This window comes from Arachis ipaensis, chromosome B4 (genome assembly GCF_059453495.1).
Source record: "Arachis ipaensis isolate K30076 ecotype BB chromosome B4, ASM5945349v1, whole genome shotgun sequence".
In the NCBI taxonomy this organism is placed as follows: Eukaryota; Viridiplantae; Streptophyta; class Magnoliopsida; order Fabales; family Fabaceae; genus Arachis; species Arachis ipaensis.
In genome coordinates, this window is record NC_142439.1 from 114170687 (window position 1) to 114242775 (window position 72089).

Below are 72089 nucleotides of genomic sequence, written 5' to 3' on the forward strand. Positions count from 1 at the left end.
ATAAGAATTAAGAATATGGAATAAATAAAAGAGTAAGGAAACAAACTAGAATAGTATCTTCAACGGAGGTGATGACTCTTCAATATCCAAAAGCAAAAGCATAAAACTAATAAATTATGAATGTAAAAAAAACCTAGAGGAAGAGTAATTTTCTCTCTAGATTCATATCTAAAAACCTATAACTATGCTAATGAGAATCTCTTTTGAGTCTCTGTAGATTCTCTGGCTCTATTATGTGTTTTTGGGCCGAAAACTGGGTCAAAACTCGGCCCAAAATCGCCCCCAGCATTTTCTGTTAAATCTGCAGATCGCGCATGTCTCGCGTACGCGTCAGTCATGCGTGCGCGTCGCTAGTCGTTTTGGTGTGTCACACGTACGCATCGGTCACGCATGCGCGTCATCTTGCAGAACTCCAATCCACGCGTACGCGTTAGGCATGCGCACGTGTTGCTGCAAATTTCTCCATATCGCGCGCTTGCGTGAGCCATGCGTGCGCGTCAGTGCTTGCTGGTTATCTCATTGGTTTCTTGTGTTCCTTCCATTTTTGCAAGCTTCCTCTCTATTCTCTAAGTCATTCCTTCCCTATAAAGCCTGAAACACTTAACACACAGATCACGGCATCGAATGGTATAAAGGAGAATTAAAATATACAAATTAAAGATCTCTAGGAAGCAAATTTTTAACCATAGAATAACTCTAGGAAGAAATTATAAAATCATGCAAATCATATGAATAAGTGGGTAGAAGCTTGATAAAACCATTCAATTAAATACAAGATAAACCATAAAATAGTGGTTTATCACCAACGCATCACAGAAAAATCCTTTCTCTCGGCCCGCGGTCAGCGGAAGCCTCAATCTCAACTCAAACCATTCTCGCAGCAACCATAGCAACATTTATGCAATATGCAATATTCAGAACTCGAACCTACGTTACCAAACTTCAGATTTTATAACCAAACATAACAGAAAACTAACGCGAGGGTTTTCGAAACATAACTACGTACTGAAATAGCAAAACGAATCAGCTGAACACTCCAAGCACGACATGCAAGCACCGATACTCAACCTTATGACAGACAACGTCGCAACACCTAGAGGATTCGACGGCAGTCTCCGGCGGCGGAGGCAAGGCACGGCAACACCCAGCTCCTGCTCCTTCCACGCGATCCAGACAACGGCTATAGCAACATGTAGTGACTATAGTATTTCCATAATTAAAAAGGACAGAATCTAACAACAAGACCCTTACCGGTAGTAGAACCCGACGACACAGCAGCATTCTCCGGCAGCAGAAGCGGCTGTCTGGATGGGGATGATGACGGCTGAGGTCCTGTGACGGTGACGTGAAAAGCTTTGTCTCCTTCCTCTGTTCACGGTTCCAGCGGTGGCAGCGATGGGGAGAGATGGCGACGATGAGTTTGGACGGCGGCGACGGCTTTACGGCCGTGACTGGGCGCGGCGGTTTCCAAGCCCGCAACCTTCTCTCACTCGCGAACCCTCTCTCCTCGCGGCTCTGTTCTCGACGGCGACATGGCGTGGTGGCGGCGTGATTGACAGTGGCGACGGCGTAGCTGACGCGATGGTGGCGATGCAGACAGCTCCTCCTCCCCTAGCGCTCTGCCTCTTTCACGGGTCTCCCTCTCCTCTCGCCACCCTCACCCTCGGATCTCCCTCTCTTCCTCCCTCTTTCTTTCTTTTCTTTATTTCTTCCTCTGTTTCATTTTCTTTCTTTCCTGGTATTTCATTATGCGTGTGTGTTGGGTTTATTTGTGTGTGTGGGTGTTTTGTGTGTGTGTGTATCCGTGTGGGGTGTGGGGGTGGTAGAGGTGAGTGGGTTAGTATTTAAGTTAATGAAGGTAAATTAGGATTTGTGTTGTGTACTGAAATTGGAGATTTTAGAGATTAGGATAAGATAGTAGTTTTTAATAAAAATAAAAGTATAGAGTAATAATCTAAATTCAAATTAATATATAATAATCAGCTTTGAAATACCATTTTATTATCAACTTGAATTCTATTTTCGAATAAATATTAATTCAATAAAGATTTGATGATAATTAGATTAATTCTCCTTTATTTATAAAATAAGGTTAAAAATCTAAATATTTAAAATTAAGGCATATAAAATATTCACTATTTTTCAATTATAAGAACTCTAAATAATAAATAAAAATTCGCTCAACTTACATATAAAAATCTCTAAAAGTATAATCTTAAATAATATAATAGATCATAAATAAATCAATAAATTTTTAAAATTTGGGGTCTTACAACTGGGGCTTTAGGCAAATAATCTTTGATTGACTCAAAAGCTTCTTGATGTTCGTTTGTCCATTCGAACTGTGTTTCATTCTTAAGCTTCACCAAAGCTGCAAATACTCGAGTTCGACCTGAAAGGTTTGATATGAACCTTCTAAGATAGTTAACCTTTCCATGGAAAGACTGCACCTCTTTTTTTGACCTAGGAGGGATAACTCCAAGATTGCAATGGCCTTGTTTTTATTGATAGCAATCCCTTTTTTATGGACAACAAATCCCAAAAAATTTCCTGCTGATACGCCAAATGCGCATTTTAAAAAATTCATTTTTAAACCCTTTTTCCACATCGTACTAAAAGCCTTTCTCAAATGGTCGATATGTTGGGTTACTGAATTCGATTTAACCATAACATCATCAATATACACTTTCATAAATTTTTCAATGTACTCATGAAAAATAGTATTCATGCCATGTTGATATGTCGCACCAGCATTTTTCAAACCAAATGGCATAACTACCCATTCGTACGTTCTTAATGCCCTAGGGAATCGAAAAGCAGTTTTGGACACATCATCTTCTGCAATAAAGATTTGGTTATATCCCGAATAACCATTCATGAAACTTAAAATTTCATTATCTGCAGCAGAATCAATTAACATATCTTCTATGGGCATAAAATATTCATCTTTCAGAGTAGCATTATTCAAATCTAAAAAATCAATGCATACTCTTAATTTTCTATTTTTCTTCATTACAAGGACAATGTTCGAAACCCATTCTACATATTGTGCGGTTTGAATAAACTTTGCCTTAATCAAATGTTTAATCTCCTCTTTAATTTTTTTATTAATTTCAGGAGCGAATCGTCGAGGTGTTTGCTTTACGGGTCGAGCATTCGGTTTTAATGCTAATTGATGTTCCCCTAGAGAACGATCAAGACCAGGCATCTCATGATAATTCCAAGTAAAACAATCTTTAAATTCATGTAAAAGATGGAACAATTCTGTTCGAAATGGGTTCGCAAGGTCCTTACATATGTAAGTAATTCGAACGTCGTCAACAGATCCCGAATTAATTTCTTCTAAGAGACCCTACGATTTGAAACCCTTTGTATATTCATCATCCTTTACTGAATATTTTTCAAATTCCAAAAGTTCTAAATCATATATGCAATCAAAAGACAAATCAACAAATTCATTGGGATTGAAACACACTTGATTATCCATCGAATTAACAACAACTTTGTTTTCAATACACTGAGCTTCTGCTATATGAATAGCAGTTTGATTGATAATATTATTAAAACTACGAGAACAAAAGAAATTTAAACCATGACTAAATTTGATTGAAGGAATCGAATCTATGCTACCAGAAGAAAATGAAGCTACATTCCTAAATGATTCAACTTTATCAGAAGAATCACCTTTATTCTCAACTGAAGGGAAATTACTTAAGTACTTATTTAAAATTATAAGATAATTCGAGACATCTTGATCACCTGCCATGAAAGAACGTCTTCAAACTACCACTTACTCCGAACAATCCCACCCAGTTGGAGGAAAACCAAGTTGCGGATGGCAATGCTTCACATTTAATCCTTCCGAAGTCAAGTAACAACCCTAACAGTTGAAAGAATTAAGCACCCTGTTGACCTGAAAAGGCTTCAATTTAGGACTATATACTCTAAAATCAACATGTAACTGTTCGACATATAAACTCGAATCAACCCTAATTTTTTCAGGTTTTCCCTCCTTTGTCCACAAAAGAACGCTTTGATGCACAATAGATGGCATCGCCCCAACTCCATGAATCCAATCACGTCCTAACAAGGCATTATAACTGGCCTTCGAAGACACCACAACAAAGATGGTATTTCTATCAGACAATCCAACTTTCACCCCAAGCATTACTAGACCCTTTGCAGGAGTCAAAACTCCACTGTAATCTGTCACAGAGATGTTAGTGGGGATTAAGTCATCAAGATGTTTACCTACATTCATCAACATCCATTCTGGGAAGAGGCTTATTGCCACTCCTCCATCAATCAAAACTTTATTTATCTTGATCCCACTCATGACTGCTGTGATGTCCAATGGGCGCAAATGAGACTTCTATTTTTTGGAAGGCCTTTGAAAGTACCCAGGTTCATCCTCATCATAATCTTCCACTGGATTACCTTCATATTCCCCCGAATACTCAGTTGGGATGATCGAAATAGTACTGACCATCTCATCTTCACCTTCTTCGAAGTACTCCTTATCTAGATCAGTGACTTTGTCTTTATCATTCCTGGATGCGACAACCACAGCTTTACCCTTATCCAACTTCACTGGAGAAGGAATACCTTTTGGACAAGTCTCCTATTGATTGGAAACACTACTCGGGAATACACAGAAGGGGTTTCCCCCTTAGTCTTGTCATCTTGAGAATTCTTGGATGTTTGGCATCCCCTTCTTTTTCTACCCCTTTGGTACCCTCTGGCTCAGCCACGAAAATAAGGATATCGACCTCGAGGAGGACCTCTGTGACCCCACTGTGGGTTATGCTTATAGTAAGCATCCCTATTCTGAAACTCTTGGCAGTTACAAATCCACTGTACACCCAGAGTTTGAGAACGACTCATAGGTACAGCCATATTCCTCTGCGGGCCACCAGAACTTTGTCCCTCTGTTTGTCGAATTAGATGTTTCTGGCGAGCTTGCTCTTCCTTGTGTGCCAATTCCTTCTTCATCCTTTCTTTCTCAAAAATTGCAGTGGCTTCAGCATAAAAAACTGCATTGCATCAAGGACACAAAGATACATCTCGATCTTTCAATTTTTGTTGCACTAAAAAATCTAACAACCCATCTCCTGCCCCAGGGTAAACAGATCGGACATCTGATTCGAAGCTTCCTAGAGCCACATCGAAGTCGTAATACATCCTAACCATGTTCACACCAAAATATGGCTCTGAAAAATTGGCTCCACTATCAAAGGGATCAGAATCGACCTTCATTTCTTTTTTTTCCATCATCAAATTTTAATCGCCCTTCCATGATAGCTTCTTGTATCAAATCCCTGAAATAGATCCTAACCATGTTCACACCAAAATATGGCTCAGCAAAATTGGCTCCACTATCAAATGGATCAGAATCGAACTTCATTTCTTTTTTTCCATCATCAAATTTTAATCGCCCTTCCATGATAGCTTCTTGTATGAAATCCCTGAAACGAACACAGTTATTAGTCAAATGACTAGTTGCTTGATGAAACTTACAATAAGGTTTTCCTTTTAAATCTTTTACTAAAAGTAAAGTTCTACCTTCAGGTAAAACTAACTGTTTATCTTTAAGCAATACATCGAATATCTGATCCAATTTTAAAATATCGAAACTATATCTTTTCCCACTTTTCTGTTTTACATCATTTGACTTTTCACTATTTGGGATTTTCTTAAGTAAGGAACAAAGGTAAGGTGGACCTTTCTTAAATTCAGCCAAATCAACTTCTGCTTCCCAATCGAACTCCTCATCAGAGGAGTCCATTGCCACATAAGATTTACTCTTAACTTCCTTTCATCATTTTTATATTTCTCTTTTTATTTTTTTAGAATTTCAACTTGACGGACCCTTTCAGCCAAATGAGCCAAGTCAGGTATATGAACATTAAGCCACTTTTGTCGCATATAAAATTCTAACCCCATAATCGCTATCTTTACCACTTCGCTTTCAGGGAGAGAGACATAACATTGACTTCTAGCGTTTTTGAAACGAATCATGAAATCATTGATGGTTTCACCATCTTCACGTTTCAAAGCCACTAAGTCAGTAACTACCACATTTAGTTCTCCCCGATAAAATTGGGCATGAAAAGCGTTCTCTAACTGAGCCCATGTTGTTATCGAATTTGGTCTGATATTTGAAAACCAAGTAAAAGCATTCTTTGTTAATGATGAAGGAAAAAATTTCATTTTCAAATTTTCCTCATTAGCCAAATTTCCAATCTTGACCAAATATCGAGCAACATGTTCAGTAGTTGACTCTCCAACTTCTCCAACAAACTTTGTAACTATCTTGGAGTTTTTCACCCCTCTTGGCACTTCAGCCATTTGAACATTATGAGGAAAGGCTGACACAAAATGGGGTTGGTTCACAAATCCTATATTAAATTCAACCCAATTGAGGACATCTTCCACAATTCTTGTGACCTGATAACGCTCATCGGCTGGGTTAGCACGTAATCGAGCCAAGACATCGTCAGCATTTTGACCACGAGGAATTAACTGTGGATTTTCTCTTCCCCTAAGATCATTTTCATTTCGAAACAAATTTTCAAAATCCTCGTTAGCTCCACTTGCATTCTGCCTCTCCCCTTCATCATAATCAAAAATTCAAGCAATTCATTCGACTTGCCTCGCAAGATGATCAAACTTCATTTTGTGATCAGCCATCATGGGATTCAGAATTGTAGTCATTTGTTGAGTTAATAAATTGACCAAATCATGATGACTTTCTTCTACATGTTGTCAAAATACTGCTATTAAATTAGAAGCATTAGATATAGAACCCACATTATAATCTCAAGAATACTCGGGATGTTGTTGTGGAATCTAAACATTATATACTCCACTTGCACCTCCAAATCATATCGGAAGGCCAAAGCCACTTACTGGTGGCGTATAACCTGGAGGAAAGCCATAAGGAGGCCAACCACTAGTTACTTGGGGATGTATTTGTGTTGAATTACCACGTAGGCGAGTATTTTACCCATTATTTCCAGCCTGCACATTAGTAACCGCCATACTTTCACTTACAACCACACCTTCCGAACATGAAGTAACGTCCGAAGGTTGTACAACTACTACTGCACTGTCATTTGTGGATGAACCACCATTCACATTCGAAACTTCTTCTGCCATGTATACAATCCTTCTGCTTCTTAATTGAATACACTATGGCCACATAACTTCAAACTGTCCCATTGGGTGTGCCAATTTATTTTGTCAATTTTTAGCAAATCGATGGTGGTTCGATATCTAATGGTCTGGGAGCAAAATCTACTCCTCTTTGTGAGTACCAGTTTTCTAAAACTGCATCAAAGACCCTTTAATTAGACAAGATTCGAGAAAATCTAAAGACATAAATAAAGATTTTGAAAATAAATTGACTGAAATTGAAATAGATTGCATTGAATTTAAAGAAAAACAGTAAAATGCCTCTGATTGAATTGAAGGACTTCTGAAACGGAAAATAAAGGTCTCGAAACATAAAATTGAACAAGTAAAGTAAATGTTGGTTGAAAGATAAACTTGCAAGAAAAGTAAAGTTTGCAGAAAATGTAAACTAAAAGTAAAACAAGTGGAAGGAACCCTACAGAAATTGACTCAAAGCAAACTCAGAAAGTTACCGGGATGTGAGTGTGCATGAGTAATTTCTGCGGCAAAGTTTCAACCCTTACATCTTTGATCCTTCTTCTATTTATAGCCACCTCCTAGCTAATTGAATTGAAGTATAGCTCCCACGTGCATGAAAATATGTGTAACCATTCCCGCTTCTTTTGCTTGATCATGCAATGTCTTGGAAAACAATTTTCGAATCCCGAGGTCTTCGATCTACTTCTTCGATCAACTTATCAGCCCGTTATGCTAATCGGGATTTTACTCGATATCTCGAGTCACAAGACCTTCTCAATGTAAGGTTTCTTTTGAGAACTCACTTACTAATTCTCAAATAACTCCCTTCTTCGAATTTAATTATTTTTAATCAACATAACTATAAAAAAAATTTTCATCATAATAATTTAATACTAATAACTAAGTGATATGGACTAACTTCTCATGCAATAAGAGAAGAAACTATACACTCACTTTAGATAAGATCATCAACTCAGATGACTAAGTCATCATCTCCATCTACAAATACCCCAACAAACTCAAGTATTTCTCAATCCAATTCTCACATAAACTAGCTTAATTTTTTACTGGCTTAGGTATCAGAGTCCCTTATAGGTATCTGTAACTGCTATCTTCGAACTAACGTGAAGGCACTTCAAGCATTCTCACTGTCATCTCCGACCTCTTTCGTCTAATCTATTTACACACAACTGTTTTTAGGTATGCCTCATAACAATGATTATGTTATTTAATAAAAGAATTATATGATTGATTAAGAAAATATATTTTTTAAGTCCAAAAAACATGTATTTTATAGGAATAAAAAAATTTAAAAAAATGTGTATTTGATTATTGATTTCTTGTTAAAAGTACGCATATTTTTTGACGAAAAAATTATGTTTAATCAATCAGATAATTTTTTTAAAAAAATAACATACTTATATATTATAAAATTGGGTAAAGTTTACTTTTTATCCCTAAAGTTTGGCAAAAAATTTTAAAATATTCTTAAATTTTATTTTGTTTCAATTTTATCCCAAAATTTTTAATTTGCATCAAATATATCCCTGATGACTAATTTTTCAAAAATTTTAGGACCAATTCAACAATAATTGCATAAGAACAACTTTCAACACAAGCAAACCAAACAGAGACCAATTTTAGAGACCATTTTAAAATTTTATTCGTATTTAGACCTACTTTTGTTAGTAATTTATGTGCATGGCCTACCATGCCACGTGTTTATTTTGGGTTCGATTTAGATATTTTACATTTAGAGTAAAAAATAAATAGGTCTCTGGCCTTTTTAACTGCGGACATTTAAACCCCTCAGGATTGAAAAATACATTTAAATCCCTCACTTTTCAGAACGCATGACGCTTACAATCCTTCGTCGAGTTGGGGCTAAAAAATGTAACAAAAAATGCTGATCTGGAGGGGAGAGTGATGATGTATCCGTTACTGTGATAATGTGGATGATTGGCAAAAATTTAAGGGACAAATAGGTCCCCTATGCATTAAAACGACACCGTTTCAATCTCCTACTTCTTCATGTCTTCGTAATTCCCATAACATCCATAACCCACTCTAACAATTATATCAAACCCTACGAGAAGACAAATAGCGTCTTTCTCCCTAAAAAAAACGTCTTCTAATTCAAAGTGGTGTTATGCTAAGTTGAAGTTGTGATTGGCGAAGGTAACACCAAACATCGTTGGTGAAGAAGCTGCTATCTTGTACAGAGGTAAGAAAAATCTTCAATGCTATGTGCATTGATGTTTAAATGGTTGTGACAATACATGGTGTTGAGTTCAGTTATTATTGCATGTTTCTAGCATTCTTGTAAAAGAAGAAAAAGCTGTGTCGAGTTTAATGATTTCAAAATTTTTGTCACTTGAACTAGGATTTGAATATGGTATGTGGGGTTTTAATTTGTGATTATGTATCTTTATAAGGGTGTATATGTTAGCATAGTTGTAGTGATGATATTGATTAACTGTATTTGTGGAATAATGATGAGTTCCCTGATTTATTTAAGTGTATGTTGATAATATAGATGGATAATATATATGTTGTTTCTATTTTTCATCATGGAGGCCATTTTAGTAGAACACCTAGTAGAACTCTTGTGTATTTTAATGGGAAAGTAAAAAAATTTTTGAAGATAGACTTAGACTTCGTAAATTTTGGGGACATGGTAGCATTGTTCAAGAATTTAGGTTATGCCTCATATAAGGCAGTTTATTGGTAAGACCCAACAAGCAGTGATATTAGTCTAGACTACACATTTTGAGAGGGGATGCAGGAATCCATGAAATTTGACAAAACAAGCTGAGAAATTCAAAAACTGATGAGTTCTACATATACTTTGACCACCCCATTGATGAGTCAGAGATAGTTGATAATGTTGGGAAAGAAGATGCTGGTGCAGAAAAGATGATGAAAGAATTTGATGACCTGTTTGATGCTGATGATATTTTAAGAGTGCTTCAATCATTATCATCAACAGAAGATGATGGACATGATAATGCAGAGGACAAACTATACAAACCTCCTCTTATTATGACTGAAATTTTTTCTAATGATGATTATTCTAGCTTTGATGATGAAGATGATGGGATTAAGAGGAACAAAATTTTGAAAGGAAAGAGGAATGTTGTGCCAAAGAATAAAGTTAATATGAAGCAAAAAAAAGGTACAAAGTCAAGTGGGGTTATAAAAGGAGATGGACCAAAGAGTGCAAGTGAAAGTGGTGGTGCCAAGAGAAATATTGGGCCTACTATGCATCCTAGAGGAACTGGGCTTATTGTGCAACCCAATTCTAGGCCTCCAATCAAATGTTATGTGAATGAAGTAGATTCAAATGAAGATAACCTTGTTTATGAGTATGAATCAGAGGAGCTTCACACACCAATATCTTCGGAAGATGAAGGATACAAGCACCAATTTTAGAGTTTGATGATGACTATGGGTTTGGAAAGGGTATATTTGAGGTTGGAACCAAGTTTGCAAGTATTGATAGATTTAAGAAGGTGGTGAAGGATATGTTTATATCTAAAAGGAGGGAACTAGTTTGGATTAAAAATAATAAGAAAAAGGTGAGAGTTGGCGACAAGGGTGAGGATTGTCCATGGTTGGCACATTTGTCCTACAACAATACACTATTATGCTTTCAAGTGAAGACCTACAAGTCAGAGCATACTTGTGCAAGAGATTTGGATAGTAATGCTGCTGATTAGCACTAGATCAGTAAGAAAGTGGAGAAGAGAATGGCTACTTAACCTCATATCACAACTAATGAGACAATTGACTTTCTCAAAGAAGAGTTTGACTTGGTGGTACACCCGAAGATGGTTTACAGGACAGTGAAAGAGGATAAAGAGAGCATTATGAAAAACAAAAAGGAGTCATATGAGAAGCTTAGAGGGTATGCCACTGAGATAATTAAGAGTAATCCCATATCGATAGCGAGACTAGATGTGATGTCTATCACACAATCCTCCTTGTTTTTGAAAAATATCCTTTGATGGATGCAAGTAATGGTTTAAGAATGAATGTAGATAATTGGTGCACGGAATTGTGATCACACTTTTCACAACTCCGGTACAACTAACCAGCAAGTGCACTGGGTCGTCCAAGTAATAAAACCTTACGCAAGTAAGGGTCGATCCCATAGAGATTGTCAGTTTGAAGCAAGCTATGGTCATCCTGTAAATCTTAGTCAGGCGGATTCAAATGGTTATAAGGTTTTGATAATTAAAAGATAAATAAAAAGTAAATTAAAATAAAGATACTTATGTAATTCATTGGTGGGATTTTCAGATAAGCGTTTGGATATGCTTTGTTACTTTTGAACCTCTGCTTTCCTATTGTCTTCATCCAATCATACGTGCTCCCTTCCATAGAAAGCTGTATGTTGGTGGATCACCGTTGTCAATGGCTACCATCCGTCCTCTCGGATGAAAAATACCAGGTACGGTTTTTGCATGGCTAATCAACTGTCGGAGTTCTCGTCTCGGATGAAAAATACTAGGCACAGCTACCACACGGCTAATCATCTGTCGGTTCCCACTTGTGTCAGAATAGGATCTCTCTATCCTTTTGCACACTGTCACTGCGCCCAACATTTGTGAGTTTGAAGCTCGTCATAGTCATCCCGTCCCAGATCCTACTCGGAATACCACAGGCAAGGTTTAGACTTTCCGGATCTCAGGAATGCTGCCAATTGGTTCTAGCCTCTACCACGAAGATTCTAATCTCACGGACTTGGTTCGTTGATTAGAGACCCAAGAGAATATACTCCAGCTGTCGTCCAATGACTACGTTGAACATCATGTAGACCGCTTGTGGTTGTCAGGCACGCGGATCTTGGCTAAGCGAGTAACGAAGATAGTGGGTGATTGTCACGGGTCACCCCTTCATTCTAACTTAACTGAATTAAGTACGAGAGTATATCTTGAAGAAGAAGTACGCGTGAATTGAAAGAGAAACAATAGTACTTGCATTAATTCATGAAGAACAGCAGAGCTCCGCACCTTAATCTATGAGGTGTAGAAAATCCACCGTAGAAAATACATAAGAGAAAAAGATTTAGGCATGGCCGAATGGCCAGCCTCTCCAAATGTAACGTAAAATTCCAAAGATCAGATTCTCTGAATACAATAGTAAAAAGTGCTATTTATACTAAACTAGTTACTCAGGATTACAGAAAATAAGTAACTAAGTACAGATAGTGCAGAAATCCACTTCCGGGACCCATTTGGTATGTGCTTGGGTTGAGCATTGAGATTTACACGTGCATAGGCCTTTTCTAGAGTTAAACGCCAACTTGGATGCCAGTTTGAGTATTTAACTACAGTTCTGGCATTTTACGCCAGAAAATGGTCTCTGGCTGGCGTTTAAACGCCAGTTTTGGCCATCAAATCTCGAGAAAAGTATAGACTATTATACATTGCTGGAAAGCCCAAGATGTCTACTTTCCAACGCAATTGAGAGTGCACCAATTGGACTTTTATAGCTCCAAAAAATCTACTTCGCGTGTAGGAGGGTCAGAATCCAACAGCATCTGTAGTCCTTTCTCAGCCTCTGGATCAGACTTTTGTTCAGATCCCTCAATTTCAGCCAGAAAATACCTGAAATTACAGAAAAGCACACAAACTCATAGTAAAGTCCAGAAATGTGATTTTTTCATAAAAACTAATAAAAATATAATAAAAAGTAACTAAAACATACTAAAAACTACCTAAAAATAATGCCAAAAAGCGTATAAATTATCCGCTCATCAATAATTAATCCAACTAGATGGGCTTTTTTGGAAACATACCACAGAGGACAACTACTTTCACCAGTGACACAGGATGTGAACAATTAATTTTATATAGTACCTTATGGTGATGCTAGATCAGAGACTAAAAAATCATAGAAGTGGTTCGTACACGAAGACTTAGGTGATGTTGGGCTACTTAATTAGAATTTTATGTCAGACCAACAAGAAGTAAATACATGTATTTTATTTTGTGTTGTTTATTTTGATTGTCTTATATTATATTGTTTATTTTGATAAGATTATATTAATATGCTTTGAAAATAATATTGTACTGTTTTGGATTGTTGCTGCAATAATTTCTGTTTGCAATATCAAATGATTGTAGGGATTACTACCAGTATTGAAGGAGGTCATGCCGAATGTACACCATCGCAACTGTGTCATGTATACGTGAAAGAATTTTATCAATCTTTTTAAGGATTTACATATCAGAGAGATAGTCTGGGAGTGTGCTTGGTGCACCACAGTACCAGAGTTCAAAGAGACCATGAAAAAACTAAACGGGGTTAACAAGACTGTTTGAGAATATTTAATGAAGTTTGACCCTTCGTCTTGGGTTGAAACTTGTTTTAGTCACGGACCCAAAGTGAATAACCTTACAAATAATATGAAGGTGGTGTTTATTGTAAAAATTGTGAAGTACAGATGCAAACCAATATTGATAATGTGTGAAGAAATTAGGTACTACTTGATGAGAAGAATGACTAAGTATATAAGGCTCTTAGAGCACTATCGTGGAAAGCTTGCACCAGTCTAGAAAAAAAAGGTTACAAAGCTCACAAAATCCAGAGAGAGAGAGAGAGAGAGAGAGAGAGAGAGAGAGAGAGAGAGAGAGAGAGAGAGAGAGAGAGAGAGAGAGAGAGAGAGAGGTTAATGAGAGAAGAATGGAGAGTTACATGAAAATTAAAGATGTTGATCGTTCTGAAATTCACATTATTAATTATCTCAGGCATTTTAATGATGTAAATTATTATTTTTATTTAATAAAAATATTTGTGACAATGTTAGAGATTAATATTATTTTTATTGATTAAATGATAGTTAATATATTGTAATTAAAAATATATTATTAAATTTAGTTAGTGAATATTGTTAACATAGGTTTATACATTAAAAAATATACTTTTAGTTTATTTAGTAATAATTATTAAAATTAATTTTAGATATATTTTAATTTTATTAACTATTGTTAGAAACTAAATTATTATTATGAAATTTCTGTACAATAGATTTAATAATTAATTAATTTATTATTATGGAGTATTCAATTAATATATGTATGCTAGCCGTACCTACGTAATGCAAAATGCAATAATTGAATTTAGTGTAAATTAGTTAATTAATCAATTTATTAACACTAAATTTAATATTAATTTAATAAATTATTTTTTATTAATAAATTTAGATATTATTTAATATTTGTATATTTTATTTAATAAATTATTATTATTTAATAAATTATCTATTGATAAATAAATAATTATTTAATGAATAATTTAATTAATTAATTAATTAATTAATTAATAATTTAATAAATTATTTATTATTAATAATAATATTAGAATTATTAAAAATAAGATATTATTTAAAATTTTGGATATTTAGTTAATTATTTTAAGTTATTAATTATTATTATAATAATACATATTGTATTGTGTTATTATGTATTGTTGATGTATGTATGTGTGCGAATAGAATAGAATAGAATAAAATAGAAGTAATACAATATTAATATTATTAAAATTATAATTAGTTATAATTTTATTTTATTGTTTGGGTTATTAACGGTAATTTGTTAAATATAATTAAATTATGTTAATGATAATAAATAATTCTATTTTTAAAGTTATAAATTATGATAAAATAATTATTCAGTGTTTATGGATAATTTTTTTGATATAATATTTGACTATATTTTGTAAAGTTTATGAATGTTGACGTGTAACCATCTACTACTACCGAATTCATATAATCATAATGAGAAAGAGTATTTATGGGAGACTAATTTTTATCACGTTTTCTATATTGGAATAATCCATTGTCAATCAACAACAAACATTCAAATTGAGAGGTGGCACCTGACACACACACGTTTCACCTTTCAGTTGGTGAGTATACTATGATGTTGGAAGATGTTCTTGGTCTTCCAACAAATAATCTTCCAATTACAAGAGTGAGCATGAGTAGTCACGATACCTTATACGTTGAATGTTGCACCAATTTAGAGTTGCACCTACGAAGGCAAACTGTAGAAAAAATTTCATAAAATTGACGTGGCTTCGAAATTTGAAAGATCGTATAGATTTGATTGATGAAAATGACATTCAGAGATACGTGAAGTGCCACTCATATTATTATTTAGGACAATTTTGTTTGGAGACAAGTTTGGGCAGCGGTGCACTGAAAATTTTTGTCTTTGCTTTGCGACATCACCAGGATCAGAGAATTTAGTTAGGAATCGGTATGTCTAGCACACTTGTTTTTAGTATGTTTTTAGTAGAATCTAGTTACTTTTAGGGATGTTTTCATTAGTTTTTATGTTAAATTCACATTTCTGGACTTTACTATGAGTTTGTGTGTTTTTTTGTGATTTCAGGTATTTTCTGGCTGAAATTGAGGGACTTGAGCAAAAATCAGATTTAGAGGTAGAAGAAGGACTGCTGATGCTGTTGGATTCTGACCTCCCTGCACTCAAAGTGGATTTTCTGGAGCTACAGAACTCAAAATGGCGCGCTTCTAATTGCGTTGGAAAGTAGACATCCAGGGCTTTCCAGAAATATATAATAGTCCATACTTTGGCCAAGTTTAAGCGACGTAAAAGGGCGTTAAACGCCAGTTCTATGCTGCTGTCTGGAGTTAAACGCCAGAAATACGTTACAAACTGGCGTTCAACTCCAAGAATGACCTCTCCACGTGGAAACTTCAAGCTCAGCCCAATCACACACCAAGTAGGCCCCGGAAGTGGATTTATGCATCAATTACTTACTTCTGTAAACCCTAGTAACTAGTTTAGTATAAATAGGACATTTTACTATTGTATTTGATCATCTTTGAACATCTTTGGATCATCTTGGGACGTCTGGTTCTTAGATCATGGGGGCTGGCCATTCGGCCATGCCTGAACCTTTCACTTATGTATTTTCAACGGTAGAGTTTCTACACTCCATAGATTAAGGTGTGGAGCTCTGCTGTTCCTCATGAATTAATGCAAAGTACTACTGTTTTCTATTCAATTCAACTTATTTCGCTTCTAAGATATTCATTCGCACTTCAACATGAATGTGATGAACGTGACAATCATCATCATTCTCCCACGAACGCGTGCCTGACAACCACTTCCATTCTACCTTAGATTGAATGAGTATCTCTTGGATCTCTTAATCAGAATCTTCGTGGTATAAGCTAAATTGATGGCGGCATTCATGAGAGTCCAGAAAGTCTAAACCTTGTCTGTGGTATTCCGAGTAGGACTCTGGGATTGAATGACTGTGACAAACTTCAAACTCGCGAGTGCTGGGCGTAGTGACAGACGCAAAAGGAGGGTGAATCCTATTCCAGTATGATCGAGAACCTCAGATGATTAGCCGTGCTGTGACAGAGCATTTGGACCATTTTCACAAGAGGATAGGATGCAACCATTGACCACAGTGATGCCTCCAGACGATTAGCCATGCAGTGACAGCGCATCGGACCATTTTCCAGAGAGGATGAAAAGTAGCCATTGACAATGGTGATGTCCTTACATAAAGCCAGCCATGGAAAGGAGTAGGACTAATTGGATGAAGATAGCAGGAAAGCAGAAGTTCAGAGGGACGAAAGCATCTCTATACGCTTATCTGAAATTTTCACCAATGATTTACATAAGTATCTCTATCCTTACTTTCTAGTTATTACTTATTTTCTATTTATTTATTATAAATTTTCGAAAACTCCATAACTATTTTATATCCGCCTGACTGAGATTTACAAGGTGACCATAGCTTGCTTCATACCAACAATCTCCGTGGGATCGACCCTTACTCACGTAAGGTTTATTACTTGGACGACCCAGTGCACTTGCTGGTTAGTTGTATCGAAGTTGTGAATGAAAAACGATTTATTAAGACGTGCGTACAGAATTTTTGGCGCCGTTGCCTGAGATCACAATTTCGTGCACCAAGTTTTTGGCGCCGTTGCCGGGGATTGTTCGAGTTTGGACAACTGACGGTTCATCTTGTTGCTCAGATTAGGTAATTTTCTTCTTATTTTGTTTTCAAAAATTTTTCAAAAATATTTTCTTCTTTTTTTTCCAATTCATATTCGAAAAAAAAAATTATAAACCTTTTCAAAAATATATTTTTCTTCAGAATTTTTAAGAATGAATTCTAGTGTTTCATGAAGCATATTGAAGCCTAGCTGGCTGTAAAGCCATGTCTAATTCTTTTAGACTGAGGCTTCCTCTTATCAGTATATGAAGTTGGATGAAGTATCAGCTGTTGTATGCCTGATTTGTATCTTCTAAAGCTTGGCTGGCTATTAAGCCATGTCTAACCCTCAGATTTGAGCTTTAGACTAAGATTGTAAGATTCCTGGAATTCATATTAAAAATTTTGGAATCCTTATTTTTCTTTTTCACAAATAATTTTCGAAAAAAAATACAAAAAAATTATAAAATCAAAAAAATCAAAAATATTTTGTGTTTCTTGTTTGAGTCTTGAGTCAAATTTCAAGTTTGGTGTCAATTGCATTTTTTTCTAAAAATTCTTTGCATTTTTCAAAAAATTCATGCATTCATGGTGTTCTTCATGATCTTCAAGTTGTTCTTGGTAAGTCTTCTTGTTTGATCTTGATGTTTTCTTGTTTTGCATCTTTTCTTGTTTTACATGTGCATTTTTGCATCCATAGAGTCTAAACATGAAAGATTTCTAAGTTTGGTGTCTTGCATGTTTTCTTTGCATTAAAAATTTTTCAAAAATATGTTCTTGATGTTCATCATGATCTTCATAGTGTTCTTGATGTTCATCTTGACATTCATAGCATTCTTGCATGCATTCATTGTTTTGATCCAAAAATAAAAAAAAATATCTTTCCTTTTTTCTCTCATAAATTTCGAAAATTAGATTTGACTTTTTCAAAAAAAATTTTAAATCTAGTTGTTTTTATGAGTCAAATCAAATTTTCAATTTAAAAATCTTATCTTTTTCAAAATCTTTTTCAAAAATCAAATCTTTTTCATTTTTCTTAGTTATTTTCGAAAATTTTAAAAATATTTTTCAAAAATATTTTTCTTATCTTTATCACATAATTTTCGAAAATAACATCATCAATTAATGTTTTGATTCAAAAATTTCAAGTTTGTTACTTACTTGTTAAGAAAGATTCAAACTTTAAGTTCTAGAATCATATCTTGTGATTTCTTGTGAATCAAGTCATTAATTGTGATTTTAAAAATCAAATCTTTTTCAAAACTAATTTCAATCATATCTTTTTCAAAAATATCTTTTTATCTTATCTTTTTCAAAATCATATCTTTTTCAAAAATTTGATTTTAAAATATCTTTTCTAACTTCCTATTTTCTTATCTTTTCAAAATTGATTTTCAAATTTGTTTCAACTAACTAACTAACTTTTTGTTTATTTCTTATCTTTTTCAAAACTACCTAACTAACTCTCTCTCTAATTTTCGAAAATATCTTCCCTCTTTTTCAAAATTTCTTTTTAATTAACTAATTATTTTCATTTTTGATTTTTAATTTTTGAAAATTACTAACCTTTTTCAAAAAACTATTTTCGAAAATCACTAACTCTTTTTCAAAAATAATTTTCGAAAATTCTCTTTCTCTCTCATCTCCTTCTATCTATTTATTCATCTACTAACACTTCTCTTCATCTCATATCTCTGCTCTCCTCACACTTGTGTTTCTTTCTTTACATTACTCTTCTTTTCTTCTACTCACACAGGGACCTCTATAGTTAGGTAAAAAGGATCCCTATTATTATTATTTTTATGTTCCCTCTTTTTCATATGAGTAGGAGCAAGGACAAGAACATTCTTGTTGAAGCAGATCCAGAACCTGAAAGGACTCTGAAGAGGAAACTAAAAGAAGCTAAATTACAACAAGCTAGCAAGAACCTGTCAGAAAATTTTGAACAGGAAGAGGAGATGGCAGCCGAAAATAATAATAATGCAAGGAGGATGCTTGGTGACTTTACTGCACCTAATTCCAATTTACATGGAAGAAGCATCTCCATCCCTACCATTGGAGCAAACAATTTTGAGCTGAAACCTCAGCTAGTTTCTCTGATGCAGCAGAATTGCAAGTTCCATGGACTTCCATCTGAAGATCCTTTTCAGTTCTTAACTGAATTCTTGCAGATCTGTGATACTGTTAAGACTAATAGAGTAAATCCTGAAGTCTACAGGCTCATGCTTTTCCCTTTTGCTGTAAGAGACAGAGCTAGAGTGTGGTTGGACTCTCAACCCAAAGATAGCCTGAACTCTTGGGATAAGCTGGTCACGGCTTTCTTAGCCAAGTTCTTTCCTCCTCAAAAGCTTAGTAAGCTTAGAGTGGATGTTCAAACCTTCAGACAGAAAGAAGGTGAATCCCTCTATGAAGCTTGGGAGAGATACAAGCAACTGACCAAAAAGTGTCCTTCTGACATGCTTTCAGAATGGACCATCCTGGATATATTTTATGATGGTCTGTCTGAATTAGCTAAGATGTCATTGGATACTTCTGCAGGTGGATCCATTCACCTAAAGAAAACGCTTGCAGAAGCTCAAGAACTCATTGACATGGTTGCTAATAACCAGTTCATGTACACTTCTGAGAGGAATCCTGTGAGTAATGGGACGCCTATAAAGAAGGGAGTTCTTGAAATTGATACTCTGAATGCCATATTGGCTCAGAACAAAATATTGACTCAGCAAGTCAATATGATTTCTCAGAGTCTGAATGGAATGCAAGCTGCATCCAACAGTACTCAAGAGGCGCCTTCTGAAGAAGAGGCCTATGATCCTGAGAACCCTGCAATAGCAGAGGTAAATTATATGGGTGAACCATATGGAAACACCTATAATCCATCATGGAGAAATCATCCAAATCTCTCATGGAAGGATCAACAAAAGCCTCAACAAGGCTTTAATAATGGTGGAAGAAACAGGTTTAGCAATAGCAAGCCTTTTCCATCATCCACTCAGCAACAGACAAAGAATTCTGAACAAAATACTTCTAATTTAGCAAATTTAGTCTATCAAAGGCCACTGTGAGTTTCATGAATGAAACAAGGTCCTCCATTAAAAATTTGGAAGCACAAGTGGGCCAGCTGAGTAAAAGGATCACTGAAATCCCTCCTAGTACTCTCCCAAGCAATATAGAAGAAAATCCAAAAGGAGAGTGCAAGGCCATTGAATTGATCACCATGGCCGAACCTGTAAAGGAAGGAGAGGACGTGAATCCCAAGGAGGAAGACCTCCTGGGACGTTCAGTGATCAATAAGGAGTTTCCCTTTGAGGAACCAAAGGAATCTGAGGCTCATCTAGAGACCATAGAGATTCCATTGAACCTCCTTATGCCATTCATGAGCTCTGATGAGTATTCCTCTTCTGAAGAGAATGAGGATGTTACTGAAGAGCAAGTTACCAAGTACCTTGGTGCAATCATGAAGCTGAATGCCAAATTATTTGGTATTGAGACTTGGAAAGATGAACCTCCCTTGTTCACTAATGAACTGAGTGATCTGGATCAACTGACATTGCCTCAGAAGAAACAAAATCCTGGAAAGTTCCTAATACCTTGTACCATAGGCACCATGACCTTTGAGAAGGCTCTATGTGACCTTGGTTCAGGGATAAACCTCATGCCCCTCTCTGTAATAGAGAAACTGGGAATCTATGGGGTGCAAGCTGCTAAAATCTCATTAGAAATGGCAGACAATTCAAGAAAACAGGCTTATGGACAAGTAGAGGACGTGTTAGTAAAGGTTGAAGGCCTTTACATCCCTGCTGATTTCATAGTTCTGGATACTGGGAAGAATGAGGATGAATCCATCATCCTTGGAAGACCCTTCCTAGCCACAGCAAGAGCTGTGATTGATGTTGACAGAGGTGAACTAGTCCTTCAATTGAATGAGGACTCCCTTGTGTTTAAAACTCAAGGATCTCTCTCTGTACCCATGGAGAGGAAGCATAAAGAGCTTCTCTCACTGCAGAGTCAACCAAAGCCCCCACAGTCAAACTCTAAGTTTGGTGTTGGAAAGTCTCAACAATGCTCTGAACATCTGTGAGGCTCCATGAGAGCCCACTGTCAAGCTATTGACATTAAAGAAGCGCTTGTTGGGAGGCAACCCAATTTTTAATTTTTATGTTTTTTTTTTGCATGTTTTATTAGGTTCATGATCATGTGGAGTCACAAAATAAATATAAAAATTGAAAACGGAATCAAAAACAGCAGAAGAAAAATCACACCCTGGAGGAGGATCTCACTAGCGTTTAAACGCCAGTAAGAAGCATCTGGCTGGCGTTCAACGCCAGAACAGAGCATGGTTCTAGCGCTGAACGCCCAAAATGGGCAGCATCTGGGCGTTTGAACGCTAGAATTGCACCCTGGAGAAGAGCTGGCGCTGAACGCCCAGAACAAGCATGGTTCTGGCGTTCAACGCCAGAAATGGGCAACAAATGGGCGTTCAATGCCCAGAACAAGCACCAATCTGGCGCTGAACGCCCAGAGTTGTGTGCAAGGGAATTTTGCATGCCTAATTTGGTGCAAGGTTGTAAATCCTTGAACACCTCAGGATCTGTGGACCCCACAGGATCCCCACCTACCTCCACTCACTTCTTCTCACCCCTCTTTCACACAATCCCATAAATACTCTTCCCCAATACTCTTCACCAATCACCTCAATCTCTCTTCCCTATCACCACTTCACCACTCACATCCATCCACTCTTCCCCATAAACCTACCTCATAAACCCCACCTACCTTCAAAATTCAAAATCAATTTCCCACCCTTATGGCCGAATCTTACCCCATCCCTTCCCTATATATAGCCCTCCATTCTTCCTCATTTTCACACAACACAACCCTCTCTTCCCCTTCTTGGCCAAACCACATCCCTCCTCTCCTCCATATTTTCTTCTTCTTCTTCATCTATTCTTTCTTCTCTTGCTCAAGGACGAGCAATATTCTAAGTTTGGTGTTGTAAAAGCATAAGCTTTTTGTTTTTCCATTACCATTGATGGCACCTAAGACCAGAGAATCCTCTAGAAAAGGGAAAGGGAAGACAAAAGCTTCCACCTCTGAGTCATGGGAGATGGAAAGGTTCATCTCCAAAGCCCATCAAGACCACTTCTATGATGTTGTGGCCAAGAAGAAGGTGATCCCCGAGGTCCCTTTCAAGCTCAAGAGAAATGAGTATCCGGAGATCCGACATGAAATCCAAAGAAGAGGTTGGGAAGTTCTAACAAACCCCATCCAACAAGTCGGCATCCTAATGGTTCAAGAGTTCTATGCCAATGCATGGATCACTAGGAACCATGATCAAAGTAAGAACCTGAATCCAAAGAATTATCTCACCATGGTTCGGGGAAAATACTTAGATTTTAGTCCGAAAAACGTGAGGTTGGCGTTTAACTTGCCCATGATGCAAGGAGATGCACGCCCCTACACTAGAAGGGTCAACTTTAATCAAAGGTTGGACCAAGTCCTCATGGACATATGTGTGGAAGGAGCTCAATGGAAGATTGACTCCAAAGGCAAGTTGGTTCAACTAAGAAGACTGGACCTCAAGCCTGTAGCTAGAGGATGGTTAGAGTTCATACAACGCTCCATCATCCCCACTAGCAACCGATCCGAAGTTATTGTGGATCGGGCCATCATGATTCATAGCATCATGATTGGAGAGGAAGTAGAAGTTCATGAAGTCATCTCCCTTGAACTCTACAAAATAGCCGAAAAGTCCTCCCCCATGGCAAGGCTAGCTTTTCCTCATCTTATTTGCCATCTATGTTACTCAGCTGGAGCTTTCATAGAAGGAGACATTCCCATTGATGAAGAGAAGCCCATCACTAAGAAAAGGATGGAGCAAGCAAGAGAGCCCATTCATGGATCTCAAGAGACGCATGAAGCTCATCACCATGAGATCCCGGAGATGCCTCAAATGCATTTTCCTCCACAAAACTATTGAGAGCAAATCAGCACCTCCCTAGGAGAATTAAGTTCCAACATGGGACAATTAAGGGTAGAACATCAAGAGCACTCCATCATCCTTCATGAAATTAGAGAAGATCAAAAAGCAATGAGGGAGGAGCAACAAAGACAAGGAAGAGACATAGAAGAGCTCAAGGACATCATTGGTTCCTCAAGAAGGAAACGCCACCATCACTAAGGTGGACTCATTCCTTGTTCTTACATTCTCTGTTTTTCGTTTTCTCTATGTTAAGTGCTTATCTAAGTTTGTGTCTTATTACATGATCATTAGTATTTAGTAACTTTGTCTTAAAGTTATGAATGTCCTATGAATCCATCACCTCTCTTAAATGAATAATGTTTTAATTCAAAAGAACAAGAAGTACATGAGTTTCGAATTTATCCTTGAACTTAGTTTAATTATATTGATGTGGTGACAATGCTTCTTGTTTTCTGAATGAATGCTTGAACAGTGCATATGTCTTTTGAAGTTGTTGTTTAAGAGTGTTAAATATGTTGGCTCTTGAAAGAATGATGACAAGGAGACATGTTATTTGATAATCTCAAAAATCATAAAAATGATTCTTGAAGCAAGAAAAAGCAGCAAAGAACAAAGCTTGCAGAAAAAAAAATAATAGAGAAAAAAAATAGCGAAAAAAAAAGAGAGCAAAAGCAAGCAGAAAAAGCCAAAAGCACTTAAAACCAAGAGGCAAGAGCAAAAAGCTAGTAACCCTTAAAACCAAAAGGCAAGGGTAATAAAAAGGATCCCAAGGCTTTGAGCATCAGTGGATAGGAGGGCCTAAAAGGATAAAATCCTGGCCTAAGCGGCTAAACCAAGCTGTCCCTAACCATGTGCTTGTGGCGTGAAGGTGTCAAGTGAAAACTTGAGACTGAGCGGTTAAAGTCAAGGTCCAAAGCAAAAAAAGAGTGTGCTTAAGAACCCTGGACACCTCTAATTGGGGACTTTAGCAAAGCTGAGTCACAATCTGAAAAGGTTCACCCAATTATGTGTCTGTGGCATTTATGTATCCGGTGGTAATACTGGAAAACAAAGTGCTTAGGGCCACGGCCAAGACTCATAAAATAGCTGTGTTCAAGAATCATCATACTGAACTAGGAGAATCAATAACACTATCTGAACTCTGAGTTCCTATAGATGCCAATCATTCTGAACTTCAATGGATAAAGTGAGATGCCAAAACTATTCAAGAGGCAAAAAGCTACAAGTCCCGCTCATCTGATTGGAGCTATGTTTCATTGATAGTTTGGAATTTATAGTATATTCTCTTCTTTTTATCCTATTTGATTTTCAGTTTCTTGGGGACAAGCAACAATTTAAGTTTGGTGTTGTGATGAGCGGATAATTTATACGCTTTTTGGCATTGTTTTTAGTATGTTTTTAGTAGAATCTAGTTACTTTTAGGGATGTTTTCATTAGTTTTTATGTTAAATTCACATTTCTGGACTTTACTATGCGTTTGTGTGTTTTTCTGTGATTTCAGGTATTTTCTGGCTGAAATTGAGGGACTTGAGCACAAATCAGATTCAGAGGTAGAAGAAGGACTGCTGATGCTGTTGGATTCTGACCTCCCTGCACTCAAAGTGAATTTTCTGGAGCTACAGAACTCAAAAAGGCGCGCTTCCAATTGCGTTGGAAAGTAGACATCCAGGGCTTTTTAGTAATTTATAATAGTCCATACTTTGGCCAAGTTTAGACGACGTAAAAGCGTGTTGAACGTCAGTTCTATGCTGCTGTCTGGAGTTAAACGCCAGAAATACGTTACAAACTGGCGTTCAACTCCAAGAATGACCTCTCCACGTGGAAACTTCAAGCTCAGCCCAAGCACACACCAAGTGGGCCCCGAAAGTGGATTTATGCATCAATTACTTACTTCTGTAAACCCTAGTAACTAGTTTAGTATAAATAGGACTTTTTACTCTTGTATTTGATCATCTTTGAACATCTTTGGATTATCTTGGGACGTCTGGTTCTTAGATCATGGGGGCTGGCCATTCGGCCATGCCTGAACCTTTCACTTATGTATTTTCAACGGTAGAGTTTCTACACTCCATAGATTAAGGTGTGGAGCTCTGCTGTTCCTCATGAATTAATGCAAAGTATTACTGTTTTCTATTCAATTCAACTTAGTCCACTTCTAAGATATTCATTCGCACTTCAACATGAATGTGATGAACGTGACAATCATCATCATTCTCCCACGAACGCGTGCCTGACAACCACTTCCGTTCTACCTTAGATTGAATGAGTATCTCTTGGATCTCTTAATCAGAATCTTCATGGTATAAGCTAGATTGATGGCGGCATTCATGAGAGTCTGGAAAGTCTAAACCTTGTCTGTGGTATTCCGAGTAGGACTCTGGGATTGAATGACTGTGACGAACTTCAAACTCGCGAGTGCTGGGCGTAGTGACAGACACAAAAGGAGGGTGAATCCTATTCCAGTATGATCGAGAACCTCAGATGATTAGCCGTGCTGTGACAGAGCATTTGGACCATTTTCACAAGAGGATAGGATGTAACCATTGACCACGGTGATGCCTCTAGACGATTAGCCATGCAGTGACAGCGCATCGGACCATTTTCCAGAGAGGATGAAAAGTAGCCATTGACAATAGTGATGTCCTTACATAAAGCCAGCCATGGAAAGGAGTAGGACTGATTGGATGAAGACAGCAGGAAAGCAGAAGTTCAGAGGGACGAAAGCATCTCTATACGCTTATCTGAAATTTTCACCAATGATTTACATAAGTATCTATATCCTTACTTTCTAGTTATTACTTATTTTCTATTTATTTATTATAAATTTTCGAAAACTCCATAACTATTTTATATCCGCCTGACTGAGATTTACAAGGTGACCATAGCTTGCTTCATACCAATAATCTTCGTGGGATTGACCCTTACTCACGTAAGGTTTATTACTTGGACGACCCAGTGCACTTGCTGGTTAGTTGTATCGAAGTTATGAATGAAAAATGATTTATTAAGACGTGCGTACAGAGTTTTTGGCGCCGTTGCCTGAGATCACAATTTCGTGCACCAGTCCGCCAGAAGACAAGCGACAGCTGGACTCTTCCGTCCTCATCCCTGTCTCGAGTTCAACCCCCACTTGCAATCTCTCTTCCCTTCGACCCCAGCGGAACAACAGCAGGTAAGTGGGTCTTCAATTTTTTGGCTAATTGCTAGTTATTCGGTTAATTTGTGAACTTTATATTGGAGTTGAGATTTAGTCAATAATGGTGCTGTGTCTACTGCATGTTCCATTTAAATTTAAAGAAAACATAAATATGTCGATTAATAGGCCTTTTGTTGATATGGTTCCCTGTGTTAATATGGTTTACGATGCTGTGCCTAACTATATTAAGAAAAGGAAATGATGTTGCTATGATAGTTACACTGATATGATTGTTTTTTCAACGGATTTTGACTGTGAAGTAGAATTCGAAACATATTTGTGGTCCCCTGCTATATAATATTGTTGCTGTACACATCCCTTTTGTTCCTTTTCTACCATGTTTTGGTCTTAGTTTTTGTTTTTTAATAATTGACTGATTTTTTTTAATTCATTGTATATGTTGGCGAACCCGATCAATAGTATTGTGACAGCTCCTATGTAGTAGAATAAATTTAAATTTAAATTTAAAAATACCAATTAAAAATAACAATTTAAATTGATGTTGATGATCCTTGTGACAGCTCCCATCTAATATGATACATTTGATTGTGCTATATGTAACTATGTATGTACTATCGTTGATGAATTAGCTTGCCATTGTGAGACTCATAACGTTCATTTATGGGGACGTTACCTCAGATGTGTCTTCTCATTCCTCTTCACATTGACAAAGTAACTTGAACTTTTGTCTTAGATGTGTCTAACAATACTTTTCCATATGTGTGTGTGTGTGTGTGTGTGTGTGTGTGTGTGTGTGTACATGTCTTTAAATCGAACACATCATCACATGTGCATGCAGAGCTAAAGAATTTTGTTCGTATGTTTCTACTACAAATTCTTCAGCTGTGATCTTGGCTTTTTTGTATTACAAATGTCTGCTTGTCAAGTTTTTGAACGCGTAGTGATTAATAACACATAATTGGATCTATTTAATTAGTTAAGATTTAGTTACATGTGACTTGTTCATGCAGTAGTGTTATATTTGTATATTCATGTGTATGTGTTATGTACAAAGTGCACATGCCTTTGTACATTGGTAGAGGTAGCTACCGTAATAGGTAACAATGCAATTGAAAAGAAATTTAAAATTTTTAAATTTAAGTTTTAATCTCTAATTATTAAAATATTGTGTCAATTTTTCAATTCAATCTTAGTCTAAATAAACAAAGAATAGCCTAAATGAGCAATAATAACTATATCCTTTATTTGAGATTAGAACATAAAAAAAAAATTTGAAGAAACACATACTTAATTCTCAAGCTATGTATATGTTAATTTTTTACTTCACACAACCGAGTTTGCTTTTCCTTTTGATATTCTTTAGTTATCTTTTTTCTATTAATTTATTTTTCTAAATGAAATTGAATGAAAGTTAACTTAGGGAAAGGCCGAGGAACACCAAACAAATTTAGAAGCTGGAGTTTTTCTTATACATATTTTAAAGCGGCAAATTTTTTTGGATGATTTTATAAATAGAAAAATGTAATTTTTTCCTCCTCGTCAGAATTAGATACTTCTCATCTTATTGTTTTTTTTTCTTTTTATTCCTTTCCTGTTTTCGTTAAGAGGGTATATATAGATTATTAATAATTAATTAAGTATACACATTATAGTACACTGTTAACTTTTCTTTTCACTTTCTTTATAGTGGTCAGGCTGTTTATAGATTAAATATGTTATTAATATATTCAAAAGTGATGGTTAATTGAATTTTCAATGTGTAAGAATCAAGTATTAATTAAAGTGCAAATCATGTTTGAAATAATGAAATAACATCAATGCGATATATGATCGTTTAATTATCTAGTGCTTATCTATATTTCATCATTTTCTTGAACCGCTTACGTAGTTGAGTTCGGGGAAGAAAACACAAGTTAGAACCTGGACAGAATTTTTACACTGTTGCAAGACATCGACGTCAAGACATGGGAAAGCCGGTATTAAATCATTTATAAACTTGTGTTTCTTTATATTTTAGCATTGGTTTGTTTCTCAAGGTCTTGGTTAATGTTGACAGAAATTACTAGAGACACGGTGTTCACCGTGCTACATCGTAGATTTGTTCCACGATCTGGAAACTAACCAAGCGAAAGCAAAGCTAGATGAGATAGAAGAAATTGGTTTCGGTTTCCTTAAGCTAGTACCAAAGTGGAATGTTAAACAAGGGATAATGGTGATGCTGGCCAAGGCTTACGACACTGAAACAAGCACCTTGAAAGTAGCTGATGGAGTTATCCGTATTGGGGCTGAGCTGTTTGAACGTCTGTTTGGAATTCTGCCCGGTGGTGAGAATACCTTATCTTTTAAAAAAGAATTTTATTGGTTAAAATGGTTTCGATTTCCGTGGTTTTACCTTTATTATTCCTATTTAGTTGGTCGTTTTACCGTGTTTAATACACATGTATGCTACAGTTGATGACTTCCCCCCGTTCGACGCTAGTAATGCCGACCATGTGTCGATACGAAGAAGATTTCACCGGTTAAATACTATACAGCTGAGACAGTTTGTTAACCAGTGCGCTATGGATACTGAAGATGATAGGATGGAGTTTATGAGGCATTTCATCCTGCTCGTGCTGAAGATGTTTTTGTGTCCGACTGTGCAGCACGTCATCTCGTCGTGGCACATCAATACAATACTTGATGTATCTGATCCCGGGAGATTCCGTTGGCCGTTGCGTATTTTCAAATCATTAGAACAAGCAATTAGGAAGTACCAATGTAAAAAAAAAACAAGTCTTGTGAGGGCTGCATGTTTGCCTTGCTGGTAACATTTTTAATTTGGCATGCATCTTAATCTGTCTATCCCTTGTATCCCAATAAATAAGATTTGTATGCAATATCCACAGGTGTTGTACTTCCATAAGCTAAAGCATGGTGATCTCAATAATTGTCAAGAACCTTAGCCGTGACTTTCTGCATGGACTGCCAAAGAGCTTAGCGCCATGGCAGCAACTATTCAACCCGAGGTATGTACTCTTTGAAGCTCTCTTTCTCTTGTAATTAACTGCAAGTACACTTTTGAAGACCCGGCATCTATAGTTATGCGTTGAATTATTAATGACTCTGATGTGTCGGTTATGACTATGTTTTTTCATGTAACCTTATTTGGATGTGTTTGTGCTGGATGTGGCTTTAGTTTTATGTGTCTTTTGACTAGTTGATGGCCCTACACAGGCTTTTGGCGTACCCGAAGGAAACGACGGTGTGGTCCTCGAAGGTGCCACAGAGGAGCACTGATGATTGGACTTTTGTATGGTTTAGAATTTCACAAATGAAGTCTCGTTGCAATATAGTTTCTAAACCAACAATAATCCTTTCATACAAAAATTTGTTTGTCACAAGTAACAAACCCCTAAATTTATAAACCGAAGTATTGAACCTCAGGTCGTTCTCCCTAGGAATTGCAACAAAGTGTCTTGTTATTGGTTATGAGGTATGTTTTGGGGTTTTTGAGATAATAGGCATGAAATGTAAATGGCAATGAAAATAAACTAACAACTAACAAAGCTCTTGGCAAGATATGAGAACTAGAAGTCCTATCCTAGTTATCCTCCTCAATTGTGATCACAAATTGTTCATTGCTACCACTTAGTTAACCTCTAACAATGGAGGAAAGTCAAGTGTATGAATTAACTTGATTCCACAAGTCCTAGCCAACTCCCAAGGGAAAGACTAGCTTTAGTGGTATCCAAATCAATTAGCAAATTCTAATTATCAATCAACAAAGGAATTAGATAACTCAAGCGTCACTAATTACTCTACCTAAACCAAGAGGAACAAAATCTACACTAAAGCTAAAAGAAGCATTTTATCAAACACATAAGAGACATAAAAGGAATCATATGAAATCTACAACAAGAATGAAATCTAACAATAATTATTGCAAGAAATTAACAACAACAATCAAAAGAAACACAATTATTATGAATTACCTCAACTTGAATTGAAAGAAAAGAGAAGGAGCAAGAGTAGATCTACAACAAAGTATAGAAGCAACATAAAGGAAATTACAACAAAAGAATAGAAGAAGATGATTGCAACAACAAGAAATTGATAAGAAGAAGAAGAAGAAAGCACGAATTGAAACCTAGATCTAAGAACTAAGCCTAATCCTAATTCTAATCCTAGAGAGACGTTAGAGCTTCTCTCTCTAAAATTAACCTAAACTAAAACTAATGTATTAAAGTATGTTAAGTCCCCTTCAATCCTTGGCTTAAATAGCATCAGAAATGAGTTGGATTGGGCCCACAAGGCTTCTAAAATCGCTGGCTACCTGTTTGACTAAGTGAATTGTGTGCGCCCATGGACGCGTATGCGTACCGTGCGCGTGCGCGTCCCTATGCGAAATGCAACCATGACAAATCTTATATCATTTCGAAGCTCCGGATGTTAGCTTTTCAACGCAACTAGAACCGCATCATTTGGACCTCTTTAGCTCAAGTTATGATCGTTTAAGTGCGAAGAGGTCGGCTTGACAGCTTTTGCGATTCCTTTATTTCTTCATGAGTTCTCCATTTATACATGCTTTTCCTTCATTCCCTTGATCTAATTTTTGCCTCCTAAATCTGAAATCACTTAACAAACATATCAAGGCATCTAATAGAATCAAGGTGAATTAAATTTAGCTATTTTAAGTCCTCAAAGAATGTTTTCACTCTTAAGCACAATTAAAGGAGAAGTTATAAAACCATGCTAGTTTATTGAATAAATGTGAGAAAAAGATGATAAAACCTCTAAATTCAACACAAGATAAACCCTCCAAATGGGATTTATCAAGCACACAATGGGCGCAGGTCTTAACAAAGAAGACACTAACCACACAATGAGTCCTGATGGGTGCAAAATAGTGAGTAAAAATGGCTAAGTAATGAATCATTTATTTAGATTTGTAAAATTAAAATAAAGTGAACGTTCTACCCCTTTTTTTTTCTCTTACCATTGGCTGCTAAGACCCTCCTTAATATTCGTTAAAGAGAAGTTGTATACATTTAATTTGTGTTAATAGTGTGAATTCTAGGCACTATGTCCTTGTTGGAACTAAATAGCTTGGTGTTGTAAATTTAGGGATCTGATCACAGAGAGGGTGATGGCAATGACGATGACGAAGAGCCCATTACAAAGAGACTACGTCGTAGACATGATTTGAAGAGGATACCGAAATCTTGTTCGATAGTAAGAGAGACCAGCAGAACGAGCAAGACAAAGAGAACAAAGAACCAAAAAGTAAGTAAGATGTGGCGGTATAAGAATGTGTCTGATGCATTTTTCAAACTAAGTACACGAGCACGGGTTTACCATATGTTTTAACGAATGACTATTGTTGCCTTGTCTCGAAAACAGAAATATGTTATGCTGTCTTTAGTTTAACTTGCGTTGATTGAGTGACCCGAAATCACTATGTGTTTTTTTTCGTGTCCAATGTTTTTGATGATGCGCTTTCAGGGATCCGACATGAAGGCAGGAGTTATTAGCGGCTCAGTGATAAGAAATGATAAAGCAATTGCTTTTGACGATGATGACGAGGATAACCAACCCATTGGCAAGAGAATCCACATCAAAACCCAGAAAAGCAAACCACAACAGCAAAAAGGGACAGCAGGGGAGAACATCGCAACAAGGCTCCCGAAAACATCAAAGAAACCAACTGAGAAGTATGATGCTGAACCAAAAACTCCATCAGCTACAATGATTGACTATTCAGGAATTCAGGAATATTCAAGTGAATTTTTTGACATGTAAGTGAATAATATATAACTTTGTTTCCATTGCTAGTGTGTATTGTTTTTTACTTCTTCTTTTAGGAATTCATATAGGTTGACCGCCCCACATGGTTAATCTTGAAACAGGCACCCTGACATCTTATCGCAGCGAGATCCAGAGTGCGAAAGGCTATGGGTAGAAATCGAGCGACGTTACCCATTGAGAGACATTAGCATCGACTAGATACAAACAATTATTCCAAAAGGGTCTTCAGTCCGCACACCGAGTCCACCATGCCCATCATTCTCACTTGAGATGACGCAGATCTTCAAAACACCCACACCATCCCCTCCCCCTCGACCCATTCATCCATTACTAAAGGGACAAAAAATCACTGAGCGGGACGAACAAAGAATCAGAGGATGGGCTGTGAACATATCCCTTGATAGTAAGCAAAAAATCACATCGTATGAGGGTAGACCACACTTAGTGCTGAGAATGGAGGACTTGTACACCCTGAGGCCACGTGCTTGGCTCAATAACAATGTATGTAATGCAAAAACTTGGTAATCAAATTTGTTTAAGCATTCTGTTTTGTTGATAATTAATCTTTACATTCTGGTTAATTAGGTCGTGCACTGGATGTGTTGCGCATTCAATGACTCAGGGTTAAGAAGATTCACGCATGACTTCTACTGCGTGTGTTCAGGGATACTGGTAAGGAGACTTTTATATGAATAATTTATGTATATTAAACCTATTGAACAACTTCGTATTCGTCTTTGCACAGGAAACGGTATTGGTCGAAAGGAATGTATTGCAGTTTCAAAACGGCCCAACTCCGGTGAATGTGGGTTTGGAAAAAAACTTTGGTGCTGATACTAGGTATTTTGATAAGGTAACAGCTTTAAAGAGAAAATGGGTAAGTCTGTTTGTCAAATGAGAAGTTGCTATTTTTATTTGCATCCGAACAACGGATATGTATTTTTCATTATAAATCCACGTGAAATGCCTAATTACAGCTGCATAATGTTGCAGTGGTTTTTCCCTATATGTATCACCCGTCACTGGTGGGTGTATGCGTTCGATGTATCCGCGAAAAAACTGTTTGTACTAGATAGCATACCCAATAGACCACAGGATACATTCCGGAACAGGCTAGATGCATATGCGGTACCACAACATCTCGTCACCCTAAGGCTTTATTTAATCCTTATTATTGCATTCTATTTAAGTGTTTTCTATGTGATTTAGGCAAGGCTCATTGAAGACATAGCACAGGTGGCCATCCCCACTTATAAGCACACTTAGCAAGGGCTACCTTGCACATATGCCCCTATTCCAGTACAACCAAATAGGTGAGTCCCCCTCAAAATCTTCAAAGGTTGTATTTATTAAGTTTCATTTAGATATTTTTTGGTTCTCCTAATACAATTTGCTGTTTCCATTCACATAGTTTTGATTGTGAGGTGTATGCAATAAAGTTTATGGAGTACTGGACTGAAGGCGGGAATGTAAATGACTGGGATTATGTGAGATTCCAAATTCTATATGTAGTTAACTGATTTTTTAAGCACATGTCATTGTCTGTACCTACATGCAGTTACCTAACTTTGATTTTCACATGCAGGACACTATCAAGTTATATAGGTTGGAGATAATACTTGACATCATCCTATGTCACAAAAATTTAGACATTGGAGATGCTCTGAATGCCGTTAGCAGCCATGATCGACCTCCTGTACGCCGCAACCAACCAAGGAACAAACGTAAGGAGGTTAGGACTCCGTTTACAGCACCTGGGACAAAGAGCATGCTTCGACGAGCTGTAAGGGTGCAAAAGAAATAGACGCGCAAAAGAAGATAGATATCAAAAGAAAAAGCCTGTATATTACATTCTAGTTTACTTAGGGAAGAGTTATCCTCACATTGTGAGATATTTTTTGTTGGGTCTAAATATTTTCCTTGGTTTACACAGAGGTATCTTGTTTTGGATTCTTGTTCCTTCACACGTTTGTCTGGGATAAGTTTATGCACAAGCTGACCAACTGATACACTTTGAGATATTTTTGTTTTCAATTAATAAGCATGTCACAGTTTGATTGTCGTCTATTTTGGATGTCTCTATTTATTTTAGCAGTGTATTGTTATTCAGGTGTTGTTCGTAGGCGCTGGAAAATAGATGTGTCTTCTGACAGGTGTGGATAGATGTGTCTTCTGAATGGATGTGTCTTGTTGACCATAGATGTGTCTTCCGTATTTTTATCGAATGTATCTATGGCACATGGATGTGCCATATGCCAGATGTGTCTTATAATAATGTGTCTTTTTCGTGCTTGCATTTAATCGCACATGTGTCTTATATGTTTCTGGCTTAATTCATCTTGTCATCTTCGGAGTTGTCTCAGCATGGATATGTCTTGCACTGTAAGTGGCTAATATAGTTATGTGATGTTAACAGGTTTTCTTTCTCACGGATGTGTCTCTTGTTTGGATGTGGCTGGTTAACGACAGATGTGTCTTCCATATTTTGTCCGAATGTGTCTATTTATATATGGATGTGTCTAATACCATATGTGTGTTTTAAGATTGACTTTTTTTAGTTTGGTCTTGGCGTGTAATGGCAGATGTGTCTTCCCATTTACAGCATAATTACAGCGTCAGTTCTCAGCAGTTGTCTTAGTACGGATGTGTCTTATACATGCCGATATTCTTTAAAGTAACGAAAGCTTGAAGGTTTCAAATAAGTCTTAATTGATTCGTTATGAGGCATAACTCACACAGTTTTGGGGTAGTAACCATAATATTAAGATACACATCCTAATGATAAAAAACTCATTAAGTAATTATATCCTCAACTTAAAAATGTCATTTAAATTAATAACCTAAAAACTTTGTAAAAAGATAAGTGGAAAAAAATTATTACTAAAGACAGCAAGTGTCCATACAAATCCATAATCAAAAGTAATCTAACTATGTAAAAATGAGTGTAACAAAGACAAGAACCCGCCATTTCCATGTGATTCATTCGTGCTCAGAGCAGGAACCGCCACTATGTTTGGATTGATTGCTCCATTATTTTCCTGAAAGGTGAAAACATGCATGAACAAAAAGTGAATAACACTTTCAACTTTAACCATTAAGGCATGCAAACATGTGGTTAGACACTATGTACTGGTAGACACATACCTGAGGTGGATTATTCTTCTTTCTTCGCATATATCTCTTAATGGATGTGTCCAGTTCAGATCCAAGCTTCTTCAGTCTCGGTCGACCCTTTGTTGCGACCTTAGAGGGACTTTGAATGTCAGATGCAACACAAGCTGTGTCAGACTGTGTCACCATGTTGTTATCTGTATTGGGAACACTTCTGGACCCCAAGTTCACACGATAATCAACCAACTTGGCCCTTAACTCATCAAGACCCGAATTTAACATGGCCGCCTCTTCTTCGCATGTTATGAATTCCTGTGCCACATTAAAGAAGTGCGTACACAGTCTTCTAAATAAGTTGTGGCTTTCATCCGATCGCTTCTCGTCATGGCTACTCTTAATGAAAGTGTGTTTCCGCTGTACATTCTTGCTCCATCGAGGGAGAACATAGCAAGATGGTACTCTATCTACTCCATAATAAAAGTAAACATCAAGACAGTGACAACAAAGAATACCTCTCGATGCAAACATGTTGCACTCGCACCGAATCTTGTGTGTCAATGGGTCAAACTCGACAATATTGTTCCAGGACCTAGGTTCCCTATATAATATGTATTGCTCTTTCACGATCAAATAAAATAAATTACCCTCGTGAGTCGCACCACGGACTAAACAATCCCCTTTTTTCCTGAATTCCTGTTGTTCTTCCCTAAACTTAGAGGTTGTGTACTCACGCTGAAATTGTCTTTCAATTGTAGTACTCGATGAACAAGGAACAACTCCTTTAGCGTCTGCAGCATCATCTTCCAGTTCCTTTTGCTCCTTGTTCCCAAGTACGTTGTCATACTCATGCACGAACTGAATCAGTCCACTCTTGAAATGCAAGTAACCACCGTAAAAAGCGTGCATGCTCTCACTCCGTTGAGTACTTCTCATACCTACCCAAAATTTACCTTGAAAATAGATTGGAACCCACATTCGACGTTCGTCATAAAGGTCTACATAACCAACAGAAAAAAAGTTATAATCACCATATAGAGATTCCATAACACACCCACTATAAAAAAAGGAATATAAGAGCACAAAAACAGAACAAACCAGATAGCCATCTATTTCGCTCTAAGTTAAACTCAACAATGAATGCAGACCAATCCTTCTTGAAAGATTTCACAGACCTGGCATTCCAAACAGTGCCATGCATTCTATCATCTATTTCTTTATACCGAGCATATCCTCCGAGCTTATGTGGTATCTTTTTCATTATGTACCATATGCACCATCGGTGGTGAGTATCTGGAAGGACATTCTTGATAGCACCAAACATGGATTTACACTGGCCCGTGATGATGGCCTGTGGGGAAGATCCCATGCACCTCAACCATTGCTTAAAGACCCACTCAAAGCAACAAATTTCCTCATTTCCCATCAAAGTACATCTGAGCAGAGTGGACTTACCATGATGGTTAACGCCAACAAAAGATGCAAATGGAAGTCCGTGCCTGTAATAAATCCAACCAAAATTACCAAAAGCAAGCTAAATGTGAAAATCATTAAACATTTGAATACAGGCAAAACACACATACATACTTGTTTCTACGGTACGTTGTATCAAATGATACTACATCACCATAATATTCATAGGAAGCCCTGCATCTTGTATCTACCCAAAGCGCACTTTTAAACTGGTTAACTTCATCTACATCAACTGCATAAAAAAAATTCGGGTTGATATCTTTCATTCGCATGAAATAGCTAATCATTTCCTTGACATCTGCGTTTTCGTCAGCACAGCGCAAATTGCTCGTAATGAAGTTCCTCTCATCCTTTTCTGAGTAACCCAAATTCGACGAGCCACCAACCTCATTCGTCAGTGCGAGATAAGTCTTGTTGGGCCGTATGCCAGCCTCATCATTGTTCTGAATCACACACTTGGCATGCATGGTCAGTTCTTTGTACTCAGTGTAGTGCACAGCTTGCTTGGCAGAACACGGGTGGGTGTGCTTCAGTTCTAGTTTGGAGACCATCCAATTATCCTTCTGCCTATCAAGCATGACGTACATCCTTGCTTTGCATCCGGCTGTTGTTATTCTCTTTACCCGAGTTGCTGCCTTCACTCGAGACTCCCGATAACCTTCACGACTACAGTGTAACGATTGGTTAACGGGTATCTTTGAATCCTTCCTGGTCTTATCAAAGTTGGTATTCCTAATCCTGGTCACGAAGCCAACTTTCTTTGCATAATTAGCGTAAAACTCTTGTGCCCGCTGCAAGGAAACAAATCTCAATCCTATGTACGGGATTTCATCTAATGGAATTCCAGTGTGATCAGGTAACTGCAAAGCCATTCAGAAAAAAATATCATTCAACACAAAAAGTACTCAACTAATTAAAATAAAAAATTCCTAGCTTCTTGAATATTTCACACCTCATGAGTATCCCCTCATGAGCACAGGAATTCAGCAAAATAAAGAATATTTCACACCTCATGATTCACTGCCATTGCATTGTCCACTACTTCAATAACACTTCCAGATTCTTTCCCCTGAAATTGATAACCAAGAACGTATAAACAAAAGACATATCCATCCACCGTTCGACACTCACAATAACTCTTCCACACAATTCTTACTTATCAATAGATATCACCGACTAATCAACAATCGAAACTAAACAGGTGTAGAAAAAACATCAATCAAAGTTGCAAACATCAATTAAACATGGTGACCAAACAAAATAATAAACCATATGAAAATGTAGCACCTTTATAGCATAGTTGAAAGAAAGATTATCGACACAATTACTAATTAAGCAAATGAAATCACAATTCTTCCAACAAAGCTTATCTGTGTTAAGAACTCAACATCAAACTAAAAATAAAGTTATATATAAACATAACTAAATATATTTATACCATACAAATTATCTTGTCCACATGTTGTGTGTCATCTTCACTAAGCGATGGAACATTAACGTTGCAAGAATTATACTGATCACTATCATCATATGCTGTGCCGTATGATGCGCCTTCACAAATTGCTTGTTCCATCGATATTATGTGGTCCACGTGCATTCAATGAAGACACATGTACCTTACCGAAGATGGTTGAGGAGAAGAGGGTTGCGTGACACCTTCAAAGACTCACGTCGTAGTGGATGTGGCCTGATGAACTGAAGATTGATGGTATAGAATTTACAATAAATTCGCGTTGCAAGTATAGTTTCTAAACCAAGTAATCATCCTTTCATACAAAAGTTTGGTTGTCACAAGTAACAAAACCCAATAAAAGTAAATAACCGAAGTATTTAAACCTCAGGTCGTCTTCTCAAGGAATTGCAGGGAGGTATGATTTATTATTGGTTATGTAAAAAGATATATTTTTGGGTTTTTAAAATAATGAACAAGTAATTTAAATGACAAGAAAAATAAATTAATAATTATAAAAAAAATCTCTTGGCAAGGTATAAGAAATTTTAGGTCCTATTCTAGTTATCCTTATCAGGTGTGAAGAGAATTGGATTCTGCTCCCACTTTTAATTAACCCTTGCTAAACAAAAGAAAGTCAGTGGACAAATTAATTTGATCATCAGGTCCTAGTCAACTCCTATGGAAAGACTAGAGTTATTGGAGTACAAATTAACCAGCAAGGAATTCCAATTTCAATCAAGAGCTGAGTTTGACAACTCAAGTATTATTAATCACTTAACCAAAGCCAAAAGGGAAAGTAAATCTAAATTAAATTGGAAGCATTCATGAATAAAATAAAACAATCATTAATCTGAATTACCTCAATTAATACTAAATAGAATATTCAAATCTAACATGAAAAAGTTTGTAAGCCAATTAGGCAGCATAAGTCAAATACAAATAAAAGTATTAGAGTAAATAAAAGTAGAAGAGAAATATATATTAAAGTTGGGAACATTGAACCTGATAAGAAGAAGCAATCCTAAAATAAGAGAAATCCTAATCCTAAATCTAAGAGAGAGGAGAGAACCTCTCTCTCTAAAACTACATCTAATCCTAAAAAAATAAATTATGAATGTTGTTCTACGTCTCTCCGTATATCTTTTTGATTCCTCTATTCTCTGGCTTATATTCTGTGTTTCTGGCTTGGATTTGGGCCGAAAAAGGGTCCGGAAATTGTTGGGGCATTTTTTGCAGATTCTTGTACGTGACATCTGTCACGCGTCCGCATGGGTCACGCGTTCGCGTCATCTGGGAGTTTTCCTTGTCACGCGTACGCGTTGGTCACGCGTACGCGTCATTTGCGTTCTGCTCAAGGCGCGCGTCCGCATCGTCCACGCGTTCGCGTCGCTGCATTTTCGCGCTAGGCACGCGTTCGCGTTGTCCATGCGTTCACGTCGCTGTCTTTTCTTCAAAACTCTATTTTTGTGCTTTTCTTCCATTTTTGTATGTTTTCTTTTTGTCCTTTGAGTCATTCCTGCCCTATGAGATCTGAAATACTTAACACACAAATCACGGCATCGAATGGTAATAAAGGATAATTAAAATTAATATTTTTAAAGCATAGGAAACATGTTTTTCACATATATCATAATATAAGGAATGGAAAGTAAAACCATGCGATTTACATGAATATGTGGGTGAAGAATTGATAGAAACACTCAATTGAGCACAAATTATATCATAAAATATGGGTTTATCAACCTCCCCACACTTAAACAATAGCATGTCCTCATGCTAAATCCAAGAAAAAGGGTAAAGTTAGAATGGTGGAATCTTATGCAATGCAATCTATTCTAAATGCAAACTACCTATATGAATCATGAAAATTTAATTATCATCCACCTATATATATAGAGTTTACATGTGGTTAATTTGATTCATATTTTCAAGGAATTATATATGTATAGCCAAACCTAAATCATGTTAAAGCACTGTCACAATTGAGTTGGGTTAAAATATTTCATAAGCCTACAAGACAATTAAACAATTAAGCAGAGATATATGGTGATGAGCTATTGAACCCTCACTAGATTTTGTGTTTACTCTCTAGTCACTCAGTGTTTGGGGTTTACTCTATTCTTTTCTATTCATGCTTTCTAAAACTTTGTTCTTCATCTAACAAATCAACAAATATTGAATATAGACATACAAAAATCATGAGGTCTTTCTCAAGGTTGTAATGGGGCCAAGGTAAAGGTAAGGGTATATATATAAGGCTAAGTGAGCTATAAGTTGAATCCTTAATTAGTTTAAGGTCTCACCTAACATATACATATTCTATAATTTATAACTTCCTTGGGATTCCCAATTTTTCTTTTTCTTAATACATACTCATGTACCAATTCCAATTTTGATTCTTATCTCATGTGCATTGATTTCTTTACTAAACTTATCATTGGGGTAATTTTGTCCCCTTATTTACTTATTTAACTAAAGGGATTTTTTTTTGAAATATAAACAGAACATATATCAATGCACATGGTATTTTAAATTTATTTTTCATGAGCATGCTCCCAAAATCCTTATTACTTTATTGAGTTAATCCTTTCCTATCAACCCATGTTCCCAAGTTTTCTCACACTTAGTGTGTACACAATCTCTATCTTAAGCTAACCAAGGATTCAACTTGGGATTTTTAATTTGTTTTTCTGCTTAAGTCTAGTAATGTGGTTATAAAATAAGAGGGGATTAAAAGCTCAAGGGGGCTAACAAGGGTGATGTAAAAGGTAAGTTTATTTGGGATAAGTGAGAAAAAATTTAAATGATGGCCTCAATCATCTCTTGGTATGTATCTATATTCTATATTGGACATATAGATTGAAACAAAGTAAAGATCACCAGAATAAAAAAGAAGGCGAACACACAAGAATGAAATAATTATGGTTAAATAATGCAACCATACAAATAGGCTCAAAAGCTCACAGGTTGTGTGTTCTTTGGCTCAAAAATTATATATCAGTTATGTATGCCATGCAAGTAGAAATCAAGGGTTCCCATTATTCTCAATGTGAATCTTAGGGTGGCTCTTAAAATCTTAGTGTTCTTCCTTGAAAAATGTTGTGTAAATTAACCAATCATTTATTGCTATATATATACAATGTGTAGATTATTGTGATTCTGTTGTACTAAAGTCTTTAGTTTACTCTTTTTATTTTCAATTAATCCAAGTTATCGTATGCTGAAAGGGTAAACTAAACTAATTAATCTATATGTTCTATATCACAACTTAATATCTAAAATTGCAACTAGACTAAACTAAATATCTAAGATAAATATATAAACCAAAGTGCAAAATGCAGAAATACTGTAAAAATAAAGCAAAAGAGAAATGTGCAAGTACTGGAAGACAAGATAAGATAAAAATAAAAATAAAGATAAAAATACAGAAAAATAAGCAAAATAAGATAAAAAGAAAAAAAAAGAGTCTGAAGAGTGGTTCACCAAAATAAAGTACGCCAGAGATGGCGACCTCTCCACACTTAATTAATAGCATCGTCCACGATGCTCACTCAGGCTGGGTGTGAGAAGTGTCATCTCTGGAAGGATGGGCTGCTGGTGACTCTGTGGTAGGCTGAGGGTCTGCAATCTGGATAAGTGTCAGAGGAGCTGCCTGCTGAAGCGGAGGGTCTGTCTGTAGAAGAATCTCTGGATCTGCAGCCTGGATCTGGTGGGGCTCCTCATGGTGTGGTGCAGCCTGCTCAGGTCCTCTCTGCGCTGCCTGGGCATGTGCCTCCTCCTTATGATCATTCGCCTCCGCATCAGATGGCTCAGAAGCGGTGTCAGGCTCGGAGGGGATGTCGCTGCTGGATCAGATCATCAACTTTAGGTGTTCATAGCGTCGCTTGTGGCGACGCTCCATATGATCCAGGCGTGCGAAGAGGCGGTGCACCAGATGATAAATGGGCTCAGGAGCAGGTGGAAGTGCAGTGGATGGGGCTGATGCAGCAGTGGATGTAGAAGGGGCATCTGAAGATGTAGCTGCCTCTCCCGAGGCAGTGAGAAAAGGAGGTCTGTATCCTAATGCCAGAAACTTCCTGCTGTGAGGAATGATCTTCTTGCAGTTTGCAGCAGTTGGCTTCTCATCAGCAAGCTCCCAAGGCACGTCAGCTCGGCGGCCTAGCTGGGTGATCAGATAAGGGAAAGGGAGAGTGCCTCTGACATAGATCCTGGCCATATAATACCTGATGAAACATGGAAGATATAGGTCCTTACCCTCCATCACACACCAGATGAGGGTGATCATAGCAGCGGGCACCTCTGTCTCATGAGTGCTCGGCATCATGTAATTACTCAGGATCTGCTACCAAAGCCGAGCCTCATCATTCAAATATATCAGCTTGATTCCCTTAGGCATCACTGTATTCTTTCCCATGACCCATGGGGCAATAGGATCAAGGGCTATTCTCTGCTTGACTGCATCCCAGTCAAATCTCATATATCTCATATCCTCTTTAACCTTTTGGTAACCGTCAGGCTGATCTGACTTAGGCTGAAGCCGGAGGATGTCCTCAATAGCTTTCTCAGTGACTAAAATCTGTTTCCCTCTGAGATGCACTACATCCAGGGAGGTCTTGAAATAGTTATAGTAAAATTCTCTGACCCAGGAGGCATTGACCTCTATCAAGTTCCTTTCCATGAAGAACCAGCCTCGTTGTTTTATCTGTTCGGAAGTGTACTGGTGAGTTCTTCTGGAATTTTAAGAGTTCTCTCCAGGTAGAGGTTCCTGACAGTGGCAAACACTGGATACTTTAGCTCACAGTATCTATTTGCAAATTTTACTTGATCTGTGGCAGTGAGGAGCTGGTCGGCCTTTTCCTGCGGGGTAAAGTTCTTTTCCCGCCAAGAATCATCATGAAGGATATCCAGGATAGAGATAGAAGATTCTCCACTTTTCTATTTGCCTGTAGTTGCCTTGCCTTTTCCTTTGTTTCTAGGATCAGACATCCTGAAAAGCAGAAATTCTAGGATATAATTGAAGAACTAAAGCAGGAAAACAAGTAGGCAAGTAGGGTTTGTCAATGTAAGCATAAAGGCAAAAGAGTAATAGAAGCATGAAATGAGGTAAATATATGTACATTTTGGATTGAAGTTGAGTTAAAAGTCTAAGATTAAAAATCGCAATCCAAAATATATTAGAAGTAGAATTCAAGTTAATTAGGAAAAACGGTAATCATGCCATGAGTTAAAAAGTTAAAGTAGTTAGGTAAAAACCAAAAAGAGAAGTTAGAAAGCTAAACTGGTTAGGAGTTAAAAAGGAAGTTAAAGTGAGGGTCATGAGAATGGTTTTCCTAGTTACCAAGAAATTCACAAAGTTGAGGAACAATCAACTCATATTCAAGCAAGGAGTGCAATTTATTGATGATAATTCTGATAAATAAAGTAAGTTTAATATGAGAATGAAATCATCAATAAGCAATTTAGTACTCAGGGAACAAAAAGGAATAAGAATGCTAGCCCGTGCATTCATGAATTGGTTTGGTTGTAGTCAAGTAATGCAAAATATTGAATTTTCAAACCAATACATGAATGGGGGTAGATTAAACCATAAATTTGCAGAAAATTGGGCAGCATTCCGGCTAAAATTGGATGTTCCCGGGTAGTAAACAGTAGAAAAAATTCAGTTCATATGAAATTAAATAGTGCTGAAAAGATTAACAAATAGCAAGAACATTAAAGAACAGTTTAATAGCAACATCAAATATGAAGAACAACATATGAACAGCACAACATCACATCAAATTCAGAATCGCGAAACAGATAAAAATAGTTAGCAAGAACGGTGCAATTATCAGGCCTAAATCCACTAACCACATCCTAGCTACCTAACCACCTAAAATTCACTACAATCATGCATCTCTAACTATCCTATTTTGAACAAAAACTGTAAAATATGCAACTAATTGACTAATTGGAAAACAAAATCGGTGTTCGGTGGAACCTGGTGTGTAGAAACAGAAATTAGGTTCAGAGAGATGGTGGCGGTATGGTGGTGACGCAGCGGCGGTGGGTGATGGCGCGGCGGCGGTCCGGGGTGGAGGCAGGGGCGGTTTGGTGGTTGAGGGTGGTTAAGGTTGAAGGGGGGAAGAGAGAAGGGGTGAGGGTTGGGTTGTTGTGGCTAGTGGTGGCACGGTGGTGGGGTTTGGTGGTTGTGGAGGGAGGAGGAAAGGGGAGAAGGGGAAGGGAAGAAGGGGAAGGAGGAAAAGAAGAAGGGGGGCATCGGCAGTTGGGTGCGGCGCGGCAGTCGGGACTGGCTGGCGAGGGGTGGTGGTGGTTGGGGAATGGGGGAAGAGAGGTTGCAGAGGGGGGTGGGGGGCTGTTTGGGTTATGCGGAATGGTAGAGTTTCGCGTAGGTTGGGGTTAAGGATTTTTGAATCCACACGAACGCGTGGAGCACGCGATCGCGTGATTTGGGCGAAAAGGGTGTTGACACAAATGCGTCGTTGACGCGATCGCGTGATTGTGAGATAATGAAGGTGACGCGTACGCGTGGGGCACGCATACGCGTCGCTCAGAATTGTGCTAAACGCACGATTCCAGCGTCGTTTTGGCGCAACTCTCTGTTTCCAATGGGGTCCATAAAATCCACGCGACGCGGATGCGTCGCTCACGCTTTCGCGTGGGATGTGCATAATGCATGTGATGCGTTCGCATCCTGATTTGTGCTAAACGCACACCAGCCGCACAATTCCAACCCAACTTTCTGGGCGTTGGATCTCTACGCTGATTTCCAGTCGACGCCCACGCGTGGCCTGCGCGCTCGCGTGGGGTGATTTTTTTTTATGCAGTTATGCAGTATGCAATATGCAATGCTAATGTAGATGCTATGAATAATTCCAGGTTCAATGAAAATAAAACAAAATAAGAACAAACAAAATGAAATAAAATTGAAAAAGGAACGACCATACCATGGTGGGTTGTCTCCCACCTAGCACTTTTAGTTAAAGTCCTTAAGTTGGACATTTGGGGAGTCCTTTGTTATGGTGGCTTGTGCTTGAATTCATCCAAAAATCTCCACCAGTGTTTGGAATGCCAACAGCCTCCAGGGTCCCAAACTAGGCATGTAAAGCCTTTGAGTAAATTCAAATAGGTTCTCAGGTTCCCGGGGTGTTGAATGTCAGAATAGATTCCAGGATCCCAAACCTTGCTCTTATATCTGCCTTTGTCTTGATTTATATTTTTCCAGCCGGGTGGTTTGGAAGTTGCATTCTCACTAAGATGGCCAAACATTCTCCGAGACCCATTCAATTTAACTCGAAACCAATCCTTACACTTCAGATTGAAGCGTGGAACCTTATTGAATCTTGCATACCAGCCTTGAGCACGAACCATTTCCCTTTTACTCTTAAAGCCGCAAAGAGCTCTAAGCTGACCATCTGTTTCAAGCAAACCATATTCAAGTGGAAAAGTAAAGATAAAAGCTAAGGATTTTACCCACTTGAATTTTGTATTGGGTGGTAATGGTCTTAGGATAGGTGTTTCTAGTGGTTTTGCAAGCTCTACTCCCTTGTGTTCTTCTGTGAATTCCTCCACTTCGTTGCAAATTTCTTCAATTTCAACCACATCCTGATCCAAGTCTTCGATATCTTCCTCATCACTCAAGTCATAACTTGGAGGTTGTGAAAAATCTACCTCCGCATCATCTTCGTATTCACTTGGGAAAGATTCTTCCATCTCAAAGAATTCATTTGCGGATGCAAGTTCATTACTAGGAGAACTTGACTCGTGATATTCATTATCAAGGAAACTTGCTTGTTGAATTATTTCGTTAAGGTCTTCATAGGATTCCTGCTTCGGGGGTTGTGCACTATCCTCCTTAGCATCAACTGCACTTCTCTTGACGGAACTCTCCACAATTCTGGATTTCCATGGAGGTTCAGCGTCTCCTAAGTCTTCAACCAATTCTTCTTCTTCGATAATTTCAGCTTCCTCCACTTGTTCCAGTAAAAAGTCATGTTTCGTACTGTCCAGTGGGGTTTCTAGTATCTCCTTCATGCTGCGTTCTTTATTAGTTTGTCCACATGAAGCCATGGGGATTTCTTGAGTGTTCGAACGTCGGGAAGGTAGTCTATTTATCGCTTGATTCAATTGGTGAAGTGTTGCATGAAATTTTTCAAATGTTTCCTTGAGTTGCTCCCTTGATTCTTGGAGTGATGGATATGGACATGGTACGTGGGGAAGTGGTGGTTCTTGGGAGTAATTGGGTTGGAATTGGGGTGGATATGGGTTAGGGTTATATGGAGGTGAATGGTGGTAGTTGGCTTGTGAGTGTGGTGGTTCAAAGCTGTGTTGAGGAGGTGGTTCATAGGCGTATGGTGGGGCTTGTCGGTAATTACAAGGGGGTCCACCATAACTATTATTCTGACATGCATTATTGAATGGTCGTCGTCCATGATAGTTTGGAAGGTATTGTTGCCTAAAGGGTTGATCAGATCCTCGTGGCTCTGTCCATCTCTGATTGCTTTGACCTTGATGCATGTTCCTGTTATAGCTTCCATTCCTTTCAACATTATTAGAACCAAACTCAAAGCGATATGGGTGAGAATTCATAGTAATTAATAAAAATTGAAAGCAAAAATAAAAAGAAATAAACAAGCAAAAGAAAATATTTACAATAACCAATAATAAGGCACACAGTTGCAATTCCCCGGCAACGGCGCCATTTTGATGAATTGAAGATTGATGGTTTAGAATTTACAATAAATTCGCGTTGCAAGTATAGTTTCTAAACCAAGCAATCATCCTTTCATACAAAAGTTTGGTTGTCACAAGTAACAAAACCCAATAAAAGTAAATAATCGAAGTATTTAAACAGCGGGTCGTCTTCTCAAGGAATTACAGGGAGGTATGATTTATTATTGGTTATGTAAAAAGATATATTTTTTGGTTTTTAAAATAATGAACAAGTAATTTAAATGACAAGAAAAATAAATTAATAATTATAAAAAAAATCTCTTGGTAAGGTATAAAAAATTTTAGGTCCTATCCTAGTTATCCTTATCAGGTGTGAAGAGAATTGGATTCTGCTCTCACTTTTAATTAACCCTTGCTAAACAAAGGAAAGTCAGTGGACAAATTAATTTGATCCTCAGGTCTTAGTCAACTCCTATGGAAAGACTAGAGTTATTGGAGTACAAACTAACCAGCAAAGAATTCCAATTTCAATCAATAGCTGAGTTTGACAACTCAAGTATTATTAATTACTTAACCAAAGTCAAAAGGGAAAGTAAATCTAAATTAAATTGGAAGCATTCATGAATAAAATAAAACAATCATTAATCTGAATTACCTCAATTAATATTAAATAGAATATTCAAATCTAACATAAAAAAGTTCGTAAGCCAATTGGACAGCATAAGTCAAATACAAATAAAAGTATTAGAGTAAATAAAAGTAGAAGAGAAATATAAATTAAAGTTGGGAACATTGAACCTGATAAGAAGAAGCAATCCTAAAATAAGAGAAATCCTAATCCTAAATCTAAGAGAGAAGAGAGAACCTCTCTCTCTAAAACTACATCTAATCCTAAAAAAAATGAATTATGAATGTTGTTCTACGTCTCTCCGTATATCTTTTTGATTCCTCTATTCTCTGGCTTATATTCTGTGTTTCTGGCTTGGATTTGGGCCGAAAAAGGGTCCAGAAATTGCTGGGGGAATTTTTTGCAGATTCTTGTACGTGACGTCTGTCACGCGTCCGCGTGGGTCACGCGTTCGCGTCATCTGAGAGTTTTTCTTGTCATGCGTACGCGTCGGTTACGCGTACGCGTCATTTGCGTTCTGCTCAAGGCACGCGTCCGCGTCGTCCACGTGTTCGCGTCGCTGCATTTTCGCGCTAGGCATGCATTCGCGTTGTCCATGCGTTCGCGTCGCTGCCTTTTCTTCAAAACTCCATTTTTGTGCTTTCCTTCCATTTTTGTATGTTTCCTTTTTGTTCTTTGAGCCATTCCTGCCCTATGAGATCTGAAATACTTAACACACAAATCACGGCATCGAATGGTAATAAAGGATAATTAAAATTAATATTTTTAGAGCATAGGAAACATGTTTTTCACATATATCATAATATAAGGAAAGGAAAGTAAAACCATGCGATTTACATGAATAAGTGGGTGAAGAATTGATAGAAACACTCAATTTGAGCACAAATTATATCATAAAATATGGGTTTATCATGGCTTCCAGGTGAAGGCGATGTCACATTCGAGGGATCAAATGGCGGCGTTCGGTGAGATGAAAAGCAACCCGACAGAGACCGTGACACCTTCAAAGACTCATGTTGCAGTTGCTCTTCCCTTCGGGTGAAGGCGATGTCCCCGACGATGGATGAAATGGCGGCGTTCTGGTGAGATGAAAGGCAACCCAACGAAAACCGTTACACCTTCAAAGACTCACGTCGCAGTATAAGTGGCCCCGGGTGAAGGCGATTTCACCGTCGATGGATCAAATGGCGGCGATCCGGTGAGATGAAAAGCAAGCCGACGGAGATGCAACGCCGAAGAAGAATGAGGATTAGGTTTGCTTTGCGGTGTGACTGGCTGCGTTCATAATTGGTCTCATGCTACGTTAGTTTGTTCTCACTCCTGCACATTTCAAATTGCATTATACTGGACCCACCAAATCCCTAATTGACATAACAAATTATATTTAAATTAATTTTAATTTAATTTTAATTAGTGTTGGTAATAGTTGGCACATACAACTCTTGGTACCCTATACTTTTTCATTCGTATATTTAAAAAATTTCGGTGCATGCATGGTCTCCAAATCTAACACGTTCATGAAAGATGGTTTCTCAAACAGATGCTGGTTTGCTAATGCATTTGCAACTCCGCACATCTGCCTCCAGAATGCCATCAGCTCGATCTTCATTTTCATTTGGATCAACAACCTCATAGTTGCTTTCAAATTCCTCCTCGCTATTACTATTGTAATCTTATCATTCTGTATGTCAATTAACTTCAGATTCTTCGAACTTAATATACAGCTCGATGAACGACATTTGGGAGCGAATTTCAATATACATTAAAAACATCTCTTGCATGCTCGCTTTATCCATAAAGAATGAACATACCAAATACTGATATAGGATACTTGTACAAAATAGATAACACTCTCTTTAATATTTGAAAATTTATTTTCTTACACATCACACTTTTTAATTTTTTAAATGAGAATATGAATGGAATAACAATATCCAATGAATTTTCACATACAAATTTTACTACTTCAAATATTTGTAATAAAATCTGATCATGATAATATATTTTTAACATAATTCTATCATCCATTTTATTTTTTTGACTCACATTGAAAACACTCAACTTTACCGTAATTTTTCGAAACAAAAAAAGAGAATATGAACAGAATTCTAAAGAGTTGAAAAAAGAAAAAAAAGAGGAGAGTTTTGCCAAATAATTTAGACGTAGATATATATAAACATATAAATAAGATGGTTCTATTTATTTTTAATCATTTAAATTTTTTTAATGATACAAATCGAACGACTATCGATTTGAATACTTACAAATTTTAACATTTTTTACGCCAAACAAATTAAATAGTCCTATTTATGTCTATTTTACGCCCAAAAGAAATCAATAAATTCGATTTTTCCTCTGTAAAATTAAGAAAAGCAGCTGTCATATTACTATATAACACACCCCACCCCCATATCATAGCATAACACACATACAATTTTCATATAAAAAAATGAGCCATATATATCATGTATTCGAAATGATTAGAAACGAAATTATTAGAAACGAAGGCTTATAGTACCTAGAGGCCTCCTCGTTCTGTCCCTAAGTACCTGGACCCGGTTAGTTAAAGGAGACTATATCAACCTCAACCGAAGATAACCTAATACGGCCGAATTATAACGCAGCTTGAAATTAATACATTGTTATATACGGCTCTTCGATTCTCCAAAATGCAAATTCTTGTTACAACCCTATCTAAGAATTTAAGATAGCCAACGAATCGTAATTCACATGATATTTGTCTTTTTTTTCCCACCTATAAGTTTTGAGTTTGAACTTCACCTTCACCTAATATAAAGACAAAAAAAATTCTATCTAAAATAAACCTTTCAAGTCCCAAAAAGAGGAGAGGGGGGGGGGGGGAGCCTGTATACAACATACAAGTACTTTAACCAGAGAGTGTGTGCATTTATTCAAATTTATTTTGTCAAAAGAAAATCAATTAAAAAATTATTATCCTTTTCTTATATATCTAGATAATAATTCTGATCTTTATCAATATCTCTTCTATAAAATCTGAAAGTAGGCACTAATTTCTATGTGAATTAAATATGTCTAATTATAAGAGGAATTTAAGTCTTAAAATTTTTAAAAAGTTTTTAAAAGAAAGTAAAAAAAATAATTTTATTATTTTATTATTATCCTTTTTTCTTTCACAGTCCTAAAAACAAGCACTAAACATAAAAAACGCAAAACTTAAATTTTCTAAAACTTTTAACTATTTTTTCCTAATTATTTATTCATATATCACACCGTTTGTCATAGTGACATTTTTTTTTAAAATTCTATTACGTTTATATTTTTATAATAAATATTAGTTTAATATTAATATTTTTAATAATTAAATATATATTTTTTGTTTTATTAATTAAAAAATAATTTAAATATATAATTAATTAATAATAACTATATTTTTATACAGATATAAAATATTTGAAGTATAAATACTATTTTCTTTTTGACATGAGAGAGTACCTTCATAGAGATTGAAACGCTAATAATAAGTAATAACCGACTAAACCGCTTTCAATCGGTGCAGAAGGCGGCGCTAATTGCTTGTGCTTTGTTTTTCTTTTAGTTGCAAAAGTATATTTTAAAAAAATGAACAAATAAAACCGAAAATAAAGAAATTAGACAGTCGATTCTTATAAAAAAAAAAAAAAAGACTAAACAGGAAAAGAAGTGAGATATTTTGTGAAACCAACAGTATAGTTAACTAAAAAAATTTAAATATTTAATTTTAATATATTGATAATATAAAATATTTTATATAATTATTTAATTATATTTAATTTTTTAAATAATTTAACAATTAATATAAAAAATTATTACTTTTCTAACATGATTTATATAATTAAATATATATATTTATTTTATATAAATAATACATTAAGATTAAATTCAAAAATTAATAACATTATCAAGAGATTTTATATAACTCAAATTAGATTAAATTAAAGAAGTTTAATATAAATATTCAAGATTATTAATAAGTAAAAAAATAAAAAATGAAAAAAAAAATATTTCACTATACATTGTCTGAATAAAAAAAAGTATATTCCAACTTCTAAAGGGATTGTATTTTCAATGAATAGTGTTAATACATTTAAATATTTTTATAAATCAAATTTAACTTAATTAAATAATAAAACTTAAAATAATATTATTTATAATTAATTTTTATTAATGTTAAATTAATTTAATTAAACTTAATTAATAAACGAATTTGTCATTCGACTTCTTCCCTCTTACATTATTGTACTGATCCATTATTAGAATTAGGTATTAGCGGTTAACATCTGCAATTAAGGGCGGAAATAGTCTGAGTTCTAGTTTAAAGGAGTTTAATTCATATTATAAATTTATAGTCTAAACTCAAGCCAATTATTTTCCATAAATTTTTTTTCAGATTCATATTAGACCTATTTAAAAGATCAACACAAATTCATGAACTTATTAAAAATTTATTTTATAAATTATAATTTAAAATAATAAATTTAAAAATCTAAATTGACATTAAATATATTCTAAAATTTATAATTTATAATTTATATATTAATTTTTAGTCACATACTAATATTTATAATTCATAAATATAAATTTTTTTGTAAATAAAAAAATTATAATTTTAACTAATATTTATTATTGATATTTTTTATTTTATTTTAAATTCGTTATAAGTAAATAATTAAAAATTTAAACTAATAATAATTTATTTAAAAAATATTTTAACAAAATGACTAAACGAATTTTAATTTTTTTAATTTATGATCTATTTTTTTAATTAATAAATTTTGTAAAATTTCTAAATCTGACCAATTTAATAAAATGATCACAAAACAGATTTTGTTTTTGTTTATGGAGAGAGAGAGGGAGGGGAGGTGGTTGGCGTTTGAAATACAATTCTGTTTTGTCTTTCACCAAAGTTCTAGAAAAGTAGAAAATAGAAATTTATAAGTAAACGATGGATAATGCATACTAATGTAGTGTTCTAGAATTTCTATTGAATCATGTATGACGTAATAAAAAAGCAAAGAATTTTGCGTTTTCAATTTTCATGTTGCTAGGAGGAAATGGTACAACCGACAATATCAATCTCAAGCAAGGTTGTGAAAATTGGATGAGTCATCAAACTATTTTAGTCATTAAATTTTTTATTTATTAATTTAACTAGTTTAATCGTAATTTAATTAAAAAAATTGTTTTATAATAAAATAATAAATAAATTATAAACACAACTCTTAAAAAAAATGCAATACGATAAAAAAAAAAAAAGAGAATGTTATTTAATTTAGGAGTTAAAATGAGCTATACGATTCTAAGATAATATTTAAATAATATTTTTTAGACACAAAAACAGAAACATAAATACACGAGTTAATATTTAAAATGGTCCCTAAAATTTGCTGGTAATTTTAAATTGGTTCCTAAAATTTTAATTGACTCAATTTGAACTTCCAAATTTTAATAAGTGACTCACGTTAACCTTTTTGTTAATCTCTATTAACGGAATGCTTACTTAAAACGTTAAGTGACACGTGAGCCTGACACATAATCTTATTAAACGGTGTCGTTTCTTTCTTGGCACGTAATCTCTCTTCAGACCACATCGTTTTAGCCATTTTGGGGCTAAAATTCAATTACACTTCATCACCTATGATCAAATCACTCAAATAAAAAAATTCTTCTTCTTTTTCATTCTCTCGCGTGCACCATATTTTAGAAGATCAATGTTGCTGCTACTTTAGGTTGCCAGCAAAGTTCGTCGCACGCGTTTTCGTTTGCTAGGACGAGGAAGAACAACTTGCGCACCACCGTTTCTCCCAGAAAAATTAGTAATACAACTATTTTACGTTTAGGTTCAATATTATGTTTTATGTCTTCTCTTGGTTGGGGTTTACAAGCCATTAATTTTACTATTTGATGCTAAGATGAATTGGGTTTACTGACTTACTAAATTTTTTTATTATTAATTAAATAAATTTGACAAAAAGAGCTTCTTCCCTCCTTTTTTTATTTTGGGGACGGAACAATATTTGTGTTAAAAAAAATCTGGAGAATTCTCCTCTGCTTCTATTAGTTAAAATTTAATTTTTTTTTTTTTTATAATATTTTTGGACGTGCTTCAACTTTTGCTATCAATCAATAGTGATTCCTGTTATTTTTTGAAATGAAAAAAGAAAAAATGATTTTAAGTTTTTGAACTTCTGCTATCTGAACAATCAAAATGGTGTTACTTCAAGGGTTTTATCCGTGCTTTTTTGTTTGTATTTTGTGTTTCAATTTAACCTATGCTATGAATTTATTTTGTTGACTTGTCTTAATATGTTTGTAGTGCAAATACAATTATAATCATAATATGGTCCCTATTTACACTATTAAGTTCTTCCTCTGATTTTATGTATGTTTGTAATGATAATTATTGCAGTTAGGAATGGCTGAGTGCTTTATCAACACTGTGTGGTCAAGCATACGGTGCAAAAGAATATGGCATGATGGGATTGTACCTTCAAAGATCATAGATTATTTTATTCCTAACTTCACTGATTCTTCTTCTGGTGTTCATCTTCACCACCCCAATTTTAAGCTTCTTGGGCCAAGAGGAAACCATAGCACAAGTGGCAGAAACCATTTCATTTTAGTCAATTCCTATCATGTTTGCCTTTATCGTATCCTTCACTACCCACGGCCATCTCACTCCCTCTGTTTATATGGTAATTCCTTAATCACTAATTCATTAGAATTCATATGTTGGTCACTATATTGTGTTGTTTGTTGTATTGATTTGATGTGTAAATTGTAATGGACTTTGGACAATCTTGTTTCTTTATAGTCTCAACATCAATGGATGAAAAATGATGATATCACTTGGGTTCATGGCTGCTGCTAGGTACTAATATTATATGAGACCTGTTGCAACTTTTGGAACTTTGACTGGTACTCTCCACCATCTTCTTCAACACCCAAACAACGATTTCAATTTAAGATTTTATCACTTGTTAGGATTTTATATTCATTAAAAGTGGCTAAATTAAGCCTAAACTAATTTTTTCCATGTCAGCACAGTCTTATCAGGCCACATAATGGTTCACGTGTCACTTAACGTTTCAAGTAAGCATTCCATTAATGGAGATTAACAGAAAGGCTAACGTGTGTCACTTATTAAAACTTAGGGGTTCAAATTGAGTCAATTGAAATTTCAGGAACTAATTTGAAACTACCAGCAAATTTCAAATTTGAGTATTAACTCTAAATACACAAAATAAGATATAGACATAAAATATATAATTTTTTTATTAAATTTAGTGATAATACACAAGACACATTAATCTAAACTAAATATTATATTACCCTTATATTATATTCACCAAAATACCATTATCAGCATTGCTTTTTATCATGACTATCATTAATTTTCAACCTTAATCCAAATAACCATAAACTATCATCAAAATCTCTAATCCAATAATGAAATCAATAATTTTTTATATATAAAAAAATTGAAACAAAGATTCAAACAGGAAAAAAAAGAAACTTGAACCAAATATACCTAGTTAGAAAGAATAATGGAAAACAAAAAAAAAATACAGGAAGCATGTGTAATCTAAAAAAAAGATATGGAGGCGGCGAAGACAGATTTATATACAGAGAGAGGCAAAGGAGGCATAAGCACCAGCGCGAGCCAAGGAGAAAGAGAGACGGGTAAAGGAAGATCTGGAGGCGAGACGAGGCAATGGAGGTGATAAACCCCGTTTTCAGGGTTTATCTTGTGTTAGATTTAGAGCATTTTGCTAACCTTTTCTCACATTTAGCCAATGATTTAGCATAATTTTGCGATCTCTCCCTTATTTGTGCTTAAGTGTAAAAAGAATGCTTTTCGGCCTTTGATTAGATAACTTTACTTTCTACTTGATTCCATAAGATGCCTTGATGTGTTTGTTAGTAATCTCAGGTTAAAAAAGGCTAGGAATGGATCAAGGGAGCAAGGAAGGTGATGAGCAGATAATTTATACGCTTTTTGACATTATTTTTAGTATGTTTTTAGTAGGATCTAGTTACTTTTAGGGATGTTTTAATTAGTTTTTATGTTAAATTCATATTTCTGGAGTTTACTATGAGTTTGTGTGTTTTTCTGTGATTTTAGGTATTTTCTGGCTGAAATTGAGGGACTTGAGCAGAAATCAGATTTAGAGGTTGAAGAAGGACTGCTGATGCTGTTGGATTCTGACCTCCTTGCACTCAAAGTGGATTTTCTGGAGCTACAGAACTCGAAATGGCGCGCTTCCAATTGCGTTGGAAAGTAGACATCCAGGGCTTTCCAGCAATATATAATAGTATATACTTTGGCCAAGAATAAATGACGCAAACTGGCGTTCAACGCCAGCTCTCTGCCCAAATCTAGCGTCCAGCGCCAGAAAAGGAGCCAAAACCAGAGTTGAACGCCCAAACTGGCACAAAAGCTGGCGTTCAACTCCAGAAAGGACCTCTACACGTGCAACACTCAAGCTCAGCCCAAGCACACACCAAGTGGGTCCCGGAAGTGGATTTATGCATCAATTACTTACTTCTGTAAACCCTAGTAGCTAATTTATTATAAATAGGACATTTCACTATTGTATTAGACATCTTTGGATGCCTGGTTCTTAGATCAGAGGGGCTGGCCATTCGGCCATGCCTGGACCTTTCACTTATGTAATTTTAACGGTAGAGTTTCTACACTCCATAGATTAAGGTGTGGAGCTCTGCTGTTCCTCAAAGATTAATGCAAAGTACTACTGTTTTCTATTTAATTCATCTTGTTTCGCTTCTAAGATATTCATTCGCACTTCAACCTAAATGTAATGAACGTGACAATCATCATCATTCCCTATAAACGCGTGCCTGACAACCACTTCCGTTCTACCTTAGATTGAATGAGTATCTCTTAGATCTCCTAACCAGAATCTTCGTGGCGTAAGCTAGAATGATGGCGGCATTCAAGAGAATCCGGAAAGTCTAAACCTTGTCTGTGGTATTCCGAGTAGGATTCAATGAATGAATGACTGTGACGAGCTCCAAACTCGCGATTGCGGGGCGTTAGTGACAAACGCAAAAGGATAGTAAATCCTATTCCAGCATGATCGAGAACCGACAGATGAATAGCCGTGCCGTGACAGGGTGCGTTGATCATTTTCACTGAGAGGATAAGATGAAGCCATTGACAAGGGTGATGCCTCCAGACGATTAGCCGTGCCGTGATAGGGCATTGGATCATTTTCCCGAGAGATGACTGAAAGTAGTCGTTGACAATGGTGATGTATCACATAAAGCCGGCCATGGAAAGGAGTAAGACTGACTGGATGAAGATAGCAGGAAAGCAGAGGTTCAGAGGAATGAAAAGCATCTCCATTTGCTTATCTAAAATTCTCACCAATGATTTACATAAGTACCTCTATCCCTATTCTATTATTTATTTTTGAAAACCCATTACTGTTTGATATCCGCCTGACTGAGATTTACAAGGTGACCATAGCTTACTTCATACCGACAATCTCCGTGGGATTCGACCCTTACTCACGTAAGGTATTACTTGGACGACCCAGTGCACTTGCTGGTTAGTTACACGGAGTTGTGAACCATGGTCTTGGCATCATGTTTTTGGCGCCATTTCCAGGGAAAGAAAGAGCAATGAATTTTACATAATTAAAGTGTAATCACGATTCCGCGTACCAAGTTTTTGGCGCCGTTGCCGGGGATTGTTCGAGTTTGGACAACTGACGGTTCATCTTGTTGCTCAGATTAGGTAATTTTCTTTTTGTTTTGTTTTCAAAAATTTTTCAAAAATCTTTCAAAAATTTTCTCATTTGTTTTCGAAAAAAAAAATTGTTTTCAAAAATATATTTTTCTTCAGAATTTTTAAGAATGAATTCTAGTGTTTCATGAAGCATGTGAAGCATGGTTGGCTGTAAAGCCATGTCTAATTCTTTTGGATAGAGCATGTTAGGCTTGTCATGTCTGAATTACACTCATATTTTTATTAAAGCTTGGCTGGCTATTAAGCCATGTCTGACCCTTTGATTGGAGCTTTAAGACTAACATGGCAAGATTCCTGGAATTCATATTAAAAATTTTGGAATCCTTATTTTTATTTTTCAAAATAATTTTCGAAAAAAAAATAAAAATACAAAAAAATTAGAAAATCATAAAAATCAAAAATATTTTTTGTGTTTCTTGTTTGAGTCTTGAGTCATGTTATAAGTTTGGTGTCAATTGCATGTGCATCTTGCATTTTTCGAAAATTTTCATGCATTCATAGTGTTCTTCATGATCTTCAAGTTGTTCTTCGTAAGTCTTCTTGTTTGATCTTTGCATTTGCATGTTTTGTGTCTTTTCTTGTTTTTCATATGCATTCTTGAATTCTTAGTGTCTAAGCATTAAAGAATTCTAAGTTTGGTGTCTTGCATGTTTTCCTTGCATTAAAAATTTTTCAAAAATATGTTCTTGGTGTTCATCATGATCTTCATAGTGTTCTTGGTGTTCATCTTGACATTCATAGCATTCTTGTATGCATCACATGTTTTGATCTAAAATTCTCATGCATTGCATCATTTTTCTTGTTTTTCTCTCTCATAAAAAAAATTTCAAAAATCAAAAAAAAAAAATATATCTTTCCCTTTTTCTCTCATCAAATTCGAAAATTTGAGTTGACTTTTTCAAAAATTTTTTAAAATCAAATTGTTTCTCATGAGTCAAATCAAATTTTCAATTTGAAAATCTTATCTTTTTCAAAAATCAAATCTTTTTCAAAATTCTTAGTTATTTTCGAAAATTCCAAAAATATTTTTCAAAAATCTTTTTCTAATTTTTATACCAAATTTTCGAAAATAACAATAGCAATTAATGTTTTGATTCAAAAATTTCAAGTTTGTTACTTGCTTGTTAAGAAAGATTCAAACTTTAAGTTCTAGAATCATATCTTGTGATTTCTTGTGAATCAAGTCATTAATTGTGATTTTAAAAAATCAAATCTTTTTCAAAAACAATTTCAATCATATCTTTTCAAAAATATCTTCTTATCTTTTTCAAAAATTTGATTTCAAAATATCTTCTCTAACTTCCTAACTTCTTATCTTTTCAAAATTGATTTTCAAATTTGTTTCAACTAACTAACTAACTTTTTGTTTGTTTCTTAACTTTTTCAAAACTACCTAACTAACTCTCTCTCTCTCATTTTCGAAAATATCTTCCCCCTTTTTCAAAAATTTCTTTTTAATTTATTAATTATTTTAATTTTTAAATCTCAATTTTCGAAAATTACTAACATTTTTCAAAAACTATTTTCAAAAATCACTAACTCTTTTTCAAAAATTATTTTCGAAAATTCTCCATCTCCCATCCTAATTCTATTTATTTATTCATCTACTAACATCTCATCTCACATCTCTAGCCTCCTCACAGTTGTGTTTCTTCCATTACATTACATTCTTTATCTCCCTCTTTTCTTCCACTCACAAAGGGATCCCTATACTGTGGTATAAAGGATCTCTATTATTATTATTTTTCTGTGCCCTCTTCTTTGTCATATGAACAGGAGCAAGGATAAGAACATTCTTGTGGAAGCAGATCCAGAACCTGAAAGGACTCTGAAAAGGAAACTAAGAGAAGCTAAAATACAACAATCCAGAGATAACCTTTCAGAAATTTTCGAATAGGAAAAGGAGATGGCAGTCGAAAATAATAATAATGAAAGGAGGATGCTTGGTGACTTTACTGCACCTAATTCCAATTTACATGGAAGAAGCATCTCCATTCCTGCCATTGGAGCAAACAACTTTGAGCTGAAACCTCAATTAGTTTCTCTGATGCAGCAAAACTGCAAGTTTCATGGACTTCCATCCGAAGATCCTTTTCAGTTCTTAACTGAATTCTTGTAGATATGTGATACTGTTAAAACTAATGGAGTAGATCCTGAAGTCTACAGGCTCATGCTTTTCCCTTTTGCTGTAAGAGACAGAGCTAGAATATGGTTGGACTCTCAACCCAAAGACAACCTGAACTCTTGGGATAAGCTGGTCACGGCTTTCTTAGCCAAGTTCTTTCCTCCTCAAAAGCTGAGCAAGCTTAGAGCTGATATTCAAACCTTCAGACAGAAAGAAGGTGAATCCCTCTATGAAGCTTGGGAAAGATACAAACAGTTGACCAAAAAGTGTCCTTCTGACATGCTTTCAGAATGGACCATCCTAGATATATTCTATGATGGTTTATCTGAGCTATCAAAGATGTCATTGGATACCTCTGCAGGTGGATCCATTCACCTAAAGAAAACGCCTGCAGAAGCTCAAGAACTCATTGACATGGTTGCTAATAACCAGTTCATGTACACTTCTGAAAGGAATCCTGTGAACAATGGGACGCCTATGCAGAAGGGAGTTCTTGAGGTTGATACTCTGAATGCCATATTGGCTCAGAATAAAATATTGACTCAGCAAGTCAATATGATCTCTCAGAGTCTGCATGGGATGCAAGCTTCATCCAACAGTACTCAAGAGGCTTCTTATGAAGAAGAAGCTTATGATCCTGAGAACCCTGCAATAGCAGAGGTGAATTACTTAGGTGAACCTTATGGAAACACCTATAACTCATCATGGAGAAATCATCCAAATTTCTCATGGAAGGATCAAAAGCCTCAACAAGGCTTTAATAATGGTGGAAGAAACAGGTTTAACAATAATAAACCTTTTCCATCATCCACTCAGCAACAGACAGAGAACTCTGAACAAAATACTTCTCATTTAACAAACTTAGTCTCTGATCTATCTAAGGCCACTGTAAGTTTCATGAATGAAACAAGATCTTCCATTAGAAATCTGGAAGCACAAGTGGGCCAGCTGAGTAAAAGGATCACTGAAATCCCTCCTAGTACTCTCCCAAGCAATACAGAAGAGAATCCAAAAGGAGAGTGCAAGGCCATTGACATAAGCACAATGGCCAAACCCAAAGAAGGAGAGGAGGACGTGAATCCCAGTGAGGAAGACCTCCTGGGACGTCCAGTGATCAATAAGGAGCTTCCCTCTGAGAAACCAAAGGACTCTGAGGCTCATCTAGAGACCATAGAGATTCCATTAAACCGCCTTATGCCCTTCATGAGCTCTGATGAGTATTCCTCTTCTGAAGAGAATGAGGATGTTACTGAAGAGCAAACTGCCAAGTTTCTTGGTGCAATCATGAAGCTGAATGCCAAATTATTTGGCATTGATACTTGGGAAGTTGAACTTCCCTTGTTCATCAATGAACTAAGTGATCTGGATCAACTGACATTGCCTCAGAAGAGACAGGATCCTGGAAAGTTCATAATACCCTGTACCATAGGCACCATGATCTTTAAGGATCTGTGTGACCTTGGTTCAGGAATAAACCTCATGCCCCTCTCTGTAATAGAGAAACTGGGAATCTATGAGGTGCAAGCTGTAAAAATCTCATTAGAGATGGCAGACAATTCAAGAAAACAGGCTTATGGACAAGTAGAGGACGTGTTAGTAAAGGTTGAGGGCCTTTACATCCCTGCTGATTTCATAATCCTGGATACTAGAAAGGAAGAGGATGAATCCATCATCCTAGGAAGACCTTTCCTAGCCACAGCAAGAGCTGTGATTGATGTGGAAAGAGGAGAATTAATCCTTCAATTGAATGAGGACAACCTTGTGTTTACAACTCAAGGATCTCTCTCTGCATCCATGGAGAGGAAGCATAAAAAGCTTCTCTCAAAGCAGAGTCAACCAAAGCCCCCACAGTCAAACACTAAGTTTGGTGTTGGGAGGCCACAACCAAACTCTAAGTTTGGTGTTGAACTCCCATATCCAAACTCTAAGTTTGGTGTTGGAGAGTCTCAACAATGCTCTGAAAATCTGTGAGGCTCCATGAGAGCCCACTGTCAAGCTATTGACATTAAAGAAGCGCTTGTTGGGAGGCAACCCAATGTTTATTTATCTAACTATATTTTTGTTTTTCATGTTTTCTTAGGTTCATGATCATGTGGAGTCAAAAAATAAACAAAAAAAATAAAAAACGGAATCAAAAACAGCAGAAGAAAAATCACACCCTGGAGGAAGCATCTGCCTGGCGTTCAACGCCAGAACAGAGCATGGTTCTGGCGCTGAACGCCCAAAATGGGCAGCATCCTGGCGCTGAACGCCCAAAATGGGCAGCATCCTGGCGTTGAACGCCCAGAACAAGCATGGTTCTGGCGTTCAACGCCAGAAATGGCAACAAATGGGCGTTGAACGCCCAAAATGGGCACCAACCTGGCGCTGAACGCCCAGAGTTGTGTGCAAGGGCATTTTACATGCCTAAATTGGTGCAGGGATGTAAATGCCTTGACACCTCAGGATCTATGGACCCCACAGGATCCCCACCTACCTCATCATCTCTCTTTCCATTCATGATCATCCCTTCTGTTTTCCATTTACCACTCACATCCATACACCCACCTACCTTCAAAAGTCAACATCTCTCTCCCACCCAAACCCACCCTTATTGGACGAAACACAACACCTTCCCCCTCTCCTCCATATCTTCTTTTTCTTCCTCTATTCTTTCTTTTATTGCTCGAGGGCGAGCAACATTCTAAGTTTGGTGTGGTAAAAGCATAAGCTTTTTGTTTTTCCATTACTATTGATGGCACCTAAAACTGGAGAAACCTCCAGAAAAGGGAAAGGGAAGACAAAGGCTTCCACCTCCAAGTCATGGGAGATGGAAAGATTCATCTCAAGGGTCTATAGCTCAGTGGTAGAACATGTGGCTGTAAATCAAGAGATCCCTGAGATACCTCAGGGGATGCACTTCCCTCCACAAAACTATTGGGAGCAAATCAACACCTCCCTAGGAGAATTAAGTTCCAACATGGGACAACTAAGGGTGGAACATCAAGAGCACTCCATCATCGTTCATGAAATAAGAGAAGACCAAAAAGCAATGAGGGAGGAGCAACAAAGACAAGGAAGAGACATAGAAGAGCTCAAGGACATCATTGGTTCCTCAAGAAGGAAACGCCACCATCACTAAGGTGGATTCATTCCTTGTTCTTATTTCTTCTGTTTTTCATTTTCTATGTTATGTGCTTATCTATGTTTGTGTCTTCATTACATGATCATTAGTAGTTAGTAACTATGTCTTAAAGTTATAAATGTCCTATGAATCCATCACCTCTCTTAAATGAAAAAATGTTTTAATTCAAAAGAACAAGAAGTACATGAGTTTCGAATTTATCCTTGAACTTAGTTTAATTATATTGATGTGGTGACAATGCTTCTTGTTTTCTGAATGAATGCTTGAACAGTGCATATGTCTTTTGAAGTTGTTGTTTAAGAATGTTAAATATGTTGGCTCTTGAAAGAATGATGACTAGGAGACATGTTATTTGATAATCTGAAAAATCATAAAAATGATTCTTGAAGCAAGAAAAAGCAGCAAAGAACAAAGCTTGCAGAAAAAAAAATAAGCGAAAAAAAAAATAATAGAAAGAAAAGCAAGCAGAAAAAGCCAAAAGCTCTTAAAACCAAGAGGCAAGAGCAAAAAGCCAATAACCCTTAAAACCAAAAGGCAAGGGCAATAAAAAGGATCCCAAGGCTTTGAGCATCAGTGGATAGGAGGGCCTAAAAGGAATAAAATCCTGGTCTAAGCGGCTAAACCAAGCTGTCCCTAACCATGTGCTTGTGGCGTGTAGGTGTCAAGTGAAAACTTGAGACTGAGCGGTTAAAGTCAAGGTCCAAAGCAAAAAAAGAGTGTGCTTAAGAACCCTGGACACCTCTAATTGGGGACTTTAGTAAAGCTGAGTCACAATCTGAAAAGGTTCACCCAATTATGTGTCTGTGGCATTTATGTATCCGGTGGTAATACTGGAAAACAAAGTGCTTAGGGCCACGGCCAAGACTCATAAAATAGCTGTGTTCAAGAATCATCATACTGAACTAGGAGAATCAATAACACTATCTAAACTCTGAGTTCCTATAGATGCCAATCATTCTGAACCTCAATGGATAAAGTGAGATGCCAAAACTATTCAAGAGGCAAAAAGCTATAAGTCCCGCTCATTTGATTGGAGCTATGTTTCATTGATAGTTTGGAATTTATAGTATATTATCTTCTTTTTATCCTATTTGATTTTCAGTTGCTTGGGGACAAGCAACAATTTAAGTTTGGTGTTGTGATGAGCGGATAATTTATACGCTTTTTGGCATTATTTTTAGTATGTTTTTAGTAGGATCTAGTTACTTTTAGGGATGTTTTCATTAGTTTTTATGTTAAATTCACATTTCTGGACTTTACTATGAGTTTGTGTGTTTTTCTGTGATTTCAGGTATTTTCTGGCTGAAATTGAGGGACTTGAGCAGAAATCAGATTCAGAGGTTGAAGAAGGACTGCTGATGCTGTTGGATTCTGACCTCCCTGCACTCAAAGTGGATTTTTTGGAGCTACAGAACTCTAAATGGCGCGCTTCCAATTGCGTTGGAAAGTAGACATCCAGGGCTTTCCAACAATATATAATAGTCCATACTTTGGCCAAGAATAGACGACCCAAACTGGCGTTCAACGCCAGCTCTCTGCCCAAATCTGGCGTCCAACGCCAGAAAAGGAGCCAAAACCAGAGTTGAACGCCCAAACTGGCACAAAAGCTGGCGTTCAACTCCAGAAAGGACCTCTACACGTGCGACACTCAAGCTCAGCCCAAGCACACACCAAGTGGGCCCCGGAAGTGAATTTATGCATCAATTACTTACTTCTGTAAACCCTAGTAGCTAGTTTATTATAAATAGGACATTTCACTATTGTATTAGACATCTTTGGATGCCTGGTTCTTAGATCAGAGGGGCTGGCCATTCGGCCATGCCTGGACCTTTCACTTATGTAATTTTAACGGTAGAGTTTCTACACTCCATAGATTAAGGTGTGGAGCTCTGCTGTTCCTCAAAGATTAATGCAAAGTACTACTGTTTTCTATTCAATTCATCTTGTTTCGCTTCTAAGATATTCATTCACACTTCAACCTGAATGTAATGAACGTGACAATCATCATCATTCCCTATGAACGCGTGCCTGACAACCACTTCCATTCTACCTTAGATTGAATGAGTATCTCTTAGATCTCCTAACCAGAATCTTCGTGGCGTAAGCTAGAATGATGGCGGCATTCAAGAGAATCCGGAAAGTCTAAACCTTGTCTGTGGTATTCCGAGTAGGATTCAATGAATGAATGACTGTGACGAGCTCCAAACTCGCGATTGCGGGGCGTTAGTGACAGACGCAAAAGGATAGTAAATCCTATTCCAGCATGATCGAGAACCGACAGATGAATAGCCGTGCCGTGACAGGGTGCGTTGATCATTTTCACTGAGAGGATAAGATGAAGCCATTGACAAGGGTGATGCCTCCAGACGATTAGCCGTGCCGTGACAGGGCATTGGATCATTTTCCCGAGAGATGACCGAAAGTAGCCGTTGACAATGGTGATGTATCACATAAAGCCAGCCATGGAAAGGAGTAAGACTGACTGGATGAAGATAGCAGGAAAGCAGAGGTTCAGAGGAACGAAAAGCATCTCCATTCACTTATCTAAAATTCTCACCAATGATTTACATAAGTACCTCTATCCCTATTCTATTATTTATTTTTGAAAACCCATTACTGTTTGATATCCGCCTGACTGAGATTTACAAGGTGACCATAGCTTGCTTCATACCGACAATCCCCGTGGGATTCGACCCTTACTCACGTAAGGTATTACTTGGACGACCCAGTGCACTTGCTGGTTAGTTACACGGAGTTGTGAACCATGGTCTTGGCATCATGTTTTTGGCGCCATTTCCAGGGAAAGAAAGAGCAATGAATTTTACATAATTAAAGTGTAATCACGATTCCGCGTACCAGAAGGAAGCATGCAAGTAGAGAAGATCATGAAAAGCCAAAGAGTTGAACTCGGCCATGGACGCGCGCGCGCACCAGGCGCTTACGCGCACCTTGCGAAATCGCCCATGGACGCGTACACGTGCTGTGCGCGTACGCGTCGGTGCTGATTTATGATTTTTTTTTTAATGAAAACGTGGCCAGCAAATTCTGAAGGCCTATGGGGCCCAATCCAAGTCAAATTTGGCGCCAAAAACACTCAAAAGGACCATGGATTGAAGGGGGATGGGAATCATGAATCATAACACACATTAGGCTAGTTTAGTTTAGTTTAGTTTTAGAGAGAGAAGCTCTCACTTCTCTCTAGAATTAGGATTAGTTCTTCGATCTAGGTTTCAATTCATGCCTTCTTCTACTTCTTCTTCTTAATTTCTTGTTGTTACATTTATCATTCTTCCATTGTTGTTATTACTCCCATCTACTTTGTTTGTAGATCTATTCTTGTTCATTTTATTTTTTTTAATGCAATTTGAGGTAATTCATAATAATTGAGTTTCCTTTGATTGTTGTTATTAATTCCTTGTAATAAGTAGTTGTTAGATTCTATTCTTGTTATCAATTTACTATGCTTTTCTTTTGCACCTTCCAAGTGTTTGAGGAAATGCTTGGTTGGATTTTAGTGTAGATTTTGTTCCTCTTGGCTTTGGTAGAGTAATTAGTGACGCTTGAGCTATCTAATTCCCTTGTTGATCGATAATTAGAAGTTGCTAATTAATTTGGATACCACTAACGCTAGTCTTTTCCTTGGGAGTTGGCTAGGACTTGTGGAATCAAGTTGATTCATCCACTTGACTTTCCTCCACTATAGAGGTTAACTAAGTGGTAGCAATGAATAATTTGTGATCACAATTGAGGAGGATAAGTAGGATAGGACTTCTAATCCTCACAACCTTACCAAGAGCTTTCATAGTTATTAGTTTACTTTCATTGCCATTTACATTTCTTGTCTAAAATCTCAAAAACCCCAATATAACTCATAACCAATAGCAAGACACTTCATTGCAATTCCAAGGGAGAACGACCCGAGGTTCAATACTTCGGTTTATAAATTTAGGGGTTTGTTACTTGTGACAAACAATCTTTTGTATGAAAGGAATATTGTTGGTTTAGAAGCTATATTACAACGAGTCTTCATTTGTGAATTCTAGACCACACAAAAGTCATCTCATCGGGAGGTATCAGCACAAGCAACGGAGAAGAGAGATGAGCCAAGGCAGACCTGGAGGCGGCATGACAATGGAGATGACCGACAGTAATGGCGGAGGGCGATGCAATGGACAACGAATGAATAGGTCAGTGACAAATACAGATTTGGAGGTGAGATGAGGGAGGTGTCGGCACAAGCAAAGGAGGAAGAGAGACGGTCGAAGGCACGATGATGATGGTGACGACAACAATGTTGAGTGGGAGATGGGTGCGGCAGAGAAGGAGGAAGAGAGAGAGAGAGAGAGAGAGAGAGAGAGAGAGAGAGAGAGAGAGAGGAGAGGCAAACAAAGGAGGAAGGTAGTGGCGACACCAGTAGTGGTGGCGGTGACAATGGTGGAAGGAAAAGGCAGTGGTAGAAGGGAAGTAGGAAGGTGGAATGATCTGGATCAGAAGAGGAGTTATGATGGTTAGGGTAAAGGATAAAATTGGAATTAAAAAAATAATCAGGGATAGAATTAAAAAATTTGTGTCTCATGAATTATGTCTTAGTGTCACAGCTTGAAGGAGATACACTAAATACATATATTTTATGTACATTTGTATGTAATCGTGTCCATTAAAATTTTATGTCTCAGCAAACAAATAATGTACACATGCCACTGTGTTTATGTCTCTAGTGGACAAGGATTAGTATTTTGAGCATTTACCTATCAGTCTTAATTTGTTTTAAAAGAATAATTTACATAATATTTATTTCAATTTCTTAATAAAATTATGTTTTATAAGTGATATGGACAAGATTTATTAGTTACTAAAAAAATGTTTGAATATAAGACATTATGAATTCAATAAACCTTAACGAAAAATAATTAAAATTCATAAAAGATAATAACTTTTGACGTTATCAAATAACGGAATTAAAGTTGAAAATGACTATATGATAACGTCTCTAAATAATATAAAGGGAAAACCTTCGAGGTAAGAATAAACAATCTTAAATATCATCTAAGAGCATTCACTGACTTAAGCATTAAAGTGTTTTTGTAGGTTGTCCTCTTAATCTGTCACCAACGAGATAAGGACGTGGATCCCCATCAACTTTTGAGTGAATTTTCATCTCAGGTCCAAACATTTGGCACCATCTATGGAGATCCTAAAGTGTTAGAACCATGGTCGATCGTGATGTCAAACTACAATCAACCATCCAATTAATAACAACCCATAAAGAGAAGCAAGATGAGGAAGATGGACACAAAATCAATATCACTCTGCTCCCAATGATAAGGAGCATCAGGATCAGAGCCCCTTGGTTTTGGTTGGCATGAAGGCCAAAACACAAGTGGTAGCCATTTTGCTGGATTGGGAGAAGACTACGTCCATGATATGCAAGAGGTGTGCATCGCATCCAAGAATTAGAATGCCAACTCGCAGAGTGATCTCGACAATCACAGTCCCCGAAGTCATACTACAAGAGGTCATCGGGATAGTCGTGAGAGAGGAACACCTGACCAAGGTCATAGGCGACACCAAGGGGAAGACCGTTACCGCTCCTATTCACCTCGGAAGGACAATAGAGTTTCGCCTCGACCTGATGATCAACGTTGGAAAATCTAGAAGAAGATCATGAACTAAATCATGTTTGGCCCATTTTAAAAGGAGGAGAACTCTGTTGAGGAGTAAAAGCACTAAAAGGCATAGCGATTCCCATGAACATGTTATAATGGGGCAGACCCCATTTTCTTCCCATGTCCTTCAAGTTCAGTTGCCAAAGAAGTTTGACATGCTGACAGATTCGAAGTATGAAGCAATCACAGATCTCCAGGAGAACATAGATCCTTTTAAATAAAGAATACATTTGAAAGGATGGGAGATTTCATTCGATGCAAAAATTTTTCAATAATGTTATCGGGACTAGCTATTGCATGGTTCAACTCCCTACTTTCCGATTGGATCTCCTATTTTGCCGATATCAAGCCGAAGTTTCTTGCACATTTCACTACTATAAGGACTCAAGTTAGGCATCCGACTTCTTTACTTGGAGTAAAACAAAGGATCGGAGAAAATATCCAAGATTACTTGGATCGTTTCAACAAGGCACTGTTGGAAGTGAATATACGCGCTCTTGAGGTTGTGTGTTTGTGTCTTATTGCAGGATTACTAGAAGATGATTTCAAGCGAGACTTAACTTTTAAAATGGTAAAGTCTATGAAAAAAATCACTTTGGAGTATATGAAGGGATGAAGATGTTATTAGAGTAGTGTCTACCAAGAAAAAGAATTCAATTCTGTCACCTAATAGGACTGGGAATTCGGAAATAACTGAAAAAGGATCAATAACTGAGGATTTTTTAGCTTAAGGAGTGGATTTCTATGTTCCGGGAGGAGGAAGGTTGCTTAAGGTGGTAGATAAAATTCTATACCCACCTTCAACATTTGTTGGAAAATGTTGGAGGAATAGACCCTGAAGTTAACCTCCTCCTCATGGCAACAATGGCCTCAACTCTGCTAGCCATATCAATGGTAAAACAAGGAAAAAAGAAAAAAGGGAAAGTCAAAATGTTGAATAATAAATATTAATTATAAATATTACAATTACAAGTAAAAGTTTGATCTCTGCAGCTGTAAATCAATAGTTCACAAAGTTTTTTGGAGCCAAAGCACACTTTTAATGGTTTAGATCTGGGATTACCATTGAACAAATTTTTCATTACTTCCCTGAGGCCTTTGGTCAAGTAAGAGGGTCAGATTCAAAATTCCTAATTTAGGAATTAATTGAAAAGAGTGAAATGGTAAGTTGGTAGCACACAGCTCGAAGAGTTGACTTGGAAGAGAGCAACTCAGCAACATGTAAGGAGATACAAAAGAAAATTTTTTACTCTTTTGAAGACAAGCAGAAAGAACCAGAGTTAGTGTTTCATAGAGAGCTTCCTAAGAAGGTTCAACGTTTTGGACAGTGCTATCTAGAGAAAGAAGCATTCTGCCAAGATGAAGAACTTGATTAGTGTTTGCTCAACCTGGTTCAACTCATAGCAAAAGAGGCTGTTGAAGCATCAATCTCCTTCATATTTTACAGATTGTAATTTTATTTTCTATGTATATCTTTCTGTAATTTTTTGTGTGATAAAAGACTGAAAGAGAGAGCTCAAGAAAAAAGCCAAAGAGTGATAAAAGGATGAGTGAAACACTTAAGAGAAAATTCTAGAGTGATTTCAGATTTCTTTAAGTTGTTTCTATTGTCTTGTATCATGTACCTGTGAGGTACCCCTTTCTTAGTTGGGTTAGCACTAAGAGTGAAGAGTTAGGTATTAGCATAACCAAGTCAAGTTAGGTTAGAACTTGAGAGGGAAAGGATTGTGTCAATCCTTTGGAATTGGTGTATGTAATACTTTAACTATAGTGGAAATTCCACCACTGTTGTGGTGGAGACTGGATGTAGGTTGCATCGCACAAGGCAACTGAACCAGGATACATGATGGTGTCAGCTTCTCTCTTCCCTTCTCTGTTCTGTTTTTTGATATTCATGAGACAAAATGAAATTGTCTCATAAATTTTCCGCTGCTGAGTTCAAACAGATTCAGACTGAAAGCTTATAATTAAAGGGTTATTCCATTAAAGTAAAACAAGGCCATAGATTCAACCCCCTTCTCTAAGCCTTTTAGAACCTTCGATTGGTATCAGAGCCTTGGAGCAAAGGTCCAATGGCAAACAACTTGGGCACAACCATAGTTGTCTACACTCTAACTGAAGGCCAGTCAAACAATAGGCCTCCCTTCTTCAACGAGAAGAACTATGCCTACTGGAAAGAGAGGATGAGCATCTTTATGCAATCCATTGACTACAACATAAAGATTGTTGTAAGCGGCCCCAAGATTCCAACAAAAATAAGTGCTGATGGAGTGGTGACTTCAAAAGAAGAAACTGAATGGAATGACGACGACAAGAAGAAAGTGGAGCTGAATGCCAAAGCCATCAACCTTCTTCACTGTGCGAAAGAAATCTGGGCGAAACTCCAGGTTACACACGAAGGCCCTAAACAGGTCAAAGAAACGAGGATTGATATGCTGCGAAAAGAATACGAGATGTTCAACATGAAGGATAGAGAAAGTATTGATGAAGTGTTTGGGAGATTCTCAATAATAATCAACAACCTCGATTCTATGAGTACAACCTACTCAGAACAAACCCTAGTGAGAAAACTACTTAGAAGCCTCACAAAGAAATGGGAAAGAACAGCCACCGTCCTAGCCGAGAGTAACAACCTAAGTCCCATAACTTATGATGAGCTGAGAGAAAAACTCTTTGCTTATGAAGCCACGCACACAAACCCGGACTCAAAGAAAAAGGGAACAGCCCTTAAGTCAAAAATAGAATCAAAAGAGTGAGTCTAGTGATGGTTTTTCAGATGATGAACTTGTATTTTTTGCTAGGAGATTCAGAAGGCTAATGAGGAACAAAGACAAGTACAAATGTTCAAGCTCAAAGGAGTACAAGAAGGACATGAGCAAAGTGACTTGCCACCACTGCAAGGAATTTGGACACCTCAAGTACAATTGTCCAAAACTCAAAAAGGAGGATAAAGGAAAGAAAGAAAAGAAACGAGTGCTCATGGCATCTTGGGAGAATCTTGAGAGTGATTCAGATAAGGAAGAAGACTCCGAAAGTGAAGATAATATCTGCTTCATGGCTGGTGTTCACACCCTGGGTCGAGCTATCCGACCCGAAATGTTCAGTGACAAAGCGACCGACCTCTTCAGGTCAGGCTATCCGACCTCTTCTCAAAGAGGTCGGCCAAATCGACAGGAAAGCCCAATAAAGGGCCCAAATAGAGGAACACGACCCACATCCAAAGGTAATCCAAACCTATAGAGATAAAGGCAGTTCCCTTGAAGATAAGATGACTTCACCTAAAATAAGATAAGATAAGATAACTAACTTATCTTATCAGAAAGGTCAGCCCACACTACTATAAATATACTGGAGCACCAAGGTATAACTCATACTCTGATTCTACTAAAAACCTGCTTAATACCCATGCTAACTTAACATCGGAGTCTCTTGCAGGTACCCCCCACCATCCGGTGACAAAGGATCAACAGTGCAGCTAGATCAACAAGTCGGACACGACAGCTCCGGCCGCTACTCACCAGCCAGACACGTCAGCACCGACCAGTACAGAAGATCTCGTTCGAGATCGATGAAAAACTGAAGATTGATGGTTTAGAAGTTATAGTAAACTCTCGTTGCAAGTATAGTTACTAAACCAAGCAATCAACCTTTCTTACAAATATTTTGGTTGTCACAAGTAACAAACCCCTTTAAAATTGATAACCGAGTATTTAAACCTCGGGTCGTCTTCTCAAGGAATTGCAGGGAGGTATGTTCTTATTATTGGTTATGAGTCTTGTAAATTGGGGGTTTTGAAAGTAGGTTTTGAAAGTAAGGAAGCAGTATATTGAATGATAATAAGAATAAAATAAATAACTATAAAATAGACTCTTGGCAAGGTATGAAAACTGGAAGTCCTATCCTGGTTATCCTTATCAATTGTAATGAGAATTGGATTTTTCTCCCACTTTGTTAACCTCTAACTATGAAGGTAAGTT

The 72089-nt window shown here is 36.7% G+C and overlaps 2 protein-coding genes and 2 non-coding genes across 4 annotated transcripts; all 4 read right to left on the minus strand.

The window, feature by feature from the left end:
* Positions 1–19496: 19496 nt before the first annotated feature.
* On the minus strand, positions 19497–19604 carry LOC148568841 (small nucleolar RNA R71). Its single transcript, XR_015881737.1, has one exon. It is a non-coding gene; the product is annotated as a small nucleolar RNA R71 (small nucleolar RNA).
* A 15389-nt stretch (positions 19605–34993) lies between these two features.
* LOC148568842 (protein FAR1-RELATED SEQUENCE 6-like) lies at positions 34994–36155 on the minus strand. The gene is made up of 2 exons (XM_088483717.1): positions 35214–36155; positions 34994–35107 (listed from the first exon to the last, which is right to left on the minus strand). The coding sequence occupies exons 1-2, from the start codon at positions 36153–36155 to the stop codon at positions 34994–34996; spliced, it is 1056 nt and encodes a 351-aa protein (XP_088339843.1).
* A 10-nt stretch (positions 36156–36165) lies between these two features.
* Positions 36166–38223, minus strand: LOC107636778 (protein FAR1-RELATED SEQUENCE 5-like). Its single transcript, XM_088484797.1, has 5 exons — positions 38089–38223; positions 37660–37719; positions 36765–37510; positions 36353–36676; positions 36166–36175 (listed from the first exon to the last, which is right to left on the minus strand). The coding sequence occupies exons 1-5, from the start codon at positions 38221–38223 to the stop codon at positions 36166–36168; spliced, it is 1275 nt and encodes a 424-aa protein (XP_088340923.1).
* Positions 38224–59499: 21276 nt separating this feature from the next.
* On the minus strand, positions 59500–59607 carry LOC148568843 (small nucleolar RNA R71). Its single transcript, XR_015883001.1, has one exon. It is a non-coding gene; the product is annotated as a small nucleolar RNA R71 (small nucleolar RNA).
* Positions 59608–72089: the final 12482 nt, after the last annotated feature.

Excerpts from the sequence above, each read along its gene's own strand:
- LOC148568842 (XM_088483717.1), bottom strand. The coding sequence starts at position 36,155 with ATGTGGGTTCCAATCTATTTTCAAGGTAAATTTTGGGTAGGTATGAGA. Across the intron at positions 35,108-35,213 it reads AGAAGAATAATCCACCTCAG|GAAAATAATGGAGCAATCAA; the intron begins GTATGTGTCTAC and ends TTCACCTTTCAG.
- LOC107636778 (XM_088484797.1), bottom strand. The coding sequence starts at position 38,223 with ATGGAACAAGCAATTTGTGAAGGCGCATCATACGGCACAGCATATGAT. Across the intron at positions 37,720-38,088 it reads TGGACAAGATAATTTGTATG|GGGAAAGAATCTGGAAGTGT; the intron begins GTATAAATATAT and ends TATCAATTTCAG. Across the intron at positions 37,511-37,659 it reads CAATGGCAGTGAATCATGAG|TTACCTGATCACACTGGAAT; the intron begins GTGTGAAATATT and ends ATGGCTTTGCAG.